Below are 72089 nucleotides of genomic sequence, written 5' to 3'. Positions count from 1 at the left end.
TCTTTCCTGCAGGAGAGAGCAAAAGGAGCTTTAGTCCGAGCACACTTCACAAGACTACAGGACATTGATGCACCAACCACCTTCTTTTTTAACCTGGAGAAGTCAATTACTTCAAAAAAACAGATGGTGTGTCTCCGTCTCCCGGATGGGAAGGTGACCACAGACCCAACGGAGATGAGGAGGCATGCCGTGGACTTTTACACTGACTTGTTCAGGGCGGACGGCTGTGATGTGGATGCTGCTGCGGAGCTTCTTCAAGGACTACCTCAGTTGGATCCAGGAGATCGGGAGGCTCTGGGTTTGGAAATAACTCTGGATGAACTGACTGCTGCCGTGTCTCAGATGACATCTGGAAAGGCTCCGGGAATGGATGGTCTGCCTTCAGACTTTTTTAAACATTTCTGGACCATCATGGGACAGGACCTTTTGGATGTTTTTAAAGAGTGTCTTATGAAAAAGACACTTCCAGCTTCTTGTAGGCGTGCAGTTCTTTCTTTGCTCCCTAAGAAGGGAGATTTAGCCCTTTTAAAGAACTGGAGACCAGTAGCTCTTTTATGTACGGACTACAAGATTCTTTCAAAAGTCTTATCAAACAGACTGAAAACTGTTATTGATTTTCTAATTGGTGCAGATCAATCATATTGTGTACCTGATAGGTCTATGTTTGATAATTTGTTTTTAATGAGAGATGTTTTTGATATTTGTAAAATTTATGACATTAATGTTGGTATCATATCCATAGACCAGGAGAAGGCCTTTGACCGAGTGGATCATGATTTTCTTTTTACTACCTTACAGGCTTTTGGTGTTGGGGAAGGTTTTCTGTCTTGGGTAAAGCTGTTGTATCGAGATGCCTGTTGTGTGGTGAAGGTGGGAGGTGGGTTGAGTGTTCCAGTGCCAGTTAGGAGAGGGATCAGACAAGGCTGCCCCATTTCAGGCCAGCTTTACAGTATTGCCATTGAGCCTCTCCTCTGTCGGTTGAGGAGTAGACTGCGAGGTCTCTCCCTGCCAGAGTTGGCTAACATGCCCCCTGTTATTGTATCAGCATATGCTGATGATGTAAACATATTTATTTGCAATAAGGGAGACGTTCAAGAGTTACAAGAAAGTTTGTCCTTGTATAGAAAAGCTTCCTCTGCTAAGGTGAACTGGGGAAAAAGTGAGGCTTGTTTAGTGGGGGAGTGGGCTGTGGGGAGCATTCCTTGTCTTCCTGGTAACCTTAAGTGGGGAAAAAGGGGTATAAAAAGTCTTGGAGTTTTTATTGGGAATGAGGATTTTCAGAGACAGAACTGGGAGGGAGTGCTGGAAAAGGTAGAAGCCAGGTTGTCTAAATGGAAATGGTTGCTACCTCACCTGTCCTATAGGGGAAGAGCTCTGATAGTGAATAACCTGGTTGCATCATCTCTGTGGCACAAGCTCATCGTGTTGGTGCCACCATCAGGCCTACTGAAAGAAGTGCAGCGGCTCCTGGTTGACTTTTTCTGGTCTGGTCAACACTGGCTGAGGGCATCGGTCTTGTATCTCCCTGTGGCAGAAGGAGGACAAGGACTTGTAGACATTCTTTCCAGAACCGCGGCTTTCAGACTGCAGACGGCACAGAGGCTGTTGTATGGTTGCAGTCGCTGCTGGTTATCCCCTGCTCGATTGCTACTTAGGTATGCTGGACGGCTTGGACTGGATAAGCAGTTATTTCTGCTAAGACCATCTGAAGTTGACCTGACAGGACTCACACCTTTCTACACGTCGGTGATTAATGCCTGGCAGACACTGAAGGTCACAAGGAATCAGGACTCTGGGCCAGGGATGTGGATCTATGAGGAACCACTGTTTCACAACAACTTCTTTAGAAACGCTACTTTTTCTTCTGCTACATTAAGAACAAAATTTGTTGAGGCCGGCATTACTAAACTGGGCCACCTCACCAAAACATCCCTGGAGACGCTCAGTGACATTACAAGCATCCAGTCTTACAGAGTGCTGAATAGGATTATGGAGGAAGTCTGGCAGTCCCTGTCTGAACCAATGAGAAGCTTTGCTAAGAATCACGCTGGCCAGTGGAGGGATGATGGTGTGTATATTTTTCCCTCTCTGGGTGTCTGTCCAGCTACTGAGGAGCAACAGGAGAAGAGTGGTTTTCTTCTCAGCATGAAAACACCAGAGCTGGGAATTTTCAGCTCCTGTGGGAGGAAGCAGCTGTACTACAACTGTGTGAAAGTGCTGAATTTTCACTCTCTGGCTGGAGTGAAGGAGTCAAAATGGTGTGAGATATTTGCCTCAGACGTTACCCCTAAAGGCAGGTGGAGGGTCCTGTATAAACCCCCTGTTGAGAAAAGGATGGCGGACCTTCAGTGGAGGATTATACATGGAGCAATAGCCACAAACAGACACAGAGCTCACCTGGATCCAGGCACTGGGGAGGGCTGTCCATTCTGCACTCACAGGGAAACATTAGATCACTTAGTGGTGGGTTGTCCTCGGCTAGTTGATCTTTTTAAAGTTTTGAAAGGATGGGTGGAAGCTTTGGGGGAGGTTTTCTCTCTTCCTCTGTTTGTTTTTGGACCCAGATACACAGTGAGGAGAAAACTGAAATTAGTTTTAATTAATTTTTTGTTTGGGGTGGCTAAACTAGCCATTTGGAGAACCAGGAAGAATCAGATGCTGGGTCAGGGTTGGACAGATGTGGTGCAGAGCCTGAAAGGTCTGGTTGCAGCTCGTCTGAGAGTGGAGCATGCTTTCTACAAACTGACTAATAATGTGGAGGCTTTTAGCGCTCTGTGGGGGACTAGACATGTTTTATGTTCAGTAGAGGAAGATGGCTCCCTGGTTCTTAATATTTAACGTTTGGGGGTTTTTTTGTGTGATAATGGTTGTTTTTTTATTGTGATGATGAAAACAGACTATGTTTTCCTGATGTAAAGTAAATAAACAACGTCAAAGGTCTTTCTTTCTCTCTCTCTCTCTCTCTCTCTCTCTCTCTCTTCTCTTTCCTTTCTTTCTCTCTCTCTCTCTTCTCTTTCCTTTCTTTCTTTCTCTCTCTCTCTCTCTCTCTCTCTTTCTCTTTCCTCTCTCTCTCTCTCTCTCTCTCTCTCTCTCTCTCTCTCTCTCTCTCTCTCTCTCTCTTCCGGTGAGTGTGAGTGCAGGTGGTGGACGTGAGAGTGGCGCGGAGATTTGAATGTTTTTTTTCTTTTCTTCCTATGGTCTGATTTTGGTTTCTATTGTTTCTCTGACTGCTCTGAAATGCACCAAACCAGGTAAGGTTATTATTATTTATTTTCTCATTGAGGTTTAGCCAGGTAAACGGTAGGTGCGTTAGTTAGTTGTTTCCAGGAGGCATGGCGTCCCCCGCGACGCCTCCTCCGTCTATCAGGCAGGGAGTGCGGATAGTCCCGCCGGATGGCTCTGTATCTGTAGAGGAGGTGTTGTTGGCTGTTGGTGAACAGGTAGGACACGACAAACTCTCTCACGCTTCACGAATGAACAAAGCAGTGGTGGTGTTTTTGAAAGATGAGCCGACTGTCCATCAGCTGATTGAGGCCGGGGTGGTTGTCAGGGATTTATTCCTGCAGGTCTCCCCGCTGTCAGTGCCATCCACACGGATCACCGTATCCGGTGTTCCGCCGTTTATACCAAACAACCTGTTGGAGAATGAGCTCCGTAGATTTGGCAAACTGGCAAGTACTTTTAGAACAAGTTAGTTTGGGGTGCAAGGACCCCAAACTGAAACATGTCCAATCTCTGAGGCGGCAGGTGTTTATGTTCCTGGAATCACCCAAACAGACCCTGGAGGTGGCATTCAGAGTAAAACATGGAGATGGTTTTTACATGGTGTATGCCAACTCCGGACACATGAAATGTTTTGAGTGTGGAGATGTTGGACACAAAAGATCTGGGTGTCCACATAAACAACAGGAAGGAGATCACTCAGCGGATACAGCTGGTGGCTTTGCTGCCGGGTCTTCGGGGGGCGCGGTGTCGGTCGGCGCGGGCCCTGTGCCCGCGGGTGCGGCGCCCGCTTCTGGCGGGGCTGCGCCCCACGCCGCGGGTGCGGTGCCCGCGGGTGCGGCGCCCGGTTCTGACGGGGCTACGCCCCGCGCTGCGGCCGTGGTGCCCGCGGGTGCGGCGCCCGCTTCTGCGGGGGCTGCGCCTGGTGTGGGGGGTGCGGCACCCTCTACGGAGACTGTAGTGGCGGATTGTAACGTTGTACAAGAAGTAACTGAACCGAGTCAAGTGGAGAAAAAGCAGGTGTCTGAAACTACAGAGAGCTTAAATGAGCAACAGTCAGCAGGAATTGCTGAGGACAGAGCTAGCAGCAGTGTAACGGGACAGAGTGACGTCTGCAGTCAGATTTCATGTGAAGGAGATGAAATGGAATATGAGTCTGAGTCAGACACAGCTTCTATTCCTGAGGGTGTAAACCGAAGGCGTGATCTATACTCTTTAGAGGAAATAAATGAGTTTCTGGATGCAACCTTTAATAAATCAGTTAAAGTGAGTGATTACTTTGAGGACACAGATAAGTTTATCAAATCGGTCAGCACCTTAAAGAGACAGGTTGGCAATGACCTCCTTGATGAAAAGAGGCGTTATCGTCTCAACAAACATCTGGCCACACTGAGGAAAGCTAAGAAAGGAAAAGTTGGTAAGAAAGTTAAGAAATAGGAAAAAAAATGCATCATCACATGGTGGCCTCTTCCTTCTACTGCTTTCTACTGGTTTCAGCCTGTATGTTCCTTCTTTTCCTTAATATCTCTATGCAGAGCCTAAAAATAGGATCTTTAAACATTAATGGAGGGAGGGACAAACATAAGAGAGCTTTAATTTCTGAGGTGGCATCTCAAAAAGACATTGATGTGTTATTTCTACAGGAAACACACACTATTGAAACAGATGACACAGATTGGGCCTTAGCATGGGGTGGATCATGTTTCCTGAGCCACGGCTCTAATCTGAGTGCAGGTGTAGCTATCCTTTTTTCAAATCGTATTGTTCTGTCAAATGTAGTAGTTTCTGATATAGAGCAGGGTCGGATGCAAATAGTACAAGCAACAATCAGAGAGACACCTTTTGTGTTTGTTAATGTATATGTTTCCACCTATGCTGGTAACCGCATTGATTTTTTTCATAAGCTTAATGACACATTAAAACAGTTTAATAGTAGTTCAGTAGTAGTGGTAGGAGGGGACTGGAATTGTACCACAAATGATTCGGTTGATAGGAATGGAAGAGAGCCTAATTTATCATCAGCTTCTCTTTTATCAAAAATTATTAAAGAAAATGATCTTGTAGATGTCTGGAGGAAACTCCACCCAAATAGTAGACAGTATACGTGGGTGAAAGTCACTGAGGGCAGGGTTAGTGCAGCCAGACTGGACAGATTCTATGTCAACCAAACATACAACAATAGGTTGAGTGCAGCCATGATATCACCTGTTGGTTTTTCGGATCATCATTTACTAACTGTTCATTTTTCTTTAATGGTGCATCCCCAAAGATCTCCTTTTTGGCATTTTAACATCAAATTGATTTATGACAAAACTTTTTGTCAGTATTTTTCTGATTTCTGGGCACAGTGGAGAAGAAAAAAATCTAGTTTTGAAAACATAGGTCAATGGTGGGAGGTGGGGAAAACTCAAATTAGAATATTTTGTCAGCAGTACTCATCACACACAGAAGCAATAGAAAGGGATCACCTTGAATTATTGGAGAAGGAGATTCTTTTATTGGAAGACGGCATAATTAATGGGTTGGATAAAAATAATGATAATAATCCAACTTGGGATACGAAAAGGACATCTTTGAGTAGGTTTTTATATGAAAAAGCTAAAGGTGCTTTAATTAAATCAAGAATCCTGTCTATTAAAGACATAGATGCGCCCACTCGTTACTTTTTTAAGTTGGAAAGGAAAGTCAGGCAACAGAACCAGATGATACACCTCAAGAACCCTAATGGAACGGTGACTGCTGACCCATCAGAGATGAGGAAGTTGGCTATAGACTTTTACAGAAGCCTGTTCAGTGCTGATGACTGTGACTCTGACTGTGTGGAGGAGATCCTGGAGGGACTCCCTTGGCTGGAGGAAGCATCTTCAGCCTTACTGGAGTCTGTTATTCATTTCGATGAACTGTCTGCAGCGATGAAACAGCTCAGCTGTGGTCTGTCTCCGGGCATCGATGGGCTTCATGCAGAATTCTATAAGACTTTCTGGAATTTAATTGGAAAGGACTTCATGGAGGTTTTCCAGGGATGTTTGGACTCTGGGACACTACCAACGAGCTGTAGGAGGGCAGTCCTGACATTGCTGCCGAAGAAAGGAGATCTGGGTCTCCTACAGAACTGGCGGCCTGTCTCACTTTTGTGCACGGACTATAAAATTCTGGCTAAAGTCTTATCGAATAGACTTAAAGAATGTATGGACACGATTGTACATGCCAGCCAAACATACTGTGTCCCTGACAGGACTATAATGGATCATTTGTTTTTGATTAGAGATATTATTGATTTATCTAAATTTCAGGAGTTTGATATAGGTTTGTTTTCTTTAGATCAAGAAAAAGCCTTTGATCGAGTTGATCATAATTATTTGTTTAAAACATTGAAAGCATTCGGGTTTGGTAAAATCTTTATTTCATGGATTGAGTTAATATATTCAGGAGCCACTGTATTGTTAAAGGTAGGAGGGGGTCTTAGCAAACCAGTATCTGTTCAGAGAGGAATCAGGCAGGGATGTCCTCTATCTGGGATGCTGTACGCTTTAGCTATTGAGCCTCTTTTGCATAAGCTTAGGCAGAGTCTGTCAGGGTTAAACTTGGTAGACAACATAAGCAAATCAGTCAGGTTGTCAGCATATGCTGATGACATCACAGTTTTTATAACATGTCAAAACGATATTAAGATTCTGGAACAAGGATTAAAACTATATGAACAAGCTTCTTCTGCTAAGGTCAATTGGTCAAAGTGTGAGGGACTTCTACTGGGAGAGTGGAGCAATAAAGAGCAGCCAACCTTACCAGCAGGGCTGCAGTGAGGCACAGAGGGAATGAAAGTCTTAGGTGTGTTTCTGGGAAATGAACATTTTCAGTCCAAAAACTGGGAGGGTCTAGTTGAGAAAATAAGCGCCCGATTGTCTAGATGGAAATGGGTCCTGCCCCAGTTGTCCTACGGGGGGAGGACTTTGGTCGCCAACTGTCTGGCTGCATCTATGCTCTGGCACCGTGCCATGGTCGTAGTTCCTCCAGACAAAGTCATTAAAGAAATACAGAAGAAACTGGTGGATTTTTTTTGGAATGGATATCATTGGATTAAATCTGCAGTACTGTTTTTACCTGTGTCTGAAGGAGGACAAGGACTGATTGACCTGAGGAGTCGCATAACTGCGTTTCGGCTTCAGACGGCACAGCGTTTTCTTTACAGGACACAGCAGCCCTGGACTGAAACGGCTTCCTTGTTGATGCGTAGAGTGAAGAACCTGGTTTATGATAAGCTTTTTTTTCTCTTGGAGCTGGACGGTATGGAGGTAACACAGACTTGCAGTTTTTACCAGTCGGTTCTACATGACTGGAGAACAGTTTTAAAAAGTAAGAGAGATTTCTCTCAGTTATATGGGTCGGTGGAGGAGGAACCTTTGTTTTATAACCTGACCTTTCAGAGCAAGATTCTGGGCTCTGACAGCATTCGGAGGATCCTTACAGCTGCTGGGCTGACGAAGCTGGGAGGACTAAGGTCAGCGGGTCAGTGGAAAAGTGCTGCCAGACTGTGTCAAGATGTTGGAAGTAAGTCTTTGCGCCTTATGGACAAACTGGTGGAGGAGGTGATGAATGGACTTCCTGGTTCTTTCAGGAGAGCATTAGAGGCAGAACACCATACTGAAGGATTTCCTGAGCTGTCCATCTGTGCTGCAGTGGTGGAGCAGGAGGAAGCGCATGGATTTCTGTTGTCCTTCAAAACACCTGAGTTGGGGAACTTCCCTGAGGCATCAAAAAAGAGTTTGTACACTGTGTCCGTGGAGGTCCTGAACAGAGCGATGTTGTCCGGGGTCAGAGAGTCGAGGTGGGCTGATGTGTTGGCGCCAGGTTCATCTCCCAGGGGTAGCTGGAGGTCCCTGTACAAAGCTCCCATAGAGAAACGCAGTGCGGATCTCCAGTGGAGGGTAGTACACGGGGCCGTGGCCACGAACAGACATGTGGTGCGTATTGATCACAGATCAGGGAGTCAGTGTGCCTTTTGTCAGGCTGAGGAAACGCTACAGCATCTCTGGCTCGGATGTTCCAGACTGGTTCCTCTCTTCTCACTGCTAAAGCAGTGGGTGGGCGGATTGGGTTTCAGTTTTAATAATGAACTGTTTATTTTTGGTCCCAGATACTCAGTAGCACAACGGCGTAATATTTGTCTGGTTAATTTTTTGTTTGGTCAGGCAAAGACGAGCATTTGGCTTAGCAGGAGAAATAAAATGAAGGAGAAAGGTTCTGTAGATGTTGACCTGATGTTCAGAGGGCTGGTAGCTGGTAGCCATCCAAGTTTCTGCCTGGCTAAGCATCTTCACACTCTGCCTGTCATTGAGGTCCGCCCTGTACCACTTCCCCAAGCACTTCACAGGCACTGGACAGTTGGGATGGTGTTCTCTCCGATTTTGAAGTGATACCACTGTTATGGGAGATCGTCCATAAATGCTCGAATGGGCAGCATCTGGACTCCACTTGCAAGTACTGCACCTCGACGCAACTTCTCTGCTGATTTGACGAGAAGGTTCATCGCTGCAGAAAACAGGATCACTGAATTCGTGCAGCCTGTGACAATGCCCACTTCCGGTCTCTGCCAGTTGGTGGTAAATTACCTACAGGTGAAACACATGTTGAATCCGTCGAAGTAGTACTGCAGAAGCGCCTGAAATCGCTTAGGGATATGGTAGGTCTTCAGCGTCAGCTCCACTAGCTTGTGGGGTATTGTTCCATAAGCATTTGACAGATCCAGCCACAGTACTGCCAGGTTGCCATGGTTCTTCTTCGCGTCCTCAATGATTTTGGAGATAACGCTGGTGTGTTCAAGGCAGCCAGATATCCCTAGAATGCCCCCTTTTTGTACCGCAGTGTCCATGTACCCGTTCTCCAACATAAAGGTGGTCAACCTCTTTGCCAGGATCCCCAGGAAGATCTTAGCTTCCACATTGAGCAGTGAGATGGTGCAAAACTGCTTGATCCCTGAAGAGTTCTCCTCCTTAGGGATGAAGTACCCCTCTGCAATCAGCCAGTCATCTGGAAGGTAGTTCTTCTTCCATGCCACTGTCAGTAGCTTCCAGAGTCATCTCCTGAGCCTTTTGCAATGCTTGTAAACATTGTATGAGATGCCATTTGGCCCTGGAGCCGATTTTCCTCTGGCTTTCTTTAGAAAGCTGTTAACTTCCTGCCAGCTTGGTTCCTCTGTCTTGAAGAGGATTGTTGGTTTGGCTGGTTTGATGAGCTTTTCCATCTCATCCAAACTGACCTCCCTTCTGGGATCACTATGGACCTGACGAAGATGTTCCTCCACCTCTTCCTTTGTTGCTTTCAACTCCCCTGATCTTTTGTCGCCCAGGAGTTTTGACAGGTATTGGAATGGATTCTTGGTGAAACCTGCACTTTCTTTCAACCGCCGCTTCCTGTCCCTGCGGTGACACTCAGCTTGTCGCAAGATCTTAATGCGCTCCCTCAGATTCTTCCAGAGTTCTGTGAATGCTGGTTTCTCATTTAATGTTGCTTTGTGAAAGGCCTTCTTCAGCCTCCGCAAATCCTCTCTCAGGGTTGCTATCTCCTTCAGGCGTCTATTCTCTTTGAGCTGGGTGTTTGCTCTGCCTTTCAGCTCTTTCCTTCCGAAGCGCTCGGCAGCCATGCTCCAGATTCTAGAGGACATGGCCTTGAGCTTCTTCCCGACATCTCCTGCAGTGGCTGCTTCCAGCACCTGGTCCACGTCGCAATCAAACATCTCCCATTTTTTTGTTGCAGCTGCAGTTGGCCAGTTCACACGTTGTTTTCGGATGTCTCCTTCACAAGTGATCTGCACAAGCTGCCTGTTATACTGAGTCACTTCCCTCTCACTCTGTTGCCTTTCTGCCTCCGTCACATCAGTGATGGTGCTCCTGCTCCCCTCCTTGTCATGTGCCTGGAGATTCTGACTGTGGTTTGTGTCCTGCCCCGGCCTCTCCTCTGCCTCACCAGGCTTCCCTGTGCATTGCACATGACTTTCAGGTTGTAAGCACTTCATTTTTGTCTGATGTATCTTCGGCCCTTTCCCATTTTTGCATTTCTTCCCACATCTACAGACCCGGGATAAATCGCTTGGCTGTTCCGTAGTCGTTTGTCCGTTGATGGTGGTCATAACGTTGTTCTGTCCTGTGGGTCAATCATCCTCCCCCGCTCTCGCTCGGCCCCGGGGGTATCTTGTAATATACCTTTCCATAGCGGTTGTTTGGGTTTTCTCCTCACGGAGAGTGTGTTTGGCCTGCCAAGCTGCCACAGCTCTGGTCTTTCCCAGATGTCAGCAGTCTTTCCTTGCTGTCACCGTTCTTCCTCGGTTGCCAACTTGTCTTTCCAAGTGGTCACTGGGTCTGCCAGAAAGGAATATGCAAAATACGATAAGGGATATCACAACTGGCCCACCTTTACAGGTACTTGCCCCTGCACCATCTGTGGGCCAGTGGCATCGCTCTCTCTCTCTCCTTCCCTCAAGGCACCACTAGGTCTCTGTGACTGGAAACCTCCTATAAACCTCACTCTAGCTGAGAGATGCATAGGGTGAATTCAGAATAGTGTTCAGACAAGACAGAAAGTGGGATACCTTCAAAAGGCATTTATTAAAATCAAACGGGTCTGCAGAAACAGCAGGTGCAGTGGCTAGGGTGTCTAAGGCAGGAACATCTATCGGAGAGAAATATAGGTTAGTGACCACAATTATCTGACGGAGGATCATTATGAATGTGTGAGCCACTAACCTGGTTTTACAGTTCAGTGTGTGCCCAGAGAACAAGTTAGGATCCAACAGATGGGCTGCCAACTAGATGACGCCCAGTGTGTCCCAGATTATGCAACTTCTGAGAAAATGCAGGAGTCTGAAGCTGGATCATGCAAACAGATCAGAACAGGCAGGCTCAGAGGTCCAGGAGTCAAAAGCCAGGTCAGGCAAACAAATCAGAACAGGTAGGCTCAGAGATCCAGGAGTCAAAAGACAGTTCAGGCAAATCATTGAGATGGGAACAGGCAGTTAGATGGGTTAGTAATTAAGCCCGTCATCAGAGCCAAGATCATGACAATGCATCAAAAAATGTAGGATGATGGACTTTCAGAACCAGAGTTGATGACTCCTACTTTAGATCAAGTTCCTGCTGTGTAAAAAATTGTTGTTAAGTTTAACCTTAGGAACTGATGGCTATACATTTTCCTGAGGAATTTATGGAACAGGGCAAAGGTTATAATTTGAGGTTTGAATCAGACATCAACTTAAAAGATCTAGATTAGCATGAATGTCATGCCCCTTTCCCACTGGACAAAAAAACCTGTTTAAACCTGGGAACAATCTGCTTTTAGTGGCAGTGGCAAAATCTCACTGACGTTTGTCTACCTGTGTCAAACAAGTCAGAAATCGACCCAACTTGGCATGCTGAAAAAAAACACCAGACTTGGGTTGATCCGCTTAATTACGTAATACCATTGAGGTTAACATACGGACGTCAAGAAACCATGCCAGTCATGTTTGGTTTAACAAGCTGAACTCTGTTTACATTCATTAAACATGGCGCAGTACTGGTAAGAGAGAATCAATGAAGAGTCTGCATAAGAGAGAAACAATGAAGCACGCTTACCCTGGTCTCCTTACATTTTGCTTTCCATAGTGTACTTTCCTGATTTCTGTTGCACTAGTGACAGCATCCACGCTAACCCTGTGCGATGGTGTCACCAGACACGCAGAGACGTGGGGACAGAGGCCACACCGTTTGCCGTGTTTTGTGATTGGTGGACGTTACTCATTTATTTCACACTGTAGCGGGGACCATTTATTTTAGTTTCACTTCCAGACTGTCTATTTCACTGCTTGGTATGCAACTGTGGGGAGATCTTCAAGCCACATTGTACAAAATTTGTCAGAAAAGATCTTCTACAGCACCTTTAAGTAAGAAAACTGATTTTGGTATGTTAAAATGAGGGATATGATGTTCAAGGCTCTTTTGTGACCTTTCAGAAATTCTTATATGTGCTTTTCAAAAATGAATCTTTGGTCATCCAGCAAGCTATTTAACCAGCCAGAAAGCTAAGTGCAATTCTATACTATCTGCATTTGTACATTATGGCTCTCATATTGGTCTCCTTGGTTCCCAAAGCCTTGTCAGCCTATCTCAGCTTAACGGTGCGTTATGCTAAAAAAGCAATTGTTACACTGAGAATCAGGCCAATACAGTATGCAACATTTTTGGCTGTGATCTGTGCTTCCTCTGTGGCACATTTCTGAGCAGATTCTGGTAGGGAGAATTTAAATGGAATCATGCCAATACTCAGACTTTTAAAAAGCTTAACTGCCGAAAGAGTGTGTTTAAACACATTCACCTCCTAATTTGCACATATATACTAGAGAGGTACTGTGAAGATGTGAACCCTGTGCCGTTAAGACTGTCATTGACTCTCTGAGGCAGGTAAACATGCTCATGTTCTCATACAATGTCAGTGGAACTGAGCAAAACCATATTTAAGAGGAAAAATTGAATAAAAAATTTACTGCAGTCAATGGACTAGAAATGGAAACTCAGGGCTCAATCTACAAAACAATCTCATAAAAGAATGAGTCCAGAAACAATATTTTGTTTTGTTTTTTTTAATACCATGATTTAAATATTTTGAAAATTCCTGTTTTACTTTGACCTGAATAGATCACTATTTCTAATACAGTGTTTTATATGGTTGAGAATTAAAAAAAGACAAACCCATTTACCCAGTTTTTCAATAATCAAATTGACTTCTAGATGGTCTAAATGGTAGAAAGGCACTTCTTTTACACAAATCAAAATTACAGATGACTTTAAACGAGGCCAAAGGAACAGAATCTCAGCTGAGAATATAAAATTGAGAAGAGGGACATAAGAAGGACAAATTTAAACAAGTTCTGATTTAATTATACAGAGGTTAATGCATGTGGACAGCTAAAAAGAGCTGTTGGGTGGGAATGATATAAGAAGTCATGAAGATGCAGAATTATAACAGATATCAAAACAGAAACTGGCAGCTGTGATTTTTTTTTAATAAACAGGTTAAGTATAAGCAGCTAAGCCACTGAGGATGGGTTAATGCTTATGAAAACAAATAATGTGACCAACAAGAAGCAGATTTTCATTTAAAAGCTGTGTTCCATTTAAGCTTATTTATAGGAAGGCTGTATTCATAAGTATTTACAGAATTTTGCATAGAGATTGTGATCTAACTCTTAGCACTGTTGTGTTAGTTAACTACGGCACAACACAATATTAGTAACTATTCATTAACTTTATAGATCTCATGTGGTGAGAGCTTCAAAGCATTTCAACAAGTTGAAACATTCTGTATTATTTGTCATTCTACAGCGAATTATATCTGAAGCTGGCTGCATGTTGGAGCAACTCTGTTTAGCTTAATTCTAATATTCTTTTCAAAAGGAGCTTCAGTTCCTCCATTTGTGGATCAAAGTTTGTTTTTGTTTTGTTTTTTTCTTTTGTTGGATGCAGTTGAAATAATTTTTTACCAATATCTTTTGCTTTTTGGTCATATGTTATGTTGTGTAACCATAGCAACTATAGCAAGTTGGTTTTTGAAACCTAGAGCAGCTCATTAACATCTCAAAAGCTGAAATAATACTTCAAATTCTTCTTCAAGTCGTTGTACAACTAAAAAAGATTGTGTGACATGCTGTTCTTCTGAAGAAGGCATAGATCCTTCAAGTTTGTGGCAAGATACTGCATATATTCTATAAGTATCTAGTGGAGAGTGTGGTTACTTCTGCCCATCATCTTTTTGGGTAACAGCATCAGAGTTCATGAAAGTTGCTTTAAAAAAGCTCGCTCTGAGCTGATAAAAGGGCGCCGTGGTGTTGCATGGGTAAACACATAACCCATGTTCAGAGGCAATGGTCCTTGACCAGGCTGTCACAGGTTCGATTCCTGGCCTAATGCCCTTTGATGCATGCCTTCTCCATCTCTCTAATCCAAATCCCCAATGCGCCTATTTAAACAAACTAAGAAAATAAAGGCCACTAGAGCCTAAAAAATAATGAAAAAAAAGGCCAGCTCTGTTCTATGAAATTCTTTGGAACCTGTGGAGATGATATCACACTGTAGAATTATTCTTAATATAATGTACATTTTGGACAAGAATCAGCATTGTGTTCAGAAGACAGTTACACAACAACTTTCTTTTTAGCTAAATGGGTTATGGATATAGAGGGACTTCAATGAAATTGTTAAGTCTCAGCATTTTTTAATTCTATACAAGCAGTCGCTTTTTTTTCCCCAAGAAGAAGCTTTAGATGAACAAGTCCTCAATATCTTGAATCCTTGAATATACTATGATTGAGTCCAAACTTTGGGCTCACCCTGCTGGTACATTTACCTTGAAAAAACTTAGCAATACAAAATTTTTCATACATTCGGAAGGTTACACTCATTGATTTACAGGCCGACTGAAGAAAGTTTTCTTTCCAGACACTTTTATGTTTAAGATCAAGGCTAAAATTACTGGACGCAAGATGCAGAGGATGATCTTCCATAAAATATAGTTTAATTATTGTGGTCTATATGTTTCTCATAGGCTCATTTTGGCTCAACCCACTCATTTGAAATCAGTTACAAATTGTTGTATTAAGCATGAAATCTTAATGGCCAAACGCTGGCTCAGAAACATTTGAAATACATAGTGTAAGGCAGAAGATATATTTTGTAGATTTATATTGAAATACATTAAAAACATGACATTTCCAATGTAGCTTTTCCCACACCATCACTGGTATCATACTCAATACTATCAAATGTTCATCCTGTCTTGTATGAAAGACAAACTTCAAATTAGTCAATTGATGAAAACATTAATTATTCATGAACTCGAGTGCAATGAGCTTCTGGCTCTCATGCCACTTTGGATTAATCACAGAATTAGCTCCCGAAAACACACAAAGAAAAACAAACAAACAAATTACTCAGAGGTAGAAGGACCGAGAGAAGGGAGCATCAAGAGCTGATTTCGGTAAGATCCTCTTTGATCAGAAATAGTCAGTTCCCCTGCCTTCAACTACTTCACACTCCATAATAGAGGTTTTGGGTAATGATTTGCTGTTGGGAAAAGCTTCCCATTCCCTGTGGTGGTGATTGAAATCTCTTGTTACCGGAGGAAGCCCCTGAAAGGCGTTGAAAAAGAGGTTGTCAAAAGACTGTGGGGAATATAGTAAAATTACAATTGGCCCATTTCAAACAGGCTTTGTGTGGATATGCACTTTGAAGAGTTTCATTTCAGACTCAAGCCTTTAAGATTCTACACTGAATATTGTCATTGCATTTAGGGATCCTTTAGAGTCTGCACAATTTTTGTATTTAAATTTCTTATATATATATATATAACACTAATATATGTGAAAGGGAAATCAATGTCCTATGGAAACAAATTTTGCACATAAAAGGTCTTTATATGAATAGGGGAGAAAAGTTAATGAGTTTGGATGTTCCAATATATCACTGCACATATATATGCTTTGAGCTTTTAAATGCCCTGTAATTCATAATTTTTTAAGATGATTTGTCATATCTCAGCAGAGGGGTAAGGACTTTTATTCTGTCTGGGCTTTGGAAATTTTAAACCAGCAAATGATAATAAATTTAGATTCACTGTGACTCCTTATCTTTTGGTAATGGAGGGAAAAACCCCAAGAATAATCCATCTTTAAGTATTCAGCAATTGAAGCAACAGAAAAGGTGGAACACAAGTGTATCAACTAGTATTTCTATTTGGACATGCAAGAGCTTAGATTGTTATATCTTGTAAGCATCCATGTCAGGATTTAGAAATTAAAAATAAACAACATATCTGTTTGCTCTGATACAAGTCAACCTTTGAATCGCTTGTATGAATGTTTTATTCTTAAATTCTCACAAAGTTAGCCCTAGTCTGTGTGTGATTATTGTAACAGACAAAATTTATCTAAGCTACAAATCTGTTACTTCAATTACTTCTCAATACATACAAAAACATACTGGAACAACAACACCACTAGAAAACTTCCCTATTTTTTATTGATATTATTGTAAGCAGCTTTTTATTTATTTTTGTTCTTTTTTCTTGTCAGGTATTTGAGCTCTTTGAGTGTTTTTGCATCTTCTCAACCCTCTGCTAGATAAGACAAATAGCTACTCATCCTGCGCCTGCTTCTGTGGAGATCTGGTTTGGGTTGAATATGATTTGTAGGAAGTCTGCAAGGTCAAGGGTCAATACAATCACTTTTGGGTCAACAAAATACTCGTATTTGTATTTTTGTAGTGCAGTGATACTCCTTATCCAATCATTCCAAGCATACCTGTAAAAGGCTGATATTTTAAGCGCTACACATTTATGCCCCCTCTCCTTTTTCTTACATAAAAAAACAAACTATTTGAGATGTCTAAATCTTCACATTTTAACCTTAAACATTTGACGTTTAATGTTTAACGTTTAAACATTTGAGGTTTAATGCTTAGAATGAAGTGGAAAAACTAAACTAAAATTCAGCTTTAAGGTCAATTTGGAATTAACAATCACAGCTACAACATGCATGTTTCTCATTGTGGGATAAGCTAATTTTCAACAAATACTTATTTGACATAAGAAATTATATATTTGTAACAACCATATTTAAATGATCTCCGAGTCTTTCGTGTAAAATAAATGTTTATTGCTGGTAGATACACTAACATTTAAGAAATAGGATTCACAATATTGACAAAGTATTTGCTCTGCTGCCTTGACTCATAATTGAGCTTAAGTAACATCCCATTCCTAATCCATAGGGGTTCAATATGAAGGCACTCTACCCTTTGCAGCTAGAACTGCTTCATCTCCTCTGACAGGGCGGACCACAAAGTTTGGGAATGGGGTTTATAGGAATTTTTGACCATTTTTTCCATTTGCTTCAGCTTCCGCTGACCCACCCTCCGCCATTTTACAAGGCCTATCACTTTGTGGCTTAGTTGCTGTCATTTTGTATTTTATATGATTGTTGACTGCTGGCTGTGGAATATTTAGGAAGGAGGAAATTTCTTGACTGGATTTGCTGAAAAGGTGACATCCTATGACGCTGGAATTCATTGAGCTCCTGCGAGCGACCAGAGAGATACACCTGTGGCCATGGAAATGACTGGAACCCCTGATTCCAATAATTTGGATGGGTGAGCAAATACTCTTATTAAAATAATTTATTTTGCTATTAAAACTCTGGTAATATAAGTACATAAACTTAGAAAGACAAAAGATTTTTTTATCTTATTAAAATTTAAGATATAAACCTAAAGTTTAATCTGCCTAAATGATATTGCAGGGCTTCCAGAGTAATGATAAAGAACCCTGATGTATTGTCTGCGATTCATATTACCTGGTGCTTTAAATCCTGGGGCTTTAGTGGAAAAAGGGTCTAATGTAAAGAATAATACAGGAAGCATTAAAGAAACTTTCCTTTTTTCAGGTCCTCTAGTATGCATGTGCCTGCATAAACCATTTACAGTACTCACCTTTGTGATAATTACAGTAGGGCAGTACTAATATGTTGTTAGAGAAATATTGTAGAAATTAAAGCTCTATAAAAAAGAAAAAAAAAAGAGACACTAATTTTAAAACAGCACCCACTGATCAGGTTTACACAGTTTGAATGGGAAAAAAATAGATTAGATACAATTTAGATATACGTTTATTAAAGTTTTGTTAAAATACTTCAGACTTGTAAATATTGGCTTTTTATTTCATAAGAATATGAAATACAAATCATGCGGATTTTTCTTGGAAAATGTGATTATCCAGTTATTTTTAAAGTGAAGATCAATCTGTCAGGTTCATTAAAAGGATCTTGCACGGTCGGAGCAAAGTATTCTACAATGTCAGTGTGTTTTATTTCTTTTATAAGAGATTAAAAAAAGGCTTTTACACCCAAAGACAGGAGACGTGTAAAATATTTACATCGCAGAGTGTTAGAAGTGGAAGAGAAATTACTCCTTGTTTATCTATTCTGTGTAACTACATGAAACAAGCCCTTTGAGACAACCTTTAAAGCAGCAGAGCAAAGAAGTATCATACAGAGTCAATAACATAATACATTTAAGACTTAACATGAACGATAGGCTTATGATATTCATCAGACTTTATGAAGCAAATTCAAAATAACAAACTTCGTTTTACATTACAGCCTGTACAAATAAAATCTGATCAATAGCTTTCCCAATCGCGAAGATTCTTAACATTTGAGACAGTGGTATTTATATGTGTTGAAAAGCCTGAACCGACAGTTTCCAGTTCTGAGGTTATAATGGAAACCACCAAACAATGTAGTGTGATATTTTAGGCAACTAGCTGCTTTGTTCAGCACCAGTTAATTTAAGAGTGGATTTCCAGTAAATAAGAGTCTTTATTACAGGGGGTTTTGTTGTTGTTGTTTGCCAGTAGGGAGCCCTTCTCCCTCTTAAGCAGGACAAAAATGATACGTTTCTCTCCTAAATGTTAATAAGAAGCTTTGGGGGATAGTTTCCTAAAGTCTAACTGAAATCTTATCAAAACTAGGGAGAAGATCAATGCTAGGAAGGTATCAGATTTAATTAAACTAATTTTTGTCCCTTTTTTGACATTTTGTTTAAAGCTGAAGTCTGTAAGTTTTTAAAAATCAGTTTTTTGTCATATTGGCTAAAACTGTCCCTATGCCCAGACAGCAGTACATGTGATATGTAACCTGTGAAAAAAACTGCTTCTATTGGTCCCGCCTACTGCCTGTATTTCAATCTGGAAAGAATAATTCGGGACGAGTCAAAACAACCCCCCCCCCCCCCTCTGGTCGCATGCGGTAGCCGCGCAGATGCTGTGAGAGGGGTGGAGCTTGGAGGTGGGGCATGAGTGAAGTAGAGAGGGTGGGGGAGTGGCGTGAAACCTGTTTTTCTTCAAATTTTCAGTCGAAGTCTGCTCTCTCCTCAATGTTACAGACTGCCAGTGGCGGCTGGTGAAAAATATTTTTGGTGGGGCTGATATAGCCTAGTGTATGTCTCCAACTAATCCGGAATAAGAATTCAAATAAACAATTGGACAATACATACAATTTAACAGTAATGATTTAATTTACTATATAATAACAGTAACAGCAATGATGTGGGTCACTGTGACGGGGTTCTTTGGCCTCCAAGAATCCAGTCTCAGTCGGGTTACCGGTGTTGGTGATTTATTGAGCTCAAAAACTCAAAAGAGGGTGCAAAAGAAACTAAACATACAAGATACTCTGGGCCTCAGCCTCCCTCCAGTTACCAGCAATGTAACAAAGAAACAGAAAACAAAAATTGCCGCTTTTCTTCCCACAGCCCTCATTAAATAGTTTAAGCCCCTCACATCAGGCTCTCTTATTTCTGATTTCTTCTCATTAATCAGTTTTGTCCATATATTACCTCCACAAACAATTGATGTAAAACAAAACAAATAATTTTTACAACTTAATTCTTTTACACAGATTCATTGACTTATTCAATTACACAAAACTGGGTTTGAACCCAGCAAAGACGCAGCCAGACTGAAGATGACAAGTCCCCATAGCGTAAACACGTACACACCCCCCCCCCCCCCCCCCCCCACACACACACACACATACACACACGGCTAACCCCACTGAAATATTAAGTGTGCACCCTCAATATGCCAGCAGGTAACCAGGAACAGCTTGTGTGTTTTACGTTCATGGAGCTACTGGTCTCAGCGCGAGTGTATTGGTCCTCACAAACACAGTATAACAGGAATGTGTGTGTGGTGCGCAAAGTTAGAGAGGTTGTTTTAAGCGACGAGGTGGATTCGTCACGGTCACAATAACCATGACATGAAATGTTCATATCCTACAACAGGGATGTTCTTCTGGCAAACGGGTAGATAAATAAGGATCTCACCGAATTTGGTGGAAGCTGCATCTCGGTCGTTACATTCGCCATCTTCCCTCTAACTGTCTGCACCTGCGCTTGGGTTCAGAAGCCTGTTAAAGCGCAGTATTTTCAGCGCCCCAATACCATAAAGTTCCGAGACGCTGATTGGCCATTAAATTCACCTAGCAATAGTACATGATTGACAGATTCTCTGCAAATGTGGGTCAGTCTGATCAGCGCCCCCAGAACAGAGACGGTAGGAGTCTGTCTGTGGAAATCCACAAATTAATGACAGTAGATAGGGAAATGTAGTTTATATAATTTGTTTTGCTTATAGGTACACAGTCTAGAGAGTAAAACTGACATTTATGAGTTAATTTCTAAAAATATATTTTACGTTTCTCTCTTCTTATCAGGGAGGGCGGTGCCCCAGCGCCCCCTATGGGCCGGCCGCCACTGCAGACTGCAGCTATAAGTAATAATGAATATTTTCTGGCTGTACTCAATCATGTTTATATTTTTACATTACTGAAACTGGGATTTTTACATCATTATTTTGCAAGCTGAGAAAGCATTTTAATTGGTTCATAAATTCCTGCGGTTATTAAGGGAGTTGAGTGTTTAACATATGACAATTTAAAGAAATAATGTGAACTATTTGAACAGTGGGGTTTCAACATGGACAGCCTTGCTTACAAAATGTGGCACTTCTCCTGACAGTTTTGGTATTAAATGAAATCCTCTGTGTGGATACAAATATCTTAAAGCAGATGGTCTGACACTAATCTGGATTTTGTGTTAATACTTCAAGCCCTTATAAAATGTATACAACAGAGAGTTTTCAGCAGAAGTTAAGTAAAATCTGCAAGTGTCAGTAAAGATGCATATAAAATTCCTTTCTCTCACTGGTATTCCTTTCCCCTCTTACTACATCCATGAGGGTTTTTCATCTCTCTAAATCTTATGCCCTGATAAATTAGTTACCCTAAGGAGGTGGATAATTATTAACAATTAATATTCATAATGATTTCTTTGTCCCTAGATAGCCTTCACAGAGTCTCACTCAAATGGATTTGAAATTCAATTTTATTTTACATAATCCAATCAAAATGTAAATGTATCTGCAACAAAATCCATTCATTGTTACTTTCAACATCAAGCTATTTTTTTCTTCTTTTTTTTAAATATTAACTTATTTATGTATTTAATTATTTTTCTTACTAAATTATTATTACTTAAAGAAAATAATTTACAATCATAATTCAATTATGGCAATATTTAGAGACTTTGATCACCCTTAAAACATTGAAAGATGGTCTGATTTAGCTGATTTAAGCCACTGTTTGTTTTCTAAGCTGTTTAAAAGGAAATCTGTGCTGATTTTGTAAAGCACAAATTGTTTCAAAATGGCACCAACAAGAAAGATGCACATAATACAACAGTTTGTCTAAAAATCAAGTAAAAATCATTGAATAATCACAATAAACACACAATAAGAATTACAAAAACAAGTGTGAATATTCATCAAAGGGTATCAGTCGATAATTTAGCAATCTTATTTTTATTTTATCTTATTTTAACAGGCTTTCTAGAAGTGGTGCTGATGCACTGTTTATACTTACTGTAAGACTTTAAAGTCGTACGGAAATCATAATTAAATGTCATATCATTCTGGCTTAAACATGTATATAAATGTATTCTTTATCAGAATATACTGTCCCAAAAGTTTGAGAATTCCTATTTAAAAAAAAAAAAACCTGTCATAAAAATGTTCTATTTCTTTTTTTTCGGTTATCTTATGCACGCCAGTTAGTTATACGTCAGCTTGTACACCTAAATTCAGCCAATCATATATCAACGGTCATAGCATCTTGATCGATGTGTCGCAGCTAATATACGCAATGGTAAAATAAGAAATAAGAACGATCATTTACCTTCCCATTGAGTTACGTCCCAGTGTTCAGGGGATGGACGTCTGTGTCTTCGGCAGGTAATAGAACGGGCAGCGTTGCGAGGCAAGGACTCAAACATGTACAGCTGTAAGCCTTCTACAGCAAACCAAGCTTCTGCCGCCCTGGCGTGCTCTTCCACAACAACTTCATCCCTGCTTTCATCCTCTAAATAAAAATGTATTATGGAGACAAAACTCTCCTCCTCTTGCATGTTTCCGCTGTCCATAGCATTCCTTGACAGTGTTGTTTCTAAGTCACCACTTTAGTGCTACTTGGTCCCAATGGAATTTCCTGTTGGGAACCTACTAGCACTAAGATGCTGGTTAGCGAGATGCTTCCGAGACACCGGCCACAATCAAACTTGCTTGCGAACCTTCCCCCTTGATAAACGACCAATAACATTCACTTTATTCACCCGTGTAAAGTTGGGCACCACTCGGGAGAATTGCAACGGTTGGAACAGCCGTTTCCCTACGACTTTAAATAGAAAAATAAACCAGTTAAGTGGTAATTTGATCAGCACTACCTGCGTCTCACATTATCACCTTTCTTTGTTCTCTTTGGATCTATCATGGGTAAGTGAGGACAAATATTTATTGTTTTAGGTATTTTCTGAACAGAATTTGGTATTACATAAAAGTCCAAGAAATGGGTTCCAAAGTCTATGTATGTACTCTTTTTCTTGTAAACTTGACCAAATCCAGTTTGTTTGAATCAACTGACTTCCTGTTTTAACAATTTGCTCCACCACAGATTGCCATGGAATTGGTGTGGAGATTGTGGCATCCTTAATGCTTCACAAATGTGTCATGTACAGCTCTAACTGACTAAACTGGAATACGGATGCAAAAACCCAGGGAAGCTTTTTTTCAATTTGTTTTACCCCCTACACTTTAGAATGATTGAAATTATTTAATCATATTTACAATTATTAAAGCATGATCAACAGATAGAAAAGCAGTCAGCAGCATGTTGTATTGTTAGATCAAAGTAATTTTTTACCTGTTTTTTCTTTAAGTTACCACTTGCTCCGCTCTTTGGGGTTGATTAGATGGGAGAGGGCAAAGATTGAATATTCAGCATGTCTCTGCTGTGTTTTGCATCAAAGTTTTATCAAGACATAATTGCGATAAATGATGCATGTAATCAAGTATTAAATAATGCTAGAATATGCAACCTCCAAAGTTAAACTGTGACCAGTGTGTCTGTGTCCTTCGTCCCCAGTGGATAGGTACCATCTGGCTTCAGCCATTACAAGTGACCTGAGTGCCAGACTCCTTAGTGTGCAAGGAAGCTCAACATCAACCGGTCAAAGCCCTGCACACCTGACCACATGGATACAACCTTGCAAACTGTGTTAGGGGACAAATTACAAATTCAGCATCCCCATACTGAAAACAATTCAAAGATATATTGCATGCTTTCCTTTCATAATTTAGAGTATATCAAAGCAGGACCTATTGCCAAAAAGTAGGAGGACCCTTTATAATTTTTCGGATATTTAGATAAGAGCACAAAAGAAAAAAGAAAACAAAAAAGATGCCTTTATTTTAAAATAACCCTAATAGTCGTGTCATTTTAGGTAATGTAAGAATTCCTCAAATTCAAAGGTTCTTGTTTTCTTCCAGTAAAATAAAGGTTTTTCACAAACTTAAGCATTAAGTAAGCTTCTTAGTTGAACAACTGCTGAGAGTAGTGAGGAAGATTCTTAGCAAGCTTAAGTGTCTTATGCAGAAAAGAGGGCAAAATGACAAGGACAGAGAGAAAGAATGGACATTCCTACACTGAAGAAGAGTAAATGAATAAGACCTTACCTTCTCAATCATCATTTTTGTGCTTGACCTAATCAGGAAGGAGTTCCTTTTTATACACACAGCGCAGTTGAGTAAATGAGCTCATAAATTTCTATAGCAATCATGCAGTTATTAATATAGAGATAAGATAAACTTTATTATCCTCTGGGAAAACTAAATAGTTAAGGGCAGGATAGTTTACAGCTACTCCTTTAGTAATGTAATTTTACAAAGGAAAAATAAATTATAGAAAAAATCCTGAATAATCATGAATAAAAAAAACTTTAAAAATATACTGACAATACCTTAAGGAGTTAAAATGTTATGTACAGACTACAAAACATACTTTCAAAAATAAACATTAAAAACATTAAAAAAAGATTAAGTTTAAATCACCAATATATAGAAGACTTCATCTATCCATCTATTTTCTCCAGCTTAGTTCTGTCAGGGTCACGTGGGGCTGGTGCCTATCTCTGGCAGTACACGGGCGAGAGGCGGGGTACACCCTGGACAGATCATCAGTCTGTCACAGGGCAACAAACACACAAAGACACATAACCTAAAACACGTGCAGTCACATCTAAGGATAATTAGAGAAGCCAATTAACCTAAAAGTCATGTTTCCAAGTCAAGCTGGAGTACCCAGAGACAACCTATAACCTTCTTGCTTCAACGCAACAGTGCTACTCACTGTACCACCATACCGCCTTATATAGAAGATTTAAATAATGTAAACTTGAGTTGGTTAGGCCTCAAAATAATACAATTGAAATGAAAATATACATAATAGGAAAATAACAAAAAGGAAAATACTTTGCACACATTTATAAATTGTGCAAATTAGTTTTAACAGATTTTTTTTTTTAAATGTCCCTCTAGCCACTAGGTGTGCTGCAGCACCCCCAATTCCCGCGGCCAGGCTTCAGAAAGTTAACATCTCTACGATTTTAATTAGAAAAATTTGGTTAAAGTAGTCATTTGATAAAATGACTACTTAAGTACTAATTAACTGTTTGACACTATAATCTTATTTAATATTTAAAAAGGAAATGATAAGATGACAAAGATGTAAGTTTATCTGTAAACTTTGGAGTACTTGTAATTGCAGTTAGGGACCCAGTTCCGAGGTAACAATCTCAGCAGATACACCCAAAATTCCATTTCCGCAGACACCTCCTCCAGCTCTTCTGGGGAAACCCTGAGGCATTCCATGGCCAGCTGACAGGCATAGGCCTTCCAGGATATCATTGGCCTCCACCTTGTGAACACCTCCTGAGGAACGTGTACAGGGAGCATCCAAAACAGATGTGGAGCCACCCCAACGTACCCCTCTCAATATAAAACAGAAGTAGCCACCCTGCGAAGGAAGCTCATTTTGGTTGCTTGTATCCGGGATCTCTTTCTTTCACTCATGTCCCAGATTTCATGACAAAAAGTGAGGGTAGGAATATAGACTGACCCATAAATTAAAAGGGTTACAGTAACTTTTTTTCGATAAACTCCTTTACATCGACCCAGTTGTCAATCCCCAGATGATTTCGCCCTTTGCTTGTGAGCAGGACCCCTGGATACACAAACTCCTCCACTCAAGGCTGGAACTCTCATCTGAAGTTATGTCACCATGAAGGAGGTGTTCTTTGTTTCTTGCAAATCCCTTTTGCATGCAAATATTTTCATGAAGAAAATAGAATTGCATTAGATTAGGGAGCTAAATTACAACACAAACAAACTACTAACACAGGAGGAGAATACTAATATAATAAGTATCCCTTGGAATTAGGGAATTAGGGAAATTCTGGTTACAGTCGCTTATATAGAGTACAAAGGGCAGATTTAAAGCAAGATGCCAGTAAAGAACTAAACCGAGAAATAAACCAATATGAAAAGACATGTCTGTCATAAATAACAAAACAATCAACCCTAATATGGTAGGACCCTATTGAATATAAATTAACAACAGGGAAATTATGTTGCATTAAATGAATACCCACCCATAGAAATGGATCATAGATTTATACACACCACACAATCTTCAAACATAATAAATAACAATATTTTTGAAAAATGCAGATGAGTAAATCTTCTAAAACTGTGATAATTCAAATTTGCTTTATTAAGTCAGTAAGAGAAATATAACTTATTTTAAGTGTTTGTTTGATAAAAATATTTAGGTATCAAAGACTAATAATACCTTTTGGGTAATTAAATCCTGTTAAAACATGTGTCCTGTTAAAAAGTCATTTTATTTCTTCCTTGGTGTACCACTATTTTAAGAAAAATGTATTTTTTTATCAAGAATATGAGTCATTTCCTAGAGAAAATTTAGTAGCTACAGCACTAAAAAGCTTTGTTGGAGGCAGTATGAAAGTAACCAGGCATAAACCAGGCTGATATGTGTAGTTCAATTTGAATTCTACATGGTATCAATCTGTAAAGCCTCAGTAGGGAGCGTCTGCAAAAAAGGGGGGCGTTCAGTACAATTATTTGAACTGATTGGGAACCTACCTCACATGCTGGGTTTTTAGCCAATTAGAAAAAAAATAATAATAATTACACACCAACAAAACTAGCTTCTCATTACATGAAGTAACGTAAATGCATAAGATATAATTTTCATATATTTTTCTATCCTAAAAGATGGTAATCCTCCCCCAGAGCAAGCTTTATAAGTGACCCCTCCAGAATGTTGAAGTGAAAAGGAAGGAATAGCCTGCATACAGTGTGTGACTATGCAGGTGACCAGCAAAAAGAGAAAGTCCAAGGCCATGGTGGCTTGAAACGTCTCCCACTGCTGACGATGATCAATTGTCTGTTGCTTCTTTAAAATTTAATATATAATCCAAAATTATCCAAGGGTCAGTAGATGAAGAAGATATTTGAAATTGACAGATGGGTTTGGCAACCCATGTACTCACCTCTACTCCTCAGCCCACATACAATGTGTTTTTGTCAGAAATGTTTTTTTTTTTTAGGAAAAACTATCAAATTCAATTCAATTCAGTTTATTTATATAGCGCCAAATTCACAACACGTGTCATCTCAAGGCACTTTACAGTTCAACCAGATCATACAGTGCATACAAGTGTAGAAGATGTACTATATTGCTCAGAAGCAATATTATAGCAAATAAATAAGCAAACCACAAAATTTCTCAGTTTTTGTGGAAAGTTTATCTTTTTACTTTCATTGGTATTATCTTTTTCTCTTAGTCAATATTGTTCTACTTATTAAAGGTTTGAAAAAAAGAACACTTGGAAGGACTCAAACATGTAGATATATTTTTCTGGACAACATTGCCTGTTAAGAGGTTAAAAAATATATAATGATAGCATGTGATCATTCTTAAACAGCTACCCGTAACAGCTTTAAAAAAGGAAACAAAAGGAAAAGCAGGAAGAACAGCCTAAAGCAGTTGTTGGAGTTTTTGATCAACAATCTTACATTCGGCAGCATTTTTTACCTATTTTAAAGCCCAAATAAGGCATACTTTATAATTAAGTGCTAATTTCTATTCTTTTATGATTCTGCATCTGCCATTGAAAGCAGAATTTCTTTCCAAATGCAATAAACAAAACAAAATAATTGCAGTAAAAAAGCTCTGAAAAAAAAATATTAATTTGAACATGACACGTACTACATACATTTGCATATTTTTTAAGCAATGCAATACTTTTAATATCTGATCAAATATTTCCCAAAATAAGTTTTGTATTTTTGAATTAACTTATAATAAGAAAATATACCCATCAAGGTTTGCGGTACCTGATCACCTTCTTTTGTTAGTATACTTCGTGGAAACTTATTTCTGGTGCAGCAAGGATACAGCATGTAGGTTGACATTACAGTGATTTGGACCTGGCATATGTGTTAAGGATTAATTAGCAAGGAAAACAGTGTCAAGATGCCATATGGTAGGAAGACAAAGCAGCTTGCAAAGGTCTGGTGCCAAACAGTACACTTAAGAAATCTAAATGTCAGAAAGGCAGTCTGTGCCTGCTACTGTCAAGGTAGCCCATATGTAAATGAGGTCAACAGTTATCAACACGAGGGCTTTTGCTTCACTTGTACTAAAAGAAAAAAGAAACAGGAAATGTTTTCCAAACATCAAAATATTATAGCTTAATGTCTATATTATTGACTAATTTTACATACATAGTTTATTTGTTATTGTTTGTTTGTTATTATTTGTTGTTATTATTACATTTTACACACATAGAGAGCTCAAATATCTTGAGGTCCCATTCATGGCTGAGGGATAAATAAAGTGGAAGATTGATAAGACAGATGCTGTTATAATGTATACACTGCAACATTCTCCTGTGGTGAAGATAGCTAAGTTAAAGGCAACGCTCGCAATTTACCAGGCGGTCTCTGTTCCTACCCTCACATGTGGTCAGGAAATCTTGGACATGATCGAAAGATCGAGATCCTGGATACAAGCGGGTGAAATTAGCTTTCCTGTAGGGTGGAAGGGCACTCCCTCAGAGACAGGGAAAAGAGCTTGGTCATCCGAGAGATGCCTAGAGTAGAGCCGCTTCTCCTCAACATCAAGAGGAGTCAGCTGAGGTGGCTTCACCATTTTTTTCCAATGGCATTACCTCGGGATTCTCGTATGGGGAGAGGAAAGTCAGGGAGTTTCTGCTGAAACTGCTAAACCAGCGATCCCAGATAAAGCTTAAGATGACGAGAAGGGGTAAAAGCATATATACACCTACATACATTAGGGATGGAACGGTTTATGAAAACCGTCTGAACCATTCGGTTCGACTGTCTCGGTTCGATTCGCGTCTGTTGCGTTCGGCTCATGCGCTGCTCCTTTTTCTCATAGGCGACGCATGTACACTCCAGAGCAGAAGGTGGCGGTACTGCGACCAAAGCCAACCACCAGTAGTAAACAAGAAGAAGAAGCGAAGCAGCATAGCCGGGTGTAGCAGAAAAAAATCTGTTGTTGTGGAAAATTGTGTGGGTATGGCGAGTGGGAAAGAACAGGAGCTGGAAGAGACGCCAGCAGCACTTTATGTTTCTGCTGTATGGGATCACTTTGCATTTAGAGTGACCTACGATGACGGCAGAAAGAAAGTTGTGGATAAAAGTGCAACAGTGTGCAAGCATTGTGCAACACGTGTTGTTTATGCTAACAGCAACACTACCATGATAGATTTTCCTAACAATCAACATATACCGAACCGAAAACCGTGACCACGAAACCGTGAACCGAACCGAACCGTGGATTTTGTGAACCGTTCCACCCCTAACATACATACAAAAAAAATTTCATCTAACATGCTCATTTATATGAACCATCAAAGCACCCAGCCATCTCTCTGAGCTGTTCTGTAGATTGGACGCTGCACTGGGTCAGATTGATGACAGGAGATTATATTACTGTTGAATGAAGAAACAGTCTTGTCCTAGGTCAGCTCAGACAAATCCTTGTGTGACGCCACATTATATACCGTAACTAATCTTACCTTTAACTTTCTCTATGATTGCCTTGTAAAAGCTTTGACAGGAGTGAGAAAATAGTGGGCTTGAAATCTGGAAACAAGATGAGATGAAAGAAGAAGAATGTTTACATCTCTGTGATCCGATGAAACTCCTAGCATCTTAGTGTGAGAAAATGGCAGAATTTCTGTCACCATCACAACTATTTAACCAGCTTCTGACAGATGTTATTTTTAAACTTCTGTGTGACAGCATGGGATGACTAACTAATAGATAACACTGTTAGTGATAGGCTGTGTTAACTAAACAAGTGTACTAATACCAATATTTTTTACTGGTTTGCACCACATTACTGTTGCCATTCAGTTCACATTAACTTTTAGCATTTTTCATTTATCTGTTAATGATACAGTATTAGACATTTCTGCTGAATATAGTCTGCACTCTATTTTGAGTGTACATTTAATTAAAAGTGTAATTTTAGTACAGGTCATTAATGCTAAGAAACCATTTTAATAAATCCATCTACTTTTTTTTTGACAAACCCATTTTCTAAGAGCCAAAAGAGTATGACCATTAAGTGTAACCATTATAGTAGTTAATGGTTAATATCTTTTTTGTCCAACAGCAAATGTTTCTTATAATTATGACTTTGATTTGTGAACTTGAATTAACCTTTGCAGATGAATGTTTTCACACCCTGTATCAAAAGACTAATTTACTTATTTTTCTCTTATCACATTACAGAGAAAAATGTTTGCTGTTTTAGAACAGCTAGAATTTACTAAATCACGTCTACTTGCTAAATGAGAGAACTATTTTTTAACACTTTCCAGACTCAGATGTTAACATACTCAAACATTACTATTAGAACCTTTGGGAAACCCAATTCGATGATTTTATTCATTTGTAACCTAATCTTTTAATTGGTAAATTCAATTCAATCCACTTTATTTTTTTAGTGCCAATTCACAACCCGTCATCCGAAGGAACTTTACAGAAACAATTTAATCAGATCATAGTCAGATTTGCAAAAACTTTACTTGCATGTCATCAAAAATCAGACATTAAAAAGTGAAATATGGACCTGCACAAGTGTGATTGAATCTCAGGTTGAAATATCCATGTGTCTGAAAGTGCCTTGCTTACCTGTTCAGTCATTTGCACATGTTTACATGTTTATTCTTAGTCACCGTTGATGGGTGTGTACTTTTTTTTGCAATGGTTGTGTGGGATATGGATAATAAATTAATAAATAAAGATGTGTGTAGGCAAGTGTAAATGTGTGTATCTATGTTTATGCTGTATCTACATGAAGTAATTTATTTGCTTATTTAATCGACTTGTGGAGAAGTATGGGCTCAAATTAAATAGGAATCAGGAGGGTTGTTGACGTTGTTATAGGAAGAGGAAGGGGCTTGTTTAAATTAATTGGACTTCTTTATACCCTTTCTAAGACATAGCCACTTAACCATACAAATAACATAATATACATGCCATTTACATATAATGTTTGCATGTGTTAAATTTGTAATTTTGTTTATGCATTGTTAAAAAAAGTCATTCATTCATGTATTAATGCATTCATAATTCATATCCCAAGCATATATTAATGTAAATATCATCCCCCTTAACAAAAGCATTAGACCTTGTGACAAAAGAGTTTCATTACAAACAGTAAACCAGGTTCTGCACCGGCAGGGCCGTAACTAGCATTGAGAACACCGAGGTCATGTCCTCTGTATTTTTTTGATTTATATTTTCCTTAAATTTTGATAATAACTAAACATAAATTACAATGAAACCGAATGTAGGGCGATGACCTAGGTCTTTTAAAAAAGTGGGAGGTGTTTTATATTTGAAGAGCCAAGATTAACAGGATTGCGACAGTGGGTGGCTTGGTTGTTAGGGCATTGTGCTTTGACCCAGAGGTTCTGAGTTCAAGTCCCACTCCCACGGAGGTGCCAAGGGTCCCCAATTAAGAATCTTAACCCCCACACTGTCATGATCTGCACTGATAGGTCACCTTAGTTGTTCACTTCACTCACCTGCCTAACTCTGCCCGGTTTTCTAATTATCAATGATCTCATCCACCTGCGTTCTGTTCTTTTATATTGGGCTCAATTCCAGCTATCGGGGCCAGATCATTGCTTGTTTGCTTTCTGTTTGTTCCCTGTTTGATGTCCTTAGGTTCTGTTTTTACTAGTTTTAGTTAGTCCAAGGTTTGTGTTCCTGTTCCAGTGAGGAGATTATTCTCAAGCTAGTGTCTTCAGGTGGGTTTATTCTCTAACCAGTGGTGAGAGCGTTTCAGTGTTTCCTAGTGATTCTGATTTCCTAACCTCTTTCCCTCTCACCTACTGGCCTTGTCTGTCCCTGTCTGATCTGTTCGCCTGTGCCATCATTTGGACTCCTGCTGGATTCTGCCTGTCTGTGCGTTTCTGTCTGAGCTTGCTGTTCGACGCATGGGACTATGAACCTGCCTTCCTGCTCTGAGGATTCGTGGAAGCCTGAATCCCTCTGTTCATGTTTGGGTCAGAATCTGTGATCGAGCTGAGGTCTTCTGGATTGCTGAAATGTTCCTGCCTGCTCTGTCTTCCCCTGACCTGGATCGGCTTCCTGCAAGTTCTCTGGGGCTGCAGCATCGGAGAGACTCTCGGCAGCTCAGTGCCCCTTCTCGTTGGCAGTGCATCGGCTGATCCTGCCTATAATTGAGTGGATGGACTGAACAGTTAAACCAGTTAAGTGACTCGCTCTGATAATCATCTCATGGGAGATGATTGTGGTTACTTATCTGTGTTTCTCCCTCCAGAGTGTCAGTGATCGGGTGGTGCCCCACTCCCTGCAGTCACTGCAAGTCCGTAGATCCTCAACAGCTCTGCGCTTCTGTTCTGACTGTTTATGTTCTTCTTTAATAATCGCTTTGAACTTTCCTACTGACTGTCTGACGTTGAATACTGGGTCCATCTATCCCAGCTTTATGATACACACTGCTCCCTGGACCCTGCACATTGGCAGCCCACTGCATCCCAAGTGAATGGGTTTACTGCAGAGAGTGAATTCTGTTGCATAGTACTTGTGACAATTCTAATGAAAAGTTGAATTCTATTCTATCAAGACAAATATCTAATAAAAAAGTAGCTTGAGGGTTCAGGCGTTTGTGCTGCGCTTCCTTGTCAACATGCACTATCACTATGGTAACTGCAATGCACAGGTTACATATGTCAGCAGTCACTGGAAAAGGAGTACAGCAAGCTACAAATGTAAGTGGAGAGCATTTTAAGTTGTTGACGGTGAGAAAAAAATTTATGTTAATGAGGAAATATTTCAGCCCACCGAGCTGCTAACTCCATTAGTACAGGTCGTCAGTCGATTTCAAGCAATGAATCAACATATATCATGCAACTGATATGTTAGCGACATCTTGAACTGAAAAAGAAATTTACAAAGTGTTGATTTCTTAGTGTTGGAAACTGAACTGTTTTATATTTTTCCCAGATAATTATCCATACCGCAGCAAGATATCACAGAGCAGATCGCGAGGTCGTATGCAGAAACAAAATTAAACATCCGGTTAATTTGCAAAACAATAATTTTATTTGGTAACATGCCCTTAGTTCAAGAGTCACCATGATGGTCTGCAAAAAAGCCTCAGAAGCCCCATTTTTTATTCAAAAGTGTTGTAATGTAGTCCTATATTTGTTTTATAATTGCTTAAATGTGCATATTTTATCTTGCTTAATTTTTATCTTTCAACTTTTTTTTTTCTATTTAGTTTTCAGACTTTGACATGAATCTGCTTTGGAACGGGCAAAACTAATTTCATTTGATTTCATGTTAACATGATGAAATGACTAATTAGACTAATTAAATTTCTTAAGCTGATGAAGTTTCTCAGTCATCCAGGTCATAGTCATTCCGTAAAAAAAAAAAAAATATCCACTGGACTTGGTTTCCAAAATTTGAAGATGTTTCGCCACCTCTCCAGGAAGCTTTCTCTATTCAAATCATCATTCATTTGAATTGAGAAAGCTTCCTGGAGAGGTAGCGAAATGTCTTCAAATTTTGGAAACCAAGTCCAGTGGATATTTTTTAAATTTTTATGAAATAGACTTCTTAAACATGGTGTTGAAATGGCATATTGTTTTCCTTTCTGTCATTTTAGTTTTTGACTGTGTTGGTTTTCTTTACTAAAGGGAACACATGATAGGGAGGAAAAGGCCGAGTTAAATCAAGCTCCTCTTTGGGCCAAGCAGATAGAGGAGCAGTGAGGAGAGACATACAAGGAGAGCAGGTACTAGAAAAGGAAGATACTGTGCTGGAACTGTAATTTAAAAGTCAAACATTTATTGCACGATACTTGAAGTTATTGATTAAGAGCACAATAGAAATATGTTCAAAAGGTGTCTTTCCATAAAAAGAGTGAACAGATTAGGCACGATTATCAACATAATAATATAATAGGGCGGGGGTGTCTATTTTAAATACTGAAGTAAATATCAAGCAACTTATTTCAATTAGATTGGAATTTCTAACTGCTTAGATAGAAGCTTCAAAAGAAAGATGACATAAAGATAAAGTTTAAAAGTTTATAATGCCTGAAATGTCTGGTAGGGATGAGGGACAGACAAATGCACCGACTGGATTTAAATAATGGATTTAAAAACATTTTCTGGGGGCATCCACTTAACCCGCTTAGAAGTGACTGTCTGCTGTATTCTTTGGGCCCTCCGTGAGGCCCTGTGCACCAGTATGCGCTAAAAGGCTTCTCAGAAGTAACCACTCCAAGAGCAATAAGCACTAGAGTCATATATATATATATATATATATATACATATATATGTGGAAATATTGCAAAAGTGATATGCATGACCCCAGCCAGGAAGTTGAGGCTTATTCACAGATCATACCACCAAATTAATAAGACAGTGACTCAATATTCTACAGTGGCAATCAAAGCACTAGTCACAATGCCATGAAAAAAAAATAATGAGGGCAGAATTAAAAAGTGTCATGATTTTAACTAAAGATCGCTAACCCTAGACATTACATAATTTCGAAATGCCAGCCATAAGCCTGGCATTTTGAAACACTGAGCAGAATCTCACTGATTTGCCAAAAGTTATCATCTTTAATTGCTACCTGCATGAATTAAAACTAATTAACACAATGACATCATCATTCAACAGTTATTTGGAAGAAACACACTAAATACCCTCAATGTTTTTATTTATGTGTATATGTGAATGTGTTCTCTCATCGACAATTAACTTAGAAATTAAAATTTCTATTTGATAAAAGTATCAATATGTTATCTGTTTAATGGTGTGTTCAGACCACATGCGATGGAGGCAATGATTTCCAAGGGCCCTGCAAGTAGTTCACTGTTAAACTGTGTACTAGTTTACACCATTGATGAATAGTAGAGTGGTCTCCAGGAGGGGCTATAAATTCTAGATAGACCAGGATATACCAAAAACCAATCAAATTCATACTAAGTTATCACACCTGTATGTTTACATGGATGCTAACAACAAAAAAACAACATAAAATTTTCTGAAAACTGCTTTAAATCAGTCCAACCTTTGTTATCCATTCTGGGTCAGATCCTGATGTTTTAAAAAGGAGGCAGAGAAAGCAGAATAAAGCGTTAGCTTCACTGCATGCAGTTAGCCAAGCCTTATTGCTAAATAATTATGTAAACCTCTCAAGCAGTCGCACTTTATAACCAGTGTTGGGCACGTTACTTTGAAAAAGTAATTAGTTATAGTTACTAGTTACTTCTCCCAAAAAGTAACTGAGTTACTAACTGAGTTACTTCACAATAAAAGTAACTAGTTACTAGTAAAAGTAACTATTGCGTTACTTTTGCGTTTCTCGCCCCCGTAACCCTCACCACCCAGCCCCCACCTTCTCGCCGTTTGTTTCTAAAGCCAGCTGAATAGAGTGGACGAGAAAGACAAGAACCTGCAGAGTTTTGCATTTATTGCAACTCAACGTAAATGACATCAGGGGGGAACGCGATGTGAAGTTTTTTAACAGGGCATTCAGATCTGGTGAGTATATGAAATTAATTACTGGGGATGTCTCATTCTGAAATCCTGTGTGTTTGGGTTGTTATAGATACTGCAACATCTATCTATCCATCTATCTATCTAGATGTATACTCTGTGTGTGACATAAAATATGGATCTCCATCCCTGCCACAAAGGCCATTAAATAATGTTTAAAATAAAAAATACAGTAGGTTGAAAAGGCAGAGTATCCATCCATCCATCCATCCATCCATCCATCCATCCATCCATCTTTCTCCCTTTCTCCATATAGGCTATCACTTGATCGTTCACGCTCTCCATAGTTCTCCTGTGGCGCGAGCACAGGGCGACTGTTGTGCGCCTTTAGCGAGCATACGCGTTTCCTGTCGCTTGCACGGTGAATCGTGCCGCCTGCACTGTGCGGAGATGCAGGGGAAACCGTATCTGATGGGGAAACGCAGCTCGACGTAACACCGGTATTTCCATCTGGAAAACGCCGTTTTGCTGCTGGAGTCATCCCCACTCTCCATCTCTCTCTGTGTGCTGTACGTTAACACCCGCCAGCGGAAACACCCACCTACCCAACTGACAGACGGAATCTCACTATACATCAGCTATTCTCATCCTCCCCTCTCTCATGACAAGGCGCGCACGAGTCCTGTCATGAAAAAAGGTTCATTGTGCGACCTGAGTAACGTGCAGTAACGGGGTGACTACAATGGTAACTGCGTTATAGTTACAGTCAAAGTAATTAGTTAGATTACTCGTTACTAAAACAAGGTAACGGCGTTCTGTTTATAACAGATTACTTTGACGTCAGCACTGTGGCAGTATGTGGTGTGTAAGTATAGTTTCATTTAAATCAGTTTGCAGGACAGCTGTGCTCCAGGAGGGTCCTAACTTCTGCATTGAAGAGGAGTTACTGCCCATATACAACTTTTAACAAGATTCTTTGGGCAAATATTCAATGCGTTTTGCATTTTTTTTATGTTTATTTGTTTTTTTTATGTCTTGGATGAGTGGGGTGGCGACTTAGCACTCTCTATTGGATTTGGTCGGTTTCGGCGGGACTTCCTTGTAAATCTACCACTGCAGAAAGGTCTGATGCCAGGCAGTGGGCGTTTCATCTCTGGATCACTGCTACACCACAGTCAGGGATGCTTATCATGCCCCACGCTGCACTGGGCCAATCCGACCAAGTCATGGTTCATCTGGTTCCTGCTTACAAGCAGAAACTAAAGTTCTTCAAACCTGTAGTGAGGACATCAAAGAAGTGAACCAGTGGGGCTGTGGAGGATCTTCAGGGGCGTCTGGATTCTACTGACTGGGATGCATTCAGCACTACTACCAACAGTCTAGATGAGTACACAAAGGCTGTGACATCATACATCAGCTTATATGAGGACTGCTGTGTTCCATCATGAACCAGGGTGAGTTACAATAACGATAGCTTGGGCCTATGACAATACAAACCCTAAAGACCTTCCCCTCCTCCCTTCCACATACCCCCATGGCAAGTCTTTTTATACATGAAAGATATGTTAATACACTCTTCAGAAGACAGAACACCCGGAAAGCTGCTGGACCAGATTGTGTTTCTCCATCCACTTTGAATCACTCAGCTGATCACTTTTCTCCAGTGTTCACAGACATTTTTAACACCCCACTGGCGACATGTCACGTGCCAACCTGCTTCAAATCCTCCACTGTTATCCCTGTTCCCAAGAAGCCAAGGACCACAGGACTTAATGGCTCTAGACCCGTTGCCCTGACCTCTGTGGTTATGAAGTCCTTTGAGCACCTTGTTCTTTCACACCTGAAAGAGATCATCGACCCCTTCCTGGACCCCTTACGGTTTGCCTACGGAGCCAACAGGTCTGCAAACTACGCCATTAATTTGGCCCTTTGCTACATCCTATCTACGCTACACTGCCTTCAACACAATCCTCCCAGCTCTGCTTCAGGGGAAGCTCTCCCGGCTGAGTGTGCCTGACTCCACCTGCAGGTGTATTAAAGACTTCCTGTCTGACAGGAAGCAGCAGGTGAAGCTGAGAAAACATGTCTCTGTTTCACAGCTCATCAGCAACAGTTCACCGCAAGGCTGTGTTCTTTCTCCCTTGCTCTTCTCCCTTTACACCAACAGCTGCACCTCCACCAAGAGTGGAGATGATTGTTGACTTCAGGAAGAGCTCAGCCCCAGCTATCCCCATCACCCTCTGTGACTCCTCAATTGACACCGTGGAGTCTTTCTGCTTCCTGGGAACTATCATCTCACAGGATCTAAAGTGGAACTGAAAGAATTCAACCTGCCAATGACAATGATGGTGCAGTTCTACTCCTCCATCATTTATTACATCCTCACCTCCTCCATCACCATCTGGTACGCTGGTGCCACCACCAAGGACAAGAGCAGACTGAACCATGACATCTAGTCTGCAGAGTAGGTTATTTTTACTTTTTTCTTTAATTATTATTTTCCCTGTATTCCATTTTAAGTAAAATAAAACTTCACCTAAAACATTCCCTGATTTGTTGCCGTGTTGCAATTTCATGAAAAAAAAGTTCAGCTCTTTTCAACTTCAGCAATCACTATTCCTATCACTATACCTCAGTTCTACCTAGTAGCATGAGGTGAGGCAGGAGCAGTGAACGCTAGCCACTTCATCGCCCTTGCCCATGCGTTTTTTTTATAGGAATTCTGTGTGAATCCACCACCTCTGGTTTGAACCCATCATTAGGGATTGCTGTGCAGCCATAACATGCTCAATCAGGAGGAATGAAATCCACAAAATCAATACTCAATTCAGTGAGCTGGGTTTCCTTACATAATTTTTTTTTCTAGATATATTATCTCATGGGTTGATCCTTAGAACTAGTCCATGTATTTTTTACCCCAGGGCTGGGCTATTGTAATCCTTTACTGTTAGGCCAAGTAAATGACTTGTTGCAGTCAGCTAGTCGTCCGTATTAGAAAATAATTACTAGTTAAAGTATTTAAAGTATTTCTGACTGTATAACCTGATTGAATTGTCTCTGTAATGTTCCTTGTGATGACATGTGTTGTGAACTGGCACAATATAAATAAACCAAAGGGAAATTGACCTGAATAGCTTTGCTACATAATGACTGTAAAATTATATGACTCGTATCAATGGCACAGTAACACACAATTTTTCCTTTGTAACTGCTTTGACTAATTAAATAATCAGGTTCTTTCTTTTCTAATGGGAAAACTAGTTGAATGAATGTGGTTAACAAGAGAAGAGGGAACAATAATTAAAAGAGTCCTTTCCATTGGTGGCTAATAGTCAGGTTAAGTGAGAGTGAATTGTAATATTGTTTTTTCATACATGGAAAATTATATTAAAGAATAATAGAGAGAATATTTAAGAGTCATTCTGAGAGAATATTGCTCTCTTTGAATATTATAATAATAATAACAGAACTTTATTGATCTCACACTAGAGAAATTTACCTCTACATTTAAGCCATCCCCTTGGGGAACAGTGGGCTGCCATTTTGTGGCGCCAGAGGAACAGTGTGGGGTTAAAGGTTTTGCTCAGGAACCCAGAGTGCAGGCTGTGGGGATCGACCCGGGTACTCGCAAGCTTCTCAGAGGACATGCACACTGCTCTTACCACTACGCCAACACTCCCCTTAGAACTGCATGCCTGAAACCTTACCATTACTTTTACTTTTGGGGTATTTTTATGTTGCATGTATGACACATACAGTGAGATATGAAGGTACTCACAACAAATCTGTCTCACTACTTTTGCAGAGTCCTTTAATTGAATTCTATTGATTTCTATGGCTTAATCGCCATCCTAACCCTAACCCTAACCATAAACGTGACCATAACAGGTTCACACCTAACCCAGACCCTAACCTAGACTCAATTCACACCTTAGTCCTAAATGTGACCCCTTATCCTTGAACTGCAATTCTCGTTGTGGTGTCCAGGGAATGGGTACCACAAGGAGCAGCCAGTCCCCAGAACATGCAATTTTTCCAAAAAATAGCCTTTACAATGTATTAAAAATAAGGACAAACACACACATGTGTCACGCTATCTTTGTGGGGGCTTTCTATTGACTTTCATACATTTTTCACTCATTTTTATTGCCTAACCTTGACCTCTAACTTAAACTTAACCACACTGAAAAATGTGTCAAAGTCTGACAAATAAAAAAAAACCAAAACTGGTGATGATATTCATTCAGCTTTGTTAGCTTGCTGGAAGCACTGAGGTATGTCACTGTGTCTCTATTTTAAAGACAGTTTGTCATACAGTACTTTTTAAGGGTCAGACTTTAAGTATAACAAAAAAGGAAGGGTGGTCCTTACTGAATCACAAAGCAGACATATAGAAAATAGAGCTTTAAATCATCTCTCCATGTCGGGTTGCAGCTTGGATTTCAAGCACAGCCTGTCTGTCTGCTTATTCACTTCCCCGTGGACATCAAGTCTCTTGAACTGTTTGCTATCACAGATTCAAATGTGCTGAAAAGTTGTTAAAAATTTGGAAAATGTGATTACACTGTTTTAATAAATGTTTTTATTCTTTTATTTTGTACTCGTTAGTGAGAAAGAATGTCATTCATTGATATGCACATCTGTGTACAGTACACTGTTTAAAAGTTTAAGTTAAAGGGTAAATTTTACAGCCATAGAGTTAAATCTATTGGGGCACTAACACTAGAACTACTAAACCGGTGAGCTTGGTTGATATCAAAAATAAGATGAAAAGTATTTATATGCAGCACTGGGTCATCCCACATCAGAAGTTTCTGTTCTGTATTTATGTTTATAAAAATATAAGCAGGAGTTTATCAAGTTTGTACCACCGAATATGTAATAAAGTTGGAAGATAAATCTAAACAAATATGTTTTCTAAAAGTATTTTTTATAAATTTTTTTATGTCATTGTCAATCTTCTGACAAGTCCGCTGGTGGCACAGTTGTTTGAAATGATTCCAGTAACAGATCTGCCGACTCTGATCATGTACTTATATTTAATCACAAATATTATCGAATCACAAATATCATCTAACACATTCGTCAGCAGACATGACATGTCAATCATTCTGCTGATATATTTCAGTGCATGAACACTTTCAGGTCATATATATATGATAAGCCAGCCATTTTAGCTCGCCTTTATCACTGCGGTTCTTGAAAATCTGGCGGCTCTGTCTGTGGCATGCAGTCACTTAACATAGGTCTACGTAAACCTACAATATTACGTAATATGTAAACCTACAATATTACTATTTACAGTTGATTTATTAAAAATGCTTTTCAGTAAAAGTCAACAGCAATAACTCCAATAACAAATGATTATTTTATTTAAAATGTATTTATTAAAAATGCTTAACAATTCCTGTAATGAATGAATAGCACAATGAAAGAAATAATGTCTCATCTAAACATCCCTCACTTAAAGCTACAGTGTGTAATTTTCAGCGACATCTAACGTCCAGACTGCAGACTGCAGCAACATGAACATCTCCCCCCCACCGCTTCCCCCCCCCCCCACAGTACGGCGAGCGTTACGGGACAAAAGACAAAATGTCTTCCACGACGTCCGCATCACCTACCTTCTCAAGTGATGAGGTTTGTTTACATAGATCATTTTACAGATAGTATTTCATTAGTCTATATAGGGTATAGATTTCATGTAGACTTAAGATAATAAATATACCCGTTATTTTTTCTGCATCGTTGTGACGTTTTGGTGAGCTGCTTTGCATGGTGATATAAACAGACAAAGTAATTGTAGTCATTAGGTTAACAGCGAGAGTGTGTTCGCTGGAAGAATATATATTCCCCGTTTACAGAGTCCAAGTCTTGTTTGTGGCACGGGGGTTACAAGGCGAGGAAGAGGGAGAGGAAGAGGGCAGAGAGGCCGGGGTGGGCGTGCAGCCAGGTCCAGGCGAGGGAGAGGTGCCAGCGGAGTGACTAGAGCAGAGGAGGAAAGGCTTGAAGATCTCCAAAGGAGCCGGAGAGAAGTAACCGAGGTATATATCCAGAAAATTATTTTACAGAAAATTACTGAATCATTACCTGTGAAACGTCAGGGACGTTGCTGAATAAGTATACTGGAGAGTAACAGCATCATCACGCAGCATGTTATTGTAATGGGCGATCTCGCAATCGCTAGTTTGTTGGCTCTGCGCTGCCGTAGCGCAAAGATGTCTGCCTCAATGGCTGCGAGACCCGCTCCTATGTAATTATAAATAACGAATTCTAAGGCAACGCAAATATTAAGGTTAAGAGGCTGAGCTCGTACATGATGATAAATAACATAGTTATGTATAATATATTACATTTCTGACTGTATATCCCTGTAATTATTACACACTGTAGCTTTAACAATAAAAGTTAACAATAACTCTCAACTCCCAATAACACATGATACTCAGCCTCAGCAATGAATGAAATAATGTCTGTTCTGTAGTCTATTGGAAAAAATAAATAACAAATGAGCTAATTAACAAAAAATACCTCTTGTGTAGCAAAAATAACTCAAAATGTACCAAAAACGAACAAACATATCAATAGACTATCTTTACTTTCGGTGTCCAGGTGGCTTTTCAGATTCTTTGCACCTCCTTTGGACACCGAGACATATGTGCCTGCTTTGCACACTGTGCACAAGGCCTCCCGTTTGTCTCGACCCGGTCTGAAAGCGGGGAAACTCTTTTGTAAATCGTCGGTAAACATACATTTGCGCTTTTGCATGTTGTTGGCGTACTGACAGTCCAACAAGGCTGCCCGCACTGATGCGGCTCAGGGATTACATCACACGCAGCGTCGTGCTCAGTGCCCTAGTGCCTGTAAATTTAATGGTCCGATTAAGGTAATTTAAAAAATCAGTACATTTCCTCACATTCAAAAAAAAAACCCGGGACGCCCGGGACAGGACGTGAAATACGGATATGTACTGGGAAATACGGACGTTTGGTCACTCTATTTTACACTATGTATTTTTGTCTTTCAATTTTTTATTTTTTTTCTGTATTAATTTCTGCCTTATCATGCTGATGAGGATGGGGTTATCTTAAGGGGAGAGCTTCTGCCTATTGGTTGCTTCATATAATCTACATGTTACCAGGCTAGCCACAGTCAAAGCAAACATGGCTTCATATCATGAGGTAATCAGTTAGTTAAGCTGAGGCATTTAGCAGCTTTATTCAAAAACAGTTATGGAGTCCCTGATTCTGTTGTGTGGACACTAAAAGACCATCTGTCTCTGTTTCTTGCAAACATGGACACAGATCTATAATCGTATGTTATCCTTGATGATCCCAGATTCAGCCAAATGGTAGCTGCAGTTGTACTATTCGACACTTATGTCATCAGCAAATAAAAAAGTATAAGAAAAAATACATAATTAAATGGAAAAGAGAAGGCAGCTACAAAACTGCAGCCACTCACTGTGTCACCAGACCAATGACTGCTTTCCATTTCCGTTGGAGGGAAGAGGCCCTCCCATTCTCGTTTATACCCCCTACCTTCAATCAAGGTACACTCCACAGCTACGAGTGTGACTTCATTAGGGGTGACACCCATATAGTTAAGTGGTAATGCATATGAGGCAGTTTGGGATTCAACCAAGTTTAGAAATAGGAGAAAATGGTGAATGCAACATTTTATCCTAAATCACTCGTATAAATGAATTAAGAACAAATTTGTGAGTATGAACGGTTCTTGCATGAGACTCTAAGGTTAGCCCCTAAGCACTAGCCTTCAACAATGAAATATTACTCCCAATGAAATCACACTCACAGCTGTTGAAGTCACCTTGTGTCATGGTGGGGGGTATAAAGGAGAATGAAACCGCAGTTGTTGCTATGGTAACAAAGAGACGCATGAGCATGATTGTAGCTCTGTGACACAGTTTACAAAGTGCAATGATTGTTGCTGTGTGCCGAAGGCGAAAACATCTACAGCTGTTTTGCCACATCAGCAAAAAGAATTGAATTCACCGTGTTATATTTTTTTCAACATGTTTTTTCCCTGAGGTCATTGTGTATATGTATGTGTGTGTATAAAATGAGCGATATATAGATTTTGTAAAAATACATAATAAAAGTTAGGCTTGTCTCTTCTCAGGAAGGCACAGTGCTATACATGCAGCTCTCCTGCAGTTGAATAGAAATCCAGAAGCTTGCCTCAAGAGGGATCTTCAACCAACCCAGCGTTCTGTGTCTGCTTTGCTGAGGCTCATCCAGAACCCAAGAGACCACGTCTGGGGTTAGGAACTGGAGGACCTAATGTTCCTTTACAGCCATTCCTCACGGCCTCTCCTTCCCTGTGGTGGCTTATGCTTTTGGGTCCTGAAATCCATCGTCCACTGGGTCATCCACGGAATAGCGGATGAGATCAAAAAGCAGTTCAGAGCCATGATATCCCTGCCCCGTCCAGCTGAGCTGCCCATAACTGGTGAGGGATTCTGCTGGCTTGGGCAAAGTACAAAGGGATGTGGAGGGCTCCCTTTCAAACATTCAGAAGCATAAACAAATTCATACTCAAACTTCTTTTACATTTCTTTTTTTAAAAATACTTAAATATTACTATAATAAATATATTTGAAACTATCCAGACAGCTCTGCTTTGGAAAAATAATGGTGGAGGAGCTACAGCTTTTACTGTTGAGGATTCGCAAATATAAACATCGAGAAGCATCTTATGATTTAGCCCATAAATATCACCACGATAAACAGATAGTGAAAGACCTTGGAAAGCAATTACTGTCACTATTGGGTGAAAAAAAGAGCAGAGGTGAAAGTAGTTTTGAATTCTTTCTGGTACCATATGAAAACATATATTTACACTTGGCTGATTTCCTACACTTTGCAGGTATTTTAAAATAATTTTTATCAGGTATAGACCAACTTTTATATTTTGTCATTGCGCAATAGTAGTGTACATAGAAAAACAGGGAAATAAAGTTGTTATTTTAATTGGCCAGAATACTGTACCACCTTTGTCTTGCATGCGTGTTCCATATCTGGCCACCTTGCCTTTCAGTAGGTGCCTTTTCCTTTCTGGTGTTATTTTTTATAAATATAATGTGGAACTGGTGTTTTGGCGGAGCATAAATAATACATTTGGAAAATGGGTCTAAGAGAGGAAAAATCTGAGAACGTCAGCATCATGTTTCAGCTTGTAGATGAGAGCCACACTTATTTTTTTTAGGGATGATGTTGAAGCTCAACCTTCCTCTGTAACCTTCGTGTGCCTCGACACAGCCATGTTGGTGTGTTTACCTTGCACGAGCTGTCTGCACATGCCCAGTGTTTCTGTCAGTGGTTTGAGTGTGATTCTGTGACGCAGTCACTGAGCCACTAAAGGGCCTGCATGAGAACCAAAACATCTTTATTGATGCTCTATACACTTGTGTCAATGCAGCCTTTTTAATGAAAATATACCCTAACCATCAGTGATGGGACTAACGCCATTGAAAGTAACGGCGATACTAACGCCGTTACCTTGTTTTCGTAACGAGTAATCTAACTAATTACTTTCACTGTAACTATAACGCAGTTACCATTGCAGTCACCCCGTTACTGCACGTTACTCAGGTCGCACAATTAACCTTTTTTTCATGACAGGACTCGTGCGCGCCTTGTCATGAGAGAGGGGAGGATGAGAATGGCTGATGTATAGTGAGATTCCGTCTGTCAGTTGGGTAGGTGGGTGTTTCCGCTGGCGGGTGTTAACGTACAGCACACACAGAGAGATGGAGAGTGAGGATGACTCCAGCAGCAAAACAGCGTTTTCCAGATGGACATACCGGTGTTACGTCGAGCTGCGTTTCCCCATCAGATACGGTTTCCCCTGCATCTCCGCACAGCGCAGGCGGCACGATTCACCGCCCAAGCGACAGGAAACACGCATGCTCCCTAAAGGCGCGCAACAGTCGCCCTGTGCTCGCGCCACAGGAGAACTATGGAGAGCGTGAACGATCAAATGAAAGGGAGAAATCTGGATGGATGGATGGATGGATGGATGGATGGATGGATGGACGGATGGATAGATGGATGGATGGATGGATGGATGGATACTCTGCCTTTTCAACCTACTGTATTTTTTATTTTAAACATTATTTGATGGCCTTTGTGGCAGGGATGGAGATCCATATTTTATGTAACACAGAGTATAAATCTAGATAGATAGATGATAGATAGATGTTGCAGTATCTATAACAACCCAAACACACAGGATTTCAGAATTAGACATCCCCAGTTATTAATTTCATATACTCACCAGATCTGAATTCCCTGTTAAAAAACTTCACATCGCGTTCCCCCCTTATGTCATTTATGTTGAGTTGCAATAAATGCAAAACTCTCTGCAGGTTCTTGTCTTTGTCGTCCAGCTGGCTTTAGAAACACACGGCGAGAAGGTGGGGGCTGGGTGGTGAGGGTTACGGGGGCGAGAAACGCAAAAGTAACGCAATAGTTACTTTTACTAGTAACTAGTTACTTTTATTGTGGAGTAACTCAGTTAGTAACTCAGTTACTTTTTGGGAGAAGTAACTAGTAACTATAACTAATAACTTTTTCAAAGTAACGTGCCCAACACTGCTAACCATCTTCATGTGGACTAGGCCTAAAGCTGTGTATGATGACACAAAACAAAGTGATCTTCACTCCTACCCATAACAGTGTTGGCTGCATTGTGTGAGTGTGGCAAAGCACTAAATTCTCACACCTCATCATTTACATACAGTTGGCTTCAAAACACATCTGGTTTGCTCCAAGCGGAATTTGGATGATCTTGGCACCCTGCAATCTGCCCAGATGAACCATATTTGAATTTCACCAAACACCCCTTAAAACAGTGTTTTTTAAACCTGCTCTTCAGTACCCATTATCCTGCATGTTGTAAGCATTTGGCTGCCTTTACACACCTGACTTAAATAACAGGGTGTTTAATAGGCCTCTGCAGCCCTTAGTGGATGATGAGGAGGGAATGCATTCATTTGATGTATGTGTGCTGGTCTAGGGACACATATGAAATGTGCAGAACGTTGGGTCACAAACATGGAGTTTGGTAAACACTCCCCTAGAGAATTTGAACAGCGACATATGGACAAAATTGTTACCCCTTATTTATTAAAATATTATGGCACAATGGTCACAGAAAAAACTTGAATCTGACAAAAATAATAATAGCTAAAAATTAAATGAAAATTAACAAATCAACCTCACTTTAACAGAATGGTTTTAAAAAATAACTCATGAAACAGGTCTGGATAAAAATGAGGGTACCATCAATACTTAGTTGCACAGTCCTTTGAGGCAATTACTTTAAATATTCAAATGAATCTAATGATTCCTATAAGACTTAGTGGGACTCATACACCTCTCAGTAGGTATTTTGGCCCACTTCTTTTGAGCAAACTACCCCACCGCCCTTTTCCACATGGTGTATTTTAGCTCCTCCCAATGGTGTTCAGTAGAATTTAGGTCAGGGCTCATAAAGGACCACTTCAGAATAGTCCAATGCTTTCTGCTGATACATTCTCAGGTATTTGAAGCCATGTGCTTTGGGTCATTATCCTGTTGCAAGATCCATGACCTGTGCTTGAGACCAAGCTTTTTAATACTACATAAGCAGCATATTTCTCTCAAAAACTCCTTGGTAGGTTTGATATTTTATTGTATGCTACAGAGATTCAAAACACCCTTTATCAGATGAAGCAACGCAGCTTAAGAACAAAACAGATCCTCCTCCATGTTTCACATAGGGACAGTATTCTTTTTTTGTCACTCCTCACTTGTCAGTCTGAACAAAGAGCTGAAGCGTCTTTGCCAAAAGTTCAATTTGTCTCATCTGTCTACACAGAAGGACATTAACCCAGCAGCGTTGCGGCTTGTCAACATGTAGTTTGGCAAATTCCAGCTTTATGTTTTGTTTTCAGCATTATTGTCCTCCTTGATTGTTTACTATTTAGTCCACTTCAGACAGGATGGGTGGGGCAATCTGACACTGATGTTTCTTGAGCTTGAAGTTCAACTTTAATGGCTTTAGTTTTTCTGGGCTTTTTTGTTACCATTCATATTATGTCTTTTTGATTTGTTGTCAATGGAGAATGGCTACAGTCCAAAGGATCTTAAATTTCAGTATAATATATGCAACTCCAGTCACAGGAACATTAAGCTGCTTGGAGAAGGGCTTATAGCCTTCTCCTTTAACATACTTGTCTATAATTCTCTTATCTCCTGAGGTAACTCTATCCTTGTTATGTGAGGTAAACACCCTTTAAGCAAACAGCACAGTCACTACCTGTGGCCCAATAAAAAGGCACACTGACTGATTACAAGATTGTTTGCATCTGTGATGCTAATTAGTGGGTGCACCTTGATGTAACATGCTCCTTTGGTTACATTATTTATATTATTTTCTATGGGCATCTTTATTTTCTTCAGGCCTGTTTTGTGACTTTATTTTTTTGAACCATTGTTCTGAAACATGGTTGAAAAGCAATGTTTGACTACCATTTATTAACTTTTATAGAAATATTAGAGATTCTTACTCATGCCTGCTTAAAGTAAAAAAAAAAAAAAAAAATAAAAAATATATATATAGCTTATATATATATATGTATATATATATACATACATATATATATATATATATATATATATATATATATATATATATATATATATATATATATATATATATATATATATATATATATATATATATATATATATATATATATATATATATATATATATATATATGTATATTGACCTCTTACCAATTTACCTGTTGATCACTTTTCAATACAGGTATGGTTACTCAATTAAATAAATTCGTCAACTTATTCATTTATTTGTGTCAAAACATTTTTCTGATTACTGGTTTTCTCTCGGTCTCTCCAGGTTTAAATGTGAAGAATTCTACCTGAGACCATTCTCTCATTTTATTTAGTAGTAATTGTCTCTTAGAAAAGACTTAAAGGTATTGTGGAGGATTTTCAGGAATTTTTGAAAAACCTGCCCTCTCCATTAAAAAAAATAAATAAATGCGAGACCATGCACTGGCCTATTTGTTCTTGTGCACTCTCCGTTTAAAAGTTGCTGTTCTCAGTTGATGTTCTCCCCTAAATACCGTATTTTCACGACTATAAGGCGCACTTAAACGTCTTTTTTTTCCCTCAAAATGTGCGGTGCGCCCTATGGTGCGGTGCGCCTTATGTGTGTTGTAACTGCGACTTTTGAGACCACCTCATTGAGGAGATGATGAAAGAGTGGCTGAATGTAAGGAGACCAGGTGTTTTTTTTTCCACTCATCACCATCGCTGTTAATATGTAACTCCATGCGTGCACATCTCACAGCTGATGTGAAAAACATGGGGTTCGACATCGACACCGCTCGACATCGGTGTGAACCGGACCCAGCAGGTGCAGCAGAAGCAGCGAGTTTACATGCAAAGTCAATGGTTGACGCGCGTATAGGCGCAGCAAAAGGTCCTGCAGCGCGTTTTGAGCTGCAGGTGCAGCACGTCGGGAGCGTTTAAGTATCTGACGCACCGCCAACGCGCTGCTGCTGCTCGAGATGGAAAAATTGAAGTTTTGCTGCTGGACGCGCCGCATCAACCAATCAGAGAAGCTGATCTGGGAGCTGACAGCGAGACAGACACAGCGCTCTGATGACATTAACGCAAATGAAAAAGGCTGGATGGATGAGAAGATGATGAAAGGCAGGTGTATGTGAGGAGACCAGGTGCTTTTTTCCACGCATCACCATCGCTGCGTGCCCATCTCACAGCCGATGTGAAAAAAAGGTGAATCAAATGAACGCTGTGCTCGCCGTTATCCCGGGGGGTCTGACAAAGGAACTTCAACCGCTCGACATCGGTGTGAAGCGGCCGTTCAAAGTAAGGCTGCGAGCGGCGTGGGAGCGATGGATGACAGACGGAGACCACAGTTTCAGGATAAGTGGAAGGCAGCGCCGGGCAGATTACGCCACAGTTTGCGGATGGATTGTTGATGCTTGGACTAACGTGTTTGCTGGCTCTATTGTTCAAGCTTTCGCAAAAGCCTGCATTATTTCTGAGGAGCCGCGCTGCACGGAAAGTGACTGACAGGGAAGAATGGGAAACTGGCATGTCTGATTTAGCGCAGCTGTTTAATTCAGAAACAGAGGATGATGACTTTGATGGGTTTGATTAATACTTTGTAATAAATACATGAATAAAGCACAAACATACTCAGTTTTGCTCCCGCTCTATTTTTCTACCTGAAAACTTAATTCAACAGCAGCCTCTGGGCGGGTCTCCTCCTCTTCACCGCGGTGGCTGGCAGGTGTTTTTTCATCTAAATAATCTAAATCTTGCAGCTATATTTGCTGTGATCAGGGGGAATAAAGTAGTTTTAATATGTTTTTAAGTGAGAAAGGCCACCTGAAAACTTAATTGCAGTCAGTTCATCCAGATTATCTATTTCTGTCGGAGGCGCTCAGACCCCCACATACCAGCGGTGCACCGACAGCAGAAATCCCTTCAACAGCAGCCTCACCGCGGCGGCTGGCAGGTGTTTTTCATCTAAATAATTTACAGTGCAGGCACCAGGATACCAGCAATAAAAGCGAACATATTCCGTCGGCAGGTTTCAGGATTTTAAGTTAATTTAGGAGTAATCACAGCGCTGTGTCATCTGCGATGTGTCTGTCTCATGGCCAGCACGCAGGTTTGATTAATTTGTAATAAATACATGAATAAAGCACAGTCATACTCAGTTTTGGGCCCGCTGTATTTTTAAAATACGCAATAGAGCTATTTAAACATAGTAGAGGACATGTACCTGTATATAAAAAATGCGCCCTATAGTCCGGTGCGCCTTATGTGTGTGTTAAATACAGAAATGGGACACATAACTGAGACAGCGCCTTTTAGTACGGTGCGCCTTATGGTCGTGAAAATACGGTACCTCAATCATTATATAGAGTTGGGACTATATAGTGGACTTTATAGCAAACTCAGTTAACTGACAATGCGGAGAGATGATCACTGCTTTATGCTCCGTTGGTCACGTAACTCGTCCTCCACTATGCAGTGCCTGCGCCATAGTTGTTATTAGTTGTCGCGTCGGGTAGCGACAGCCTATGTTGACAGTGGGCCGCTGTGACAGCAAATCCCATAATGCGCTCTCCGCGCAAAGCATTCCAGGATATGTCTGCATCTTCCGAGGCCTTTCTTTTCTTCTCATACACTTTTTTATCTCCTACGACTCTATGCCATTTTCAGAGAACCGCGTTGAGAAAGGTCAGTTTGAATAACTGCCTGAAGCTCACCACACACATATGCCTGAAAGTGTACATGCGCAGAAAAAGATAGCTAATGGGACGAGCATGTAGAACAGCCTTATGTAAACATATCATCAGAAGTGTTAACAATTAGGAGGACCACTTATTTAGATGATCCACCCAGAAATAAAAGATCGTTCGATACCTTTGAGATATTTTTATTCAAGGGCAGCAGGACTATCAGTTGCTATCTTTTGCTCAATATTGGGCTATAGATGCCTAAGGAGCCAAAACGTTTTAGTTAAGATAAACTGTCAAGGGGATAAATGTTGTTATAAAAAACAGAGGAATAAAATTGGTTCTGCTTGCCTCTTTGATCTGTGTTGTCATTATTACAAAATTATACATTTTTCTGAGTATTGTTTGTTATATGTATTGTTCTTTACTAAATCACATGAAAACTTTGTTTCCTCAAATGATTGCTAATTTATGGAGACACAAAAATGGGGCATGCATAAAGAAAACTCAGTTATATCGGGAAGCAAGTCCTTGTGTTACCCTATAAAACCATTGTATACTCTTTTTGGCACCATTGTCATTTACTCTTGCACTTGCTAAAAAGAAAGATTAAGGCTGTGCACCAACCATCTGTAGACTAAAATATATCTTGGAATAGGGGTACGATTGATGTATAGAGATCAAATGCTATCTATTTGATTGTCAGATCAGGACTGCCAGATCAAACCTCACTCACAGAGTGTAGGTTCAGTCAAGAAGACTCACTGGACATAGAGAATAATGGAAAACTGATATTCACACACCATACATGACAGAATAAGGCATTTATGCAAGGTTTACTGTTTTGTTCCTGAGACACTTCAATAAACACAAGTGTTTAAGATAACAGTTTATCAAATGTTTATCAAAGGACAAAATAAAACCTACATTTGTTAAGTGTTCTAATTGAATTATCCTTTACATAAACTAAACAATAAATATATATATATATATATATATATATATATATATATATATATATATATATATATATATATATATATATATATATATATATATATATATATATATATATATGATGTATCCTTTATATATACAATTTGATCCCAAATTGGCCTTAAAGGAATAGTACACCCAAAACATGATTAGCCTTCATTTTCTACTCACCCCCATGCTGAACAACACTCTGGAGTACTTTTTTGATATCTCAAATGCATCTGGAGATCTGGGAGGCTTCTTGCTGTCTGCTAACATTCAAATAATGGAGGTCTATGGTGCCAGAGGCAGAAAGGTCCATAAAAGTCCACAAAAAACTTGTCAATATTCCTCCATACTGCTCGTCCAATGTATTCCAAGTGTCCTGAGTGGGTAGCGTCCATAATTTACTCGAAACTAAGTCATTTAGAATGTTTTTAGAGCATAAACAGTAGTGTATAGGATTTCCTAAAAGCGCATTCACGAGTCTACGGAAACCGCGGCAGACCAAACCAGACGAAAGTGCGCATTCAGCTCGGCAAAGAACTCATGCTCTTCCTCAACACTGAAGTCCTCAGACATTTTTCTTTCGTTGTTTCTTTCTTTGCACAGGTAAACAGCACATTTCTTCTTTTACGCTTGCATTATCGGCAGACCAGACGCTGAATGCGCACTTTCATCTTAAAACACAGTGTTACTTTTTATTGCAAATGTGCTCAAGTGTGACACTCCAAGTTTCAAAAGAAAAAACTGTAAATTGATGATCTTCTGTAAATATTTAGACCCAGAAAGCAAAGCTTTAGCATTTATCCAAGGCTTTTTAATATATTATATTAGGACATAATTTTTGAGAACACTGAGAATTCACTCTAGTTCTTTTTTTTTATTAAAACCTTTATGTTTGATGCAAGATTTTCTGTTCTAATTTAAAATGAGTGATTTTTACTTGTTAATATTAATTAGAGTTGTAATCATTCCTATTAACACTTACATATTACAGCATTCATGATCTGAGATAGAGCTTAACTCTAACTGAAAATAGCAACGGCAAGATCATTTATATGTAGAAAGCTACACATTACAGAGATAAATGCTGGAGCAGACTAATTGAGGCAATGTAATTTGTCAATTAGGTATAATTTATTTTCTTAAGCTATGCTGCTGTCCTCCTCTGATTCAAATATAGTTCTTTATGATAAATTCAATCAAACGATACTTTGCAGTTAAATACTAGATGTAATGTTCTCATTAAAAATTAAAAAACACAAGAAATTTGTCACATTAACATTTATCTCAGTGACCAAATATGGCTCCTTAGTTAAGGTACACCAGAAGCGGTACATGGCTCTTTTCTTTATGCATAATTATACCATAGAGACCATAGTAATTTCTGATAACCTTCCCTTTTCTGAAAAGCACAGGTTAATGTTCATCTATCTATCTATCTATCTATCTATCTATCTATCTATCTATCTATCTATCTATCTATCTATCTATCTATCTATCTATCTATCTATCTATCTATCTATCTATCTATCTATCTATCTATCTATCTATCTATCTATCTATCTATCTATCTATCTATCTATCTATCTTACTTTAAATAGTTTTCCTTATTTGTCGCAGCAATGAACAGTATTAGAAACACTAAATATAAAGGAGCTGAGAAAGAAAAAATGAGGCCTGTAAGAATCTTACATTAAAGGAGAAGGGGACAGTCAGGGACATGGCAATGAGCCAGAGATCTTCAATGCTCCCAGTCGTATATCAGCTTCCAAACCAGATCCCATTGGACAAGAGTGATCCGACCACAGAATGGTAACGAATCTTCTCATCTGGAATTCTGTCATAGTGACCTGATGCAATGGCCTGGAGAATGAATGTATCAAGGTCAGGAGAGAAAATGAGGACTCAAAGGAAGTTTATGAAAGGTAAAAAGGTATCTTGGTCTGTTTGTAAGCATTTTTCATAGCATGCAGATTTTCAACTGGCTTTTTAGAGGATTTTTAGCATATTCACTTAAAAACCGTTAGGAGCATCTTTCTTATTTAAAATGAAGCAGACAAATACAGCATTCAAAAGAAGTCTTTATGTGGATAATAGAACATTTGCTCACAGGTTAGTGGTGTAGTTTATGAAATAATATAAAATCTAAAGATAGTATTATATTTGTTAAATGTTTGAAATTAATTACTTATACAGCTCTTATTAATACTATGTGAGGTGAAAAAAAATTTGATATGTGATTCATTGAAGCTCTGTCACTGATAAAAAAAAATACATTTTTAGATTCTTGACAACTCAGGCAAATGTCTTAAAATCTCTGTAAGGTCATATTCAAGTTCTAAGCTTAGATGATATATTATGAGGACTGACACAATATTATTTTAAGCCATCTGTTTAAATTTTTAACCCTGTCTCTTTGTTGTTACTAAAAACACATGAAATGTTTAAATCAACTGAATTGTAAAGCATTTCTGTGGATCCTCTCCAACAACTGACGTGTATGACTTCACCATTTTATCCGATCTGACATTTCATATTGAACTTGTACAAATGGTATTTCCCAAGACAACTTGTTAACTTTTAAAGGTTGATAGATCCAATACACATCCGTCTCACAAGCAACGGATCACGCTGAAAAACAAAGCTTGAGATTAGCTGCTGTCAACTCTAGGATGAGATGTGCCAGTTTGGGGAGCAAAATGTGAACACTATCCATAAGGTGAAATTGAAGATATTGATTTAGAAGCATTTATTGAAAGAAAAAAAAGCTCATAGTCCCCAAAAGCACCTGGTGTCATCCTCGAACAGTGAGTGCAAACTATGTGGATTTTGACATTAATCTATCCCCAAGTGATGTTGAACTACTCACTGACTCTAGAAAAATGAGTGTTCATTCAGTGAAGCAACTGAAAATGAATCCAAAAAAATAAAACAAATGAACATTTCATCTTGATTACTTAAGTAGTAGAACATCCAAATAATCCAAATATGTGTTATGATATATAAAGGCATCAACATAAATGAATACAGTTAATAGATGAGTCAAAAGGGCATTTAAAAAGGTTTATTCTTTTCCATTGAAAAAAAATTAATTCTCTACAGATTGGTAAAAGCTACAGAGAGAGCTCAGGCCAAAATATTAAACAAAACAACCCTAATGGTGCGTTCAGATCTGGCATGGTGTCCGCAGTGATTTCCACCGCTCTGCATTTCAGATGCAGTGTTTACACCCTGTATAAATAGGAAACGCTTCAGCTGGGTGAAGCTGACACCCCAAAGAGTTAAAAAAATAAAAAATCTGTATATGGACTAAATGATTAGTGCTTCATTAGTGCAGGTTTTAGCATTTAAAATGGTCATTTGCAAAAATGAACAAATAATGATAAATAAAAGAAAATTATGTATGCTTTTATTGTATCAGAAATATTAAAGTTTTTTTAGGTCATCTAGAGGTCAACAATCCCCCGTTTGAGCTACTTGATTTGTGGAGGTAAAACTTGTTTTGTGTTGTTTGTGCTGATTTGGTTTTAAGATAAGACACCTGTCTAATCTATATAATGATTAAGAATCCAACTACTAACATGGGCAAGACCAAAGAAGTGTCTAAAGACACTAGAGACAAAATTGTACACCTCATCAAGGCTAGAAAGGGCTACGGGGAAACTGCCAAGCAGATTTGTTTAAAAAAGGTTCACTGTTGGAGCAATCATTAGAAAATGGAAAAAGCTTAACATGACTGTGAATTTCCCTCAGACTGGGGCTCCATGCAAGATTTCATCTCGTGGGGTCTCAATGATCCTAAGAAAGGTGAGAAACCTGAAAAGAGCTAGGAACACTGTTTCCAAGGTTACGCTTGGTATTGCACTAAAATGTCATGGTTTGATATCATGCATAGCTCTGAAGATTCCCCTGTTTATACCAGCACAAGGCCCATCTTAAGGTTGCCAATAACCATTTGGATGTTTCATAGGAGTCATGGGAGGAAGTCATGTGGGCATATGAGACCAAAATAAAACATTTTGATCGTAATTCCACTAGCCGTGTTTGGAGAAAGAAAAAAAAATTAAGGACCATCCCAAGAACTCCATCCCTACTGTGAAGCATGGGGATGGTAGCATCATACCAAATATTAACAAAGACTTTCTCAGGTGTTCTAATACATATTTACAGCCTTATCATACAAATAAATAGTTTTTAAAAATCATACATTGTTATTATTTTTTTTTAGAATATGTCTCCTACAGTGGACAAGCACCTACTGTACGATAACAATTCCAGACCCCACCATAATTTCTAAGTTGGAGCACTTGTAAAATAGCAGGGTGTTCAAATGCTTATTTTCCTCACTGTACATCTCAGTCCTACATTTTATTGGCCTATTAATTTACATTGGATTGGACAAACTACACTCATACCTCCCAAAGGGAAGAAAAGAAAATGACTAAGCATCGGCATTTATGTGCATTTTGATGACATTTTCAGTGAGAAAATGCATCATTTTACAAGCTATTATCAGAGAATAGATGATTTTCTTTCGTTACTTTAGCTGAAATGTATGTGTTCACTCAAAGTGTCATTTTTAAATTTTTTACAGTTCTAAAGGGGTTTCAAGTATACTGAAACAGTTGGTGGAGTTTTCATGCCACCACCCTGTGGCAGCGTATTTCGTTCCTCGTGTAAAACAGACATTTATTTACATTTAATGTGAAGTAGGCATTTTATTTTTCTGAATCTTCTTTCAACGTTCTATTTAGTCCTATCCACACTACTATTCCTATTCATTTCACTGGGAAGAAAAATTAAGAGATTCTATAAATTCATTTATACTCAAACTAAATATACCATTTTCATTATTTTAGTTTAGGGAATGTAGAGAATCTTTTTTTTATTAATTTCACCAAAGATTTCAGACATTTTTAGCAAAATGTATCAAGTTAAGGTAGGCAAATATCGTTTACATGAGGGATTTTGGAAATAAGCGACAGAACACATTTGCTTTATACAGTATATCATTTGAAAAAAAATTCATAATATGTAAGATGTTCAAATAACTGAAAAACTAAACTTTGTAATATTATCATATACAATGTATCCTTTCATGATGTTAGATGTATAATGTTGATTTCAAATATTTTGTATGTGAATGGTGTGTGTAAAAACCCATTTCAACCGGAAGATAATCGTACAGAGAAAAGATGCAATTAGAAACATTTTATGGATGCATTAAATGAGTTCTTTGGCACCCGGGTCCTGGCAGAAGACTTAAATGCTGTGTTATCAAGAGAGCTTGGATAGATAACTTAGGAGATTTACAGCAGACTTCCCCCCAGAGCCCTTACACTGGTGGTGGGAAGCCAGAGGTTAAAGGATAAAGGGAACTGAGAGTGAATGACTGTGAAATGGAAGGTAGGATGGAGGTGGGGTCAAGGTTGTTCTAGTGAGCAGGAGGAATGGTGATTGGCCTCAGAGGGGTTGTGGCCGATCATCGATTGGCTGGAGCTTGGGTGAGGCCCATCAACAAGTGGTCCAGGTGAAGCTGAGAAGGAGTCTTCCAGATTCATTACAACAGTTTAAAGTATAGCAGCAGTATAAATATTGCTGTCTTCACCTGGACAACTGGCTGAACTTGGAAAGTCATACTTAAGAAGGGAAGAGTTAAAACTAATTCTTCAGGAATTTTATGCATTTCAATGTTTTCATCAAGATGGTGCCTATCTCCTTTAAATTTGTTGTGAAAAATTTGCTTTATAGATTAATCAAATGTAAAATATATGTCTCGCAAGATGTAAAAAAAAGCATGTTTTGTGATTAACAAATGCCAAGTAATCAGCCCAAAACAAGTCAATAATAAAAAAAGAAAAAGAAAATAATGTTTCTGATATAATCATTCCTAAAGATTCCTAAAAGTTTAATATCAGGATAAAAATATGCAAAAGAAGCAAGTTACAAAGATGCTACATGGAGTGTCTATGTAATCAATGACATTTTGCTACATAGATTATTTGAGTTTCAAGTTTAAAAAAAATTATCTTAAAGTTTAAAATAAGGAAAGACATAGAAATAAGAAATTTTCGCAGAAAATGCTATTCAAAACAAACTTAGCAAATGATAAAAAAAAAACTGTTATCTTCAATTCAAAAACACTAAAGCTCAAAGACTCACCAAACTAATACATTGTGACAATAAAAGACAGAATCACACATCAAAGACGACGGCTTTATTGTCCCTTAAAAGAATAAAACTGAGGAACTGACAGCTGCTTCAGTAAAGACTATCCTCCCATAAAAAACAACCCCGTAGGTTATTTGGGCAAGTAGCTTATTACAATCCATTGTGGTTTTTTATATTATGACAAAATCCTCTTAAAACATTAGTAATTTTTGACAGAAGGAAAGAGAAGAAAGATAGGTGATAAAGTTACTGAAACTAAGTTTAGACCAGGAAGATGAATAAATAAAAATGTCTGTTTAACTAACTTTAGTAAGTGTGATTCACTACTAGATCAACTCTACTTAATACATATTTTATATGAATGTTATTTTAACCTTCAGGGCATACATAACTTCTGATGGTGCACTCAACAACAGCTATGGTGTTGTTAAGCATACATAACTTCTGATGGTAATTTGATTAAGTAGCTGTAAAAACCATTGTAAATGTGTAGCCTCTCCTCATTTTCCTTTATTTAAGTATGTGTTGAGCATGAAAAAGTGAATATTATGGGACAATAAAATTTCCCCTATCTATGTTGTTGTTTCCAGACATATTGGAATACAGATGATAACAGGAAGTTTATTTCAGTGACGCAATTTCTGAAGTGAAACACACTACATAGAATAATCAAGCCTGTCACAGGAGCAGTGGTGGTTGAGGAGGTCCCAAACCCATAAAAAGGGAGAGAGATTCAGGGCAAAAATAGCAAAACAAACAAAACTAAATCATGAAAACTAAGCCATAGGAGTCAAAAAAAAAAAAGAACTGAAAGACAAACCAGAAAAATTGTATTAAGCATATGGGCATACAATGACGTAAAACAAATAGTATTTATTTTTAATACTGGGAGAAGTATGGAGAATAACAGTGAATGCAAGTCAGCTAACCAGTAGGGGTGTAAATAATAATCGTTTTGTATCGATGCATCGATCCAACAGCCGACGATCCGATGCATCGATACATCCGCAAGATTATCGATTCATGTTTTTTTTTTTCCTCCGGTCTATTTTTATACATTTGCTCCTGGACGTAATTCTCCCTCCCGTGCAGTGGTGGCGCTAAACCTATTTTGCCCTGCCACCTCGCTTCCTGGTTATTCTCTTACAGCAGTGTGTTGCAGTAAGCTTGACACAGACATTTTTGATTTATGCCCAATATTGAAGCGTGGTCTGTTCTACACACTGTGGGTCTAGATACGGCCGAGGCGGTGAGGAAGTGGGGGTGAGTTTAGTCCGACGATGGAGGGACATGAGGGCCAAAAAGAGCGGAGATCCAGGTGGAAAAGGGTCCCAGCGTTCTCATGCACCTCGCTCTTCTAGTGGGTCAAACTTTACGAGTTGTTTTCTGCAACTTCGGTCATAAAAACAAGACAAGCCAGCCTCCTGTCTGCTGCACTTTCTGCGGTCAGCTACAATTTGGGAGAGGTGCAGCGGAGCGTCTGTGGAGGGGGCAGGGATGTCGAGGTATTGAATTGCACTCATTGCACTGATTTTGTGCAGTATTTTTTGATGCAAGGCCTTTCAGGATCTCTAACGCAGGGGTATTATTATTTTTCAGTGAATAAGGTTTTAATAGGAATAGGTGGAGTGCAACTTTTCTACTTCTGTTATTTGCTGTTGTTTCTAAAAAAAAAAATGCATAACGATATTGCAGCTTTCATTGATTTATTTCAAATTTGAAACATTGTCTAGCCTGTAAGATGTTAAAAAAAAGATCCAATTAATCGAATCGAATCGTATCGTGTTGTATTCTTGAGTATCGAAAATAATCGAATCGTTGGGTCAGGAAATTGATACTGAATCGAATCGTCATGATGGGTGTGATTTACCCCCCTACTAACCAGTGGATTAGCGATAGGTGTTGGTGAGTGTGAAAAAGCAAAATGATGGAAGGTGCATAATTAACAAAAAAGGCTAAACTAGATATAAAGAAGCTCAAGACCATCTATGTATGATAAATAGATCCATATGTATAAAGAATAGAATGCAAGAATGAGCTAAAATACTAAATACAAAAGAATAAGCTGTTCATAATCTGCAGCAAAAAAAACATTGAAAACAGCAAGACATACAAATTTTTAGTTAACTCACACTAACTAAACAAATATAAACTCAAACACCCAAGGAAAGTATCAAAGCCTTAATTTTTCTAACTATAAGGCATATAAAGGCAGCTACTAAGTCAGCCTTTTCTCACCTAAAGAACATTTCCAGGATTAAAGGACTAATGTCCAAGCATTATCTAGAAAAACTCCTTCATGGATTTATCTTTAGTAGGATCAATTACTGTGTCTTCATAGGTTTGCCTAAATAGTCCATCAGACAGCTGCAGCTGATCCAAAAACTCTACTGCCCGTGTTCTCAGTAGCACTAAGAAAGTACAACGCATCAGCCCAGTTCTGAAGTCCTTCCATTGGCTCTCTGTTGTTCGGACAATGGACTTTAAAGTCCTTCTATTAGAATGTGAATATGATTAAACTTGTTTATATATATATATTACTGAAGGGATCAGTACCTAAATATAAAACAGATTTGTTGTCAGTGCATCAACCCCCCAGACCACTCAGGTCTTTTACTAGTTCAAACCTATTGTGTACACCCAGAACCAGAACTGGACATTAAGAAGCAGCATTTATTTCCTGTCTGTCTTAGCTAGAACAAACTCCGAAAAGACTGTTAAAGTGCACAAATGCACTGAACTCCACAGCAAGTCAGAGCAAACACCTTCTGTCTGAAAGGCTCATCACTAGAAATGTTTTGTCAAAAAAGCGTCCTTTTTGTCAAGTATTTATGGAAATTATCTTAAGCAGCAATCACCCTGGAGTGTCTGCAAATCTTTGTGTCTCTTTTTGTTTTATATACCAACCCGTACTATCTAATAATATTAAGAAGACTTTAAACTCAAATTGCATTTTCATCTAAACTTCTCCTCACCATCAGTGCTGTCCTCTAGGCAGCCCTCCTTCATTTAGTGCTGGATGGATTACTCTCTTTTCCTGACATCTGATCCAGCACTAATGTCTTGTAATGACAAACTGTGGATATTTCCAAAAGATCCCCAAGTTCAATCAGGATCACCGATTTTAAGATAAATACTCATTAAAACAAAAATGTAAAAATCAAAATTCATACCCCCTGTCAGTTTCAGAAGTATCTGAAAATGTTGATGTAACCAAACAATAGGAATGCATCAGTGGGTGATTTAGAAAAAGAAAACAAAAAAAGAACAAATTTGCCTCAGAGCCATCTTAATTTTACTACTCAACAGGCCTTGCAGCCACTTGGGTTGTAACATCCACTCGTTCCAGCAGATGGAGACCTAATAAGGTTTTTTTTTTTTGTTATTTGTTTTGTAGGTGGGGGCACTAAGGATCAATACAACGGTAGGGAAAATATAAACATAGTGTCTTTGTAGGTTTGCATAAAATGGCTCTGTGAATTCACACCCACACACAAACAATGCAGAAATCAGACTTCAATATAAGCAGTAAATACCTTTGATAAAACCCTCCTTGTTATTAAGTGAGATAAGTAAAGCAGCCATATGTGGCCTGCATATCTGTTTTTCTGGGGAAACAACATTAAATAAAAGCTCATCTCTTCAGATTCCCAAAGAAAATGCAACAGCACTTTTATGGCTTTACCTTGGGAGATATTTTGAACAACAGTCTATGAGTTTTTGCCAACACTTAGGGCATTTATTTTGTTTTCTATAAAAACATAATTGTAAGATACAATATGACTGACGACTCAGGTCAACACCCTAAAAATGAGGGGTGAATTTTCAATGATTTCTGATCATTTATTTAAACATTAACCTGAGGCAAGGCTCACACATTTCACATGCCACAAATGTCTTCTGCTACATTGAAATTCAACCCTATTTTCACCATAAATAACTAAAGGTCACTAACAAGAATGTTTTTTTTTTCTTTTAAGTCTGTCAGGTTGTCTTTTAACAACTTTATATATACCGAACAGAAAATAATGTGCAGAAGTATGGGCTCCAAACATAAAACCATACTGAATTGGGCCTTAACATTGTGAATACAAAATGGGCCTTCGGGAACCTTTTTATTTTGCTATATATTTTAAACATGATGTTGGCTCTGTTCTTTAAAGCCGGGCATACACAGTACGATTTTTTGCCCTTTTTGGACCGAATTCTCATTCGTGCTTGAATTTTTCGATCCGGCCGACTTTAACCTGATCGTGTGTCGTGCATCGTGTAGTGTACAGGGGGTTACGAGGGGCAATCAGCCTCTCAAGACAACTTCCCCACCAGGAATCGTAAGGTCGGGAGAAAATCAAACATGTTTGAAATTCAGTCTGCGTCATGGGCAAATTGCTCAGTGGGCATCCGCAAATAAGGATTATTCTGCTTCTCCCTCTCAGATGAAAACACAGAAGCATGGTGGGGGTGCGAGTGAAATGGAGTTCATTCTGTAAAATTGACAGACGGTAGTAGCCACATTTGCTCAGCCATGTCTATCTCCAAATACGTCATCGCCGTTTCTTTTTAGGGCTTTCAGCACAAAAATGCACAAATTGCCAAGGCAGCGTGTTTCACTATAGTGAGCTTAATATTCCTCTTCTTGTCGTTTGGCTTCCGGATCGATGAGTCCGACTACCGCTATCTCACTGTGGAGCTCAGTCTGACATGGTTTTTAGACATACAGTGTGAGTAAGTAGATCGCATCAGTAACATACATCGTGAGTTGTGAACTTTTAAACCCTGCGGTTTCGTCTTACAGTGTGAGCTGTAGCTGCCTGCAATGATTGGAAAAAAATCACACAGTGTATGCCCAGCTAAAGGTAAATGAGAACAGTTCATACATCTTCCCTTAAGGATGGTCACTTTTGTTGCCAGTGCTTAGGGTTTTAGTTGCTTCTGCATACTCCCTAATTTCCCTCTGTATCTATCTCTGAATGTGAGAGACAGAGCCCTTAGCAGTTTAGCAGTCCCATTATTATTGAGGTGTACTGTATTAATACTGCTAATACTTTGTATGATGATGATTGCACTTTTCTAAGCACAGTAGGAAATTCTTTCATACGATATCAGCCTATGTCTGGCACCTACAGCTAAATTAACCCTCCAAATTGTGTTCTTCTTATTCCTCTTCAATATCGGGTCATTTTAAGCCTATATGACACCTACCTTCAGTGCTGAATCACACAATCCAAGGACTGGCCAACTCTGCCTGATGAATTTTTCTTGGAAAGGAGACGAGGGGTTATCTAGGAGGTCACACTAATGTGAGCGACATTCATCAAACTTCACTCTTCAGGAAGTGTTTGAAATTGGAAAACGGAGGTAGTGATACCTGAAAGGATACAGGCAAGCAGGGGGCACGCAAAGAGGGAGAGGTGAACAAAACAAACAAACAGCTTTAATGCAAAGTCGGATGATAGCTAATGGGTTGGAGATATGGCAAGTCGCCAGTGCATAGTTACATGTTGTAAACTAAAGTCAGCTCATTCATCAAAACTGCCTCAAGACTTTACCCTTGCAGGCTTTTCTTTTTTTCTGGAAGCTGTTACAAACCCTTTTATCAAAGACATTTATCCGTTTATCTATACTTCTAAATAAGGATTTCGTCAGAAATATTATTATTCTGTCTTTGCCCTCAGTAAAAAATCACCTCATGTAATACAATGTAATTTAGTAAATTGAAGTTTATTTATCTTTAAACAAATAAGAGTAACTTATGGATTGTAATATTATAAAGGTCAGATGACAATTGTTTTTAGGCTAACATTAGTTAAAACATAAGCATTAAATATTTAGTTAATGAGCAATATTTAAATTTCTAATAATTCAGCCATTTAACAAGGTTTCAGTATATAGTGGATGAGTACAGGTCAAATCTTGTTTGTTGCAAAAACTCATTATTTAGTCAAAAGCATTGGGATTTTGACTCTCTGCAATGAAGTTTCAGGCTTAACACCCATCTTTTCACTGACCAAGCGGCTCCATTCTCCTGCTTGATCCAATTCCGCTATCTTGACTATAGGCACTTGCTAGCTGCCTGCTTCTACATGCTCTTCCATCTAAATAATTCTGCAAAAATCCTAATAACTTACTTAAGTTTAAAATAAGAGAAATGGCTTTGTTGTATATTTTGTAAAAGTGGAATAACACATCTACGAAAATGCTTTTATGCATACTTCATCTTGGGGTTTTAATTTATTTAGAATATACATGTTGCTGATCTTTAGGATTAAGCTGATTTTCTGATAGTGTTTTACTTTTTTTTTTTTTTTTACTCACATCTTTATCATTTTGTGTGTAGGAGTGTGAGTTTGAAAGAAAAAGAAGAAAGCTGGGTAATCCTTGGCTTCCACATACACACTGAAATGGAACTCGAAACTGCTCATATTTAATTCTTAGTAAATGTGCATAACCTGCCTCTGACCTAAAATCAATAACAGTAATATCTGGGGGGAAAAAAAGTTTTTAGACTTTGGAAGTTTTGAAAAGTGTAATTACAATGACCCTTAAATTCTCTGGTGCAGATTCGGTCACTAAAAATAGGATCGTAGTGATCTAATATTCCAGCGTGAAAAAAAACAATATCAGTAAACTCTCTGAACATTTATCAAGAAGGAAGTTATGCTGAGTAGCAATTTTAAGTAAACTACTTTAAAAGACACCCTATTAAGAAAAGCCATTTCCATATTGCTAATGTTTGCTAATGATTTTTTTTTAAATTCCACTCATACTCTACATAATTGTGAATAACAGAACCCTAAGCTTTGAGTATCACCTGTTAAAGACAGATTCACTCTTTGCAAGATAAATGTGAAAAAAATTTAATGTGGAAATTTCAATATTTCTCCTCAATAATTTAAGGATAATATGGTCATCTGCTTTGTGAGCCTTGATTGTGATTATCACTATCATCACTATAAGAAACTGCATATTTTTAGAAGTTTTTCTAATCTGTATTGTTGTTGACACATTTTACAACTAATCAAACCATGTCATGAAATTCTAAATTTATAAATGTATACCGGAACAATTAATGTTGCCTGTACTTCATATTAATTTTCACGTCATTGATAAGTATCTTGCATACATTGTATGTTATTTTCCACACACCTTATCTTTTGAACAAAGGGTGTGGAAGAGCTAAACAGTGCTGAACTTGTGTTGTGTGTATGTGGGACTGGTCACCATGAGGACCTCTTCTTGGTGTGGGGGTTAGGTTACGGACTAAGGTAGGAATTGAGTTTAGTTAAGGTTTAGCGTTAGTTTTGTGTTGGAAATTGTTAGGGTTAGAGAAAGGGTCTGGGTTATGCCATAGAAATAAGTAGGAAATTAATGGAAGTCAATACAAAGTCCCCACAAGGATAGTGCGGCACAACTTATGTGTGTGCGTGTGTATACACTGCTGTCTTATTTCATATGAGGACATTGAAAGCATATTATACATGCACAAAATCTTCAGAATTATTTAATTTATGGATTAAATTGTTCATGCCCCCATCTGAATTTGGTTTAAAGTAATACAAAATATCATGATGGAGCGTTACAGTGAAGTTTCGAATGAACCAGGATGAGATCTAAGGCCTGGAGGATCAGCCCTGTTGGCTAAACATCCCTCTCTTATGTTTTTCCAGAGACTGTTCCTTGGGGGCCAAATGTGGGAAGTAGGTCATCCCTTTTTTAGAGCGACCATTTTCTGTTGGTGTAGCATACATATTTGATGTACACAGTATCCCTTATGGATACAGGACATTTTTGAATAGTGATATGGGTTTGTAAAGACTTCCTAAGTACAGACACCAAATGGTACATGGTGCATTACAAATGCTACCCTCGAGCTTTGCATTTGTGTAAAAGACTAAGTACATTTCTAACAACAACAGAAGTAACAAAAATTCAGATATATAAGTAGACTTCTTTGCAAAGATTGGGGAGGATTTAAGAAGTGGTTTCAAATGAAAGACCATGCTTTTGCAAAAATGCTTATATGTCTGAGAAACAACAGCTAGACTTAGAAAAAATGGTTTCACTGCATCACTATGTCCCCAACTGCTAAAATTTTTGCAGTTTCGTCTTACTGAATTTTATCAGCACTTATTCAACATATAGTAAATAGTCATTAGTGTTATATACACTCCTTTTTAGAATTAGGTGTACCCGGCAGTATATTTTTCTAAAAAAGATAGGGCAGGAGTGGATATAATGATTATCGTTCGCTGCCCTTTGTACCTACTTTCAAACAGGACATATGTTTCAGAACCATTCTTTAGATATAACAAGTATAAAAGGGCTACGTATAAAGGAAATCATCAAATGAAGTGTTAACAAAGAGTTACATTACAAATAACTATTTATTCAAGAGTTATTTTTAATTAGTTTTTTTTTTTTAGTTGGGCTTCTGGTTCGAGCACCACAATGATGGCTTTGATGTGAATGGTCACCAGAGGAAAACCGGAAAAACTTGCTTAATATAAAAAAATCCAATGCAAAATAACCTCCATAGACAAATAAAGAAGAGGATTAACATCTATCCCAAGATGAGCCTAGCAAACACCTTTAACAGCGCGTCGCTTGCTTGGCCCGACACCCCCCAGATGGTGCTCTCCACGCCCTAGCATTGTGAAATTCCATAGCTTTAAAACTGCAGACTGGCTTTTTCAGAAAGCATGGAAAAAAAGGATTTATCTGGAAAAGGAAATTAGTAAGTTTGGATCATGCTAACCCTCAGCTTATTTTAAAGAAGAGAACAGAATACAGAGACCTTCACAAGATCCTAAAAGAAGAAAAGATCCCTCTCCAGACTCTTTATCCTGCCAGTCTGAGGATGAAATAAAGTGATCAAACTAGGATCTATAATTCTGTGATGGAAGCCACAGAGGACATGTCCAGGCAAGGCTTTGCAGTGAGGGTTACCAAAACTCCAAAATTAGTGCTGAAAAAATCAAAGCAGCAGACCTGGACCAAAGTGTCCTGGGGAGCCTGGAGCAGCGAAACGAGATCCTGGTTGATTCAAAAAATTGAAGTTTCTTTTATCTAGGACTGGTCTTTTTGTCATAGTTTTGGCTGTAGCTCTTTATTCCACTCACCTGTCTAATTGGCCCGGTTGTTGTTTATTACAGTTTGATCTGATCCACCTGGTTCCTGCTGCTATTTATGCTGCCTGTTTGCCTGCCATCGGTGGCAGATTGTTTGAGCTGTTTATGCGAGTAGCTCTAGCGATTGTATATCATTCCGATTTTCTGATCCTGAACTTTTTCTGCTTTTTGGACTTCCAAGTTTTTTCTTTGCCCCTGTATTTGCTCTGTTAGGCTGATCTGGACTGAATTCTGTATTGTGCCGGCTTACCGAACTTGGACCTGTCTTCCAACTCCGGCTTTGGATTTCCCCTGATGGATATTGCCGCTGCTTGCCGTCGGCTGGCGCCTGCACATTAGTCTGCTCTGCTTATTCCCTCGGAACGCAAGCATGGAGAAATCTCCTGTTTGGGTTCTACTCCTTCCTCAAAAATCGGACTGAACTCAGAACCAGGTGAATGACTTATGCTCATAGATCATCTTAAATTCTAAGTCACTAACCTGACTTTCTATCTTTGCCAGAGAATCCAGTGAGCCCGCTGCAGCTGACGAGCAGCGCCACATTCTGTAATTGAAATAAAAGATTTGAAATTTCCCAATGTCGATCTGGCCTGAATATTGGGCCCTACATTCTGGGATCATTACACTTTTTCAGTTTAAGGTGAGTTAAAGTAAACAAGTCATGTTTTTGGGCTGAGGGAGGCAATTAGCATAGAAATGCCATAGCCTGCACTGGCCCCACAGGTCCCTCTAATGTAGGGGTCCCTTTCTGGGACCTCTACACCTCTACATTAGAAACCCAGTTCATGTTGTTGTTTTACATTGTTCTTATGTTGTTGTTTGTGAGGACCTGTACTGGTACATCGACCAATTGGTACCGGGCAACTGGCCGCCCAATTTATAATCATTTGTTTCCATTGTAGTTATTCTCAGAGTGTGATTTTTATTTTTATTTTTTAAAATCTTTTATTTTAAAAAAATGACCGGATTCTCTTGGTAACATCTCATTTACTTGAGCGCCAAACACGAGACAGAGGAAGAGTCTATGACTTTGAAGAAAATTAAAGCTTTTACCAGATAATACCAGGAGTTTTATTTGAAATATGGATTTATTGCTACAGGTGATTCCAACAGACCAAGGCCGCTGTGCATAATATGCGACAACCGGCTCTCTAATGAGAGCTTTTTTAATTTATTCAGCAAGCGAGAGCACCTCTGCCCCTGTAAAGTATGCAAAGGGAACTTCGAAAGAGTCGAAAAATTTTAAGTTTTGTCTATATCCACGTCACGAAAAACAATCAGGGACTAGATGTGGCAGTGAAGGAGCGCAGTGGACACAAAATCTTTTAAGTCAAAATGAAATATAGAAAATAATAAGTACATGGGTATTGTATGGGTAGTGCTCCAAAGGTTTTTAGGTGGCTTTTTAAAAGCCATGTTACTTTAGCCTTAGTCCTCCTTCTTTACCTCCAATGCAGACGCCGATCAGCCGCAACTCACTGTCTGGCCAGAAGGCTGGTGTAGTCTCTGCCGATGTCCTCACACTGATTTCATCAAGATGCAGCTCCTGGGGAAGGGGATGGTGCTGTCCATACTGGTTCACTTTCAAGAGAATATGGTGAACCCTGGGATCTCAGCAGTGATGGCTTTTTTTGGCTTTAAAAAGTTAAGTTGCGACTCTTTCCATAAAATGTAATGTGAAACCAACAACTAGCAGACTTAATGCTTGTTGTTTGTTTAACCTTAACACAGCAGACAGGGATTTTAGGGAGTGACACACAATACTGTTTTTACTTTGAAAAGCCAAACAAAGCCACTAATATCACTAGATGCAGCAGATCCTTTAGGAAGTCCAGTAGCAGCTGGATCACGTCTTCCTTCTGCAGCACTTAAGATTATGTTAGACAGAGTTTGGAACTCACACAGCAGCAGCGGGAAAAAGCAAGAATTGCGTCAGGGAGAGCACTAGAGCTTAGTGAGGCAGCTGAATGAGATTTGAGAATGAGGACAGTGGAAGATTGGAGAAGGCTGCTGGACAGAGAGGGAACCAGCGTGAGTTAGAGGTCGATGATATAGCTCTGTAGGCTAATGGTAGGTGATGGAAGGAGGACAGAAGGAAATTGAAAAAGCGTGATTAGTAGAGAGAGCACCAGAGTTGGGGAGAGGCAGCAGCTGGCCAGGGGTAACTCTACAGGCTTACAGGGGAATGACGACAGTGGTAGATCAATAAAGCTTGCTGGACAGAGAGGGCTCCAGAGCCAGGAGAGGTGGATGTTGGTCAGGTTAGCTCTTAAAGTAGATTCAAATATTATTTCAGAATGTCTCAAAGTTTAGCAGCTATGGTTTATGTTTAATCTTCTGGTTAAAATAAATAAATAAATATATACATATATATTTATATGTTTTATTCCATATAATTTAAAGTCATCTTAAAACCAGATGATCTGTCAAAGGAAATCTTAAGCTTGTTATTTCACTTTATATTGGTTATAATTACAAGTCATTAAGCTAACCTAAAGTCTTAACAAGACAGCCTCATTGAAGTAAACGCGCCAAGTCTCTTTTTTTTTGCCAATTTAAATTATGGTCATCTTCAATTACAACACTACACCACCAGGCTGCTGGAAGTGCTTTTGAACAGGGGTGCTGTGAAATCTTTTTTGTTTTTTGTGGCAAAAGACCTATGAGCCCATGGGCCTATTTAAAATACAATATAAATAAATAAGTAAATAGATTGAGATTCACTTCTTTATTGTCATATACACTTCAGTGCACGCAAACAGGGTCTGTAACACATAGACATCATCAGTTCTCAGGTAAACATATGCACTATTAATTAAACCTCACAATAAAACTATAACAACGTAGATTTTTTCAGCTGGCCTCAACCTGAGTCCCTGTGTTTTTGTCATGCGTGACTATCAGCTCCAAATTCCTTTTAACCAAACCATAAGGAAATGTTTATCTTATTATACTATTAAAACGTTATTAAACAGTTCTCCTCATCCATTACATAAAGAACACAAGATCAAAATAACACTCTAAAATACTATGGTTATGTTAAACTGCACGTAAAAATATGAAAGTGCGCGGAGGCACCATTCTCTTACTTACTACAGGCAGGGTGTGTCAGGTAAGTGACCCACAATCATCTGAAGAGAGATGATTGTCTGTGTGAGTCACTTGCCTGGTTAAACAGTTTAGTCCATCCTCTCTGAGGAAGGCAGATCCAGCCGATAGACTGCCAAAGGTGCTGCGGTGAGGAGCCACCCAGAGTGTCCCCAATGCAGCAACCTCAGTGAGGAGGCAGGAATCCGGTCCAGGTCTGGGATACAGATCAGACAGTATTAGTTCTGGAATCCAGGAGTCCGCAGCCTGGTCAGGAGTTCTGATCAGCACAGGAACAAACAGATTCAGGGTTCCAGGAATCCACAGAGCGTGAAGGCAGGTTTAGAGTTCAAAGAGTCCAACAGCGAGCTCAGACAAACATGCACAGCTGCAAACAGGCAAGCTCAGTGGTTGAGTGAACAGAAACAAGACATGGTAATAGGATAAATGCGGAACTTTAAACTTGTCTCCACCTAGGAGCCAGGATTACGGGACTTTAAACTAGCTTCCCCCCTGCCAAGCCAAAACAGCAACAGAGAGCGCTTAACTGGAAAGAGCCAAGACACGATCAGGAGACGATAAGACAAACACTAAACCCTCTCAACCCACTGGTCACTGGGGATGGGGACATGAACCTTGGAATAACTCAAACTAACAAAACAGACATACAACAATCAATGATCTGACCCCGATCGCTGGGCTGAGCTGATTATAAAGCAACAGACGCAGGTGGATAAGATGAGCAATGATTAGGAACTGGACAGAGTTATGCAGGTGAATGAACTGAAAAATTAAGGTCAGCTATCGGGGTAGATATTGACAAGGTGCTCTGGTTACAGATGTCTAAATGTTGGAGATTAAGTGGAGATTAAGTGTCTCATGAGATGACGAATTTGAAATCTGCTTCTGTGCCATATTTCCTTAGTTTCTGTCATTAGACCATGTCAATTTACTAATCTGCTGCCTAAAGCGGTATACCTCTTTACTCGGCGACCACTAGCTTGCTTGACATTGCCATGAAAACGTAACTTCCGTAAACTTTCTTCAAATCTCCCTCTCGCCACTAGGGTGTGCTGCAGCACCCCAAGCACCCCAACATCCCGTGGCCATGGTACACTACAAGATACCTTTGGCCATGGAACATTAGTCAAAATTAATGAAGGTCTTGATGTTTTATCATACATATAAAGGAGTTAAGTGTGTTTAGCAAACTCATGGATGAAGTGTTCTGAAAGCAGCCCAGTTAAAACCAGGGACCTGTTTACTATGCTACTTCTGCCTGTTGTCCCCTCACCACCACTACCACTCTTATTGATTTCAGCTTAAAACTACCCTATCCTGGCAAACCTTAATATCATAATACCACATTCTGTGGTTTTTGAATGGAGAGAAGAATTTTTCAGCGCAGTTTTATGTGTAACTCTTTCTGCTTTACCTCTTAGTATTGTTACAGTTTCACACTCATGTTACACTATACTCTATGACCCTGGTCATACAGGGAATGTGTTCCATAATACTGCATGACTGGCCTGTGTCAATAAATAAATAAATAACCATAGTGCCTCAGACTACTGTTTATCAAATGTGAGGGTTAAATATTTTGGAGAAACGCCAGTACGTCAGAAAAGCTCAGGCACTGTTCTTTTTTTTTAAGGCAGTTCAATCTGCTATACTTATCAGATGTCACAAAAGCTGCTGTTAAGCTAAGCAATATGCTTAATTTCTGCTATAAGCTTGTTTAGTAATTTTATATTCAAGTTTTGTCATTTCTCAGACTCTAAAACCACAAACATTTCTGGGGGCAGTTTTCGCCAGGGACAGGTAGTCCAAAACCAAGTCTTTGGCATCAAAAAGGGGGTATGTTGTCACCCTAATTTCACTGTTTACTTAAGCATTTTTAATTTAAGATTGTAGTCCTTTTGTACCTCCTCTATTACATCACTGCAATCTAATGTCCTGTCAGTGTTTGTTTATATGCACACAAAGGTAGTCCTGCAATGGATATTAGCCATTTTTGACCAGAATTCCTTGAATAAGGTCTAATGCACATTAGCAACACTTTTAGCATTGTGCCAAAATGACAACATTGCCTGGCACAATGGCCCATTAA

This window comes from Cyprinodon tularosa, unplaced genomic scaffold (assembly GCF_016077235.1).
Source record: "Cyprinodon tularosa strain WSP-4 unplaced genomic scaffold, ASM1607723v1 ctg691, whole genome shotgun sequence".
NCBI lineage: Eukaryota > Metazoa > Chordata > Actinopteri > Cyprinodontiformes > Cyprinodontidae > Cyprinodon > Cyprinodon tularosa.
Note: the sequence above shows the minus strand (reverse complement) of the source record.